This window comes from Rousettus aegyptiacus, unplaced genomic scaffold (assembly GCF_014176215.1).
Source record: "Rousettus aegyptiacus isolate mRouAeg1 unplaced genomic scaffold, mRouAeg1.p scaffold_m13_p_4, whole genome shotgun sequence".
In the NCBI taxonomy this organism is placed as follows: domain Eukaryota; kingdom Metazoa; phylum Chordata; class Mammalia; order Chiroptera; family Pteropodidae; genus Rousettus; species Rousettus aegyptiacus.
In genome coordinates this window covers 125,460,632-125,532,204 of record NW_023416307.1, presented here as the reverse complement: position 1 = coordinate 125,532,204, position 71,573 = coordinate 125,460,632, and the positions used below count along the sequence as shown (strand labels likewise).

General features: G+C 44.9%; 2 protein-coding genes and 1 non-coding gene across 3 annotated transcripts; all 3 read right to left on the bottom strand.

Moving 5' to 3' along the window:
• Window positions 1-3,138: 3,138 nt before the first annotated feature.
• On the bottom strand, window positions 3,139-24,631 carry RBP2 (retinol binding protein 2). The gene is made up of 5 exons (XM_036219430.1): window positions 24,453-24,631; window positions 22,058-22,180; window positions 11,519-11,697; window positions 5,019-5,120; window positions 3,139-3,463 (listed from the first exon to the last, which is right to left on the bottom strand). Exons 2-5 carry the CDS (start codon window positions 22,128-22,130, stop codon window positions 3,413-3,415), a joined length of 405 nt encoding a protein of 134 aa, XP_036075323.1. The 5' UTR covers window positions 22,131-22,180; window positions 24,453-24,631; the 3' UTR covers window positions 3,139-3,412.
• Window positions 24,632-42,936: 18,305 nt separating this feature from the next.
• On the bottom strand, window positions 42,937-62,928 carry RBP1 (retinol binding protein 1). The gene is given in 5 exon segments (XM_016141912.2): window positions 42,937-43,187; window positions 44,980-45,081; window positions 61,989-62,167; window positions 62,651-62,753; window positions 62,755-62,928. Coding segments are annotated over 5 exon segments (597 nt in total). The 5' UTR covers window positions 62,914-62,928; the 3' UTR covers window positions 42,937-43,133.
• A 7,975-nt stretch (window positions 62,929-70,903) lies between these two features.
• LOC118602523 lies at window positions 70,904-71,022 on the bottom strand. The gene has a single exon (XR_004950726.1). It is a non-coding gene; the product is annotated as a 5S ribosomal RNA (ribosomal RNA).
• Window positions 71,023-71,573: the final 551 nt, after the last annotated feature.

The following is a 71,573-nucleotide window of genomic DNA, read 5'->3' as shown; positions in this document are numbered from 1 at the left end:
TTAAGTGAAATGACATCTATGGAAATCTATTTTATCATAGGCTATTTGTTAAAAACAAAAGTTCCTGTGGCATATTTCTGGTCATAAAAACATTGCCAAACTTCTAAACAAAGACTCAAAACACTTCTAACATTAAACATTGAAATAAGTATGAGCTATACATACATTCTAGAGAGATTAATAAAAACAAATAAGATTATTTTCCAACCTTCTTATTCTAGTTCGGGGTCTCAGTTGACTGCAGGCTATCCTGGACAGGACACCCCCCCATGACAGGACACTCTCACACCCACACCCACCCACACTCAGACAGGGACAATGTAGACATGCCACTTCACCTCATGTGCACATCTTTGGGACGTGAGAGGAAACTGTTGTACCCAAAGAATACCCAGACATGGGAGAACGTGCAAACTCCACACAGACAGTGACTCCAGCTGGAAACTGACATTTTTTCTCATCAACACTATTTGAGGACCTGCTATATACATATATGTACATGTTACATACGTATGTGTGTGTACATATATACGTGAACACACAAATATACATGGTATCCACTGTTATTTGGTCACTGTGTTAAGATCTTGTTCAGTCTTCGTTACCCACTATGAAGCAGGTTCTCTATTCCTCATTTTCCAGATGGTGAAGTGGCAGCTCAGAGAGGGGAAGTAACTGCACACAGTCAAACAGGTGGAGAGTGTTGGGGTGAGATTTGAACTAAGGGCTGACTCCAAAGTCCATGCTCGAGCCACTCTGCAGTGCTGCCCATGTGTGAGCTGAGACTTTCATGGGACAGATATTCTTTAATTTTCAAGATCACGCCCCCTGATTTACAGCTAACCCCACCCTCTCTTATTTTAGCCGCTTGAGACTGGGGTTCTGAGGTTCTGAGAGTTTTACCCACCAGCTCCACCCCTCTGCAGTATAAGCCTCGGATTTTAAAAGTTAAAAGCCTCAGATGGGTTTTAACAGGTGAGCCCTTTCACTCTGTTTCCAAACAGCCTTGGCAGTGATGGGGTGAAGCATTCCTGTCATGGTTTGGTTTTGAAATTGGCTGAGGGAACAAGAACGTGAGGCAGGTGACTTGCCTTAACAGCCACGGTAAGTGCAGGACTGGCCCAAAATATTTGCCCTGGCTTTAAATGGGTACCTCAAATTTGACCTCTTCTATGTTCAGATGCATCTCCGTTGAAAAAGAATGATCGATAGAATGAACATAGCCACTGATAGTCTTTTATACTATATGTAAATGAATTCATTCAGTTACTCTTCATTTGTGGAAAATCCATGTGGAAAATTGGAGTTTTAAATCATATTGTTTGTTCTCTGTAATTGAAAAAGTGCTAAGTACATGTAAGGAACAAGTAGTATTCCCCAAACACCCTGCAGACATGAAACGCTTCTGGGTAAAGGGGGACCCAGGTTTAAGGCTGGGCTTTGCTGTAGGGCTTTTCAGAGCCATGAAGACACTAATTCTCACTGTGAATTTCTGAGAAAGGGATATAGTTCTCAGCATTTCCCAAGTACATTTGACTATGAACCTTTTCACAGAATCTCGAGGAGCTAATAGCCCCTAGGGTACATTTTACAAAACCTAGGATCAAAAATTACTAGAAAATATCACTCCTACATGTGCAGAATACTCATAGCTAGTCCCTAGAGGGCTTTTAGACATGATCTCCTTCAGCAAGGTTTTCTCAAGAGACAATGAAGAGGGTCATTTGGAATTGTGGTTGGCTATAGCAAGACCAGGGGAGCATTGATAGGGGGACATAGGACTCCTGGAGAAGCTCCAGGAAAACTGGAGACAAAGGTTCTACTTCACCAGTCTCTCCACTTGCTTCCTGGTCTACCCCAGGGGATGTGCCTACATCTCCTTAGGAGGCTTCCCTCTTCCCCAGAGCCCATGGGAAGACCCCCCTCACCCCTCCTCCACACCTGCACCTTCCCCAGGTCCCTAGCCAGCACATGGCCCCAGCCAGGCACTTTCCTGGCTTTATTTCCTCAGGAACATGGTTGTCAGGGACCACAGTTTACCAGGAGACCCACGTCATGGCTCCCTGTGCACAAAGGCTTGAGCCAAGGCTGGCCCCGGGCCACATGACCAGATTGCACCTTTCCTCTCCACCCTCAACCCCATTTAGGATTCTCAGGATCAATAAACAATCTAATTATTCAAATCACACCAGAGTGTGCTAATACCACGTACTACGCCTCCTGGGATAAATCTGCTTTTCAAGGGCAAAGTTTGCCTAATGGTAGGATTCTAGGCCCTGCTGCCAAAGGATAAAAGAGATGGCCTTGACCTGTAGTGCCTTTCCGGGACCCCATGAACGATCCATCATAAATCCATCCTTTTAACTACTCTGCTTTTCCAGGTGCATTATTGTATTTGTGTATCCAGCAAGAAAATACATGCTGCTCAGAGTTATGAACCTAATGTTTCAGAAGAACCAGGAGGCTTTACAGGTACTGACCTATTGCTACTTATCATTTACTTGTCTGGCCCCCTGGAACTCCACATAATGACCAGAGCTAGCAGGAACTGAGTGCTTACCGTGTACCAGGTCCTATTCCAAGCACTTTGTATGTATTAACTTGCTTAATCCTCATAGTGACAAGTGGAAGAGATGCTATTTTGTCTTCTCCACTTTATAAAAGAGAAAAACAAGAATAAAGAGGCCAAATGATGTGCCTATGGTCAACCAGCTGAGAAATGGAGAGGAAAGACCTGAACCCAGGCCATCTGATGGTTCTTGGTAACCCCTCTGCAAGGATACCAGTCTGCGCAGGGCTGAGAGCAGAGGGCTGGACCAAGAGCAACTGGTACTACAGACCTGCAGAGGCCTTTAGAAGTGTCTCTGCCCATGCTACTCAGGTGAAGTACAAACTGGAAGGCATTTGCCTCTTAAAACAGAATCTTGGAGAAATGAATGTGTTATCCAAAGGAATGAGTCTCAAATGGGCAATATTCAAGAATTAGTAGGAGATGCCATGTTGGCCAGAGAATGTTTCCAGGTAAAAATAACCTTCTCCCCCAAAACAAACGAATGAAAGCAAACAAACCAAGCTAAACCAAACTAAACAATAAACGACAACAAAAGCCACACAGAAAACTACCTTGTAGGCAATTACTAATTCTGTTTATAGAGAAAACTGATAGTTTTAGAAATAAAGGGAGAGAGATATAGAGGGTTTCAAAGTATAGGAGGGATATTTGTTTTTTCATTTAATACCAGGTTTCAAAGAAGGAAGAATATGTCTGTCACTGTTATACACTCTTTCTGTTTAAAACCCATCCAGATGCCTTAATGGGAGTAGGAGGGTCCCCATGGCTGCTTCTCAAAGCCAGTAAAGAACTTCTCACTGAGAGTGTGGAGCACACGCTTGGCAGGTCCCCTCTCAGCCATCACTTCTTTTTGAACACTTGTCGGCACACCTGGTCACCGCACGTCAGCTCCTGCAACATCAGAAAGTGAGTGAGAGATGACAAGCTTTCCTTCTGCCCAGCCCCTGGCCCTCTTGGGGCGAGGGAAGCTGGAATAAGAGAGGACGCTTCGTCATTCTGGGAAAGTGTATCTCACAGATCCAATCGGCTGGCATGCCCCGCAGGTAGCGGTAATTTGATTTTGACACTTGTATTGAGCTTGAACAACTATAAAAATGAAAAATGCAATGAAATTACCCTCCTGGGCGGGATTTCTCCTACTTTCATGATTAAAGCAACATTGCCTAATTTATAAAAGGCAGTGAAGTCTTGAAGAAGAGAAAGATCTAATAGGGAGAAGTGTTTAGAAGGCAAGGGCCTGGGAATATGCTGGCTAGTGAGCTGTCCCTCCACCTTGTGGGCTTTCTGGACTCTGGTGATCAGTGCCTTGGTTGGTGGCAGCACAGGCAACGACAGGGTGTGGGTGGCAGAAGGGCTCCCCCGGGTCTGCCTGTGCCAACAAGATGCTCTCCCAAGGTTTTGTTGGTATCTCATGACCCATTGAGGGTGGAGAGAAAAATATGAGTGTGAGGACAATCATGAAATCATTGCAGGTGATGATGAACTCATTGTCTTAGGGGCCACTGGGGATTGTACTATAAAACAAACAAACAAACAAACAACAAAAAATGTAATTCAAACCAGAGCAGGTAAGAAAAATCATCAATGGAAACACAGCGAGTGCCTCCCATATATCACCAGATGACATTACCTGCGACATAAAGATATCAGATGAGAAAAACATGGCTCTGAAGGGCACCACAGTGACCTGAATATTAACATTGGAGCCTGGTATCTGGCTGACTCCATTGGTGAATGAATGAATGAACGAGTGAACGAAAAGCCATTCATTGAATGAGCCATTCATTTAACAAATGAGTGACCAAACACATGAAGGAGTGAAAGATTTTTCATTATTTCAATGCTGGACCCATAAATTGCCTTGAAGATTGAAGAATGAAAAGTCAAACTGTCTAGACAGATATAATTTATTTAAGGAGATCAGCAATTGTTCTTACTGCTCTGTTCTAAATAACCTAAAATGTGTTGGGATCAGGTGGACATAGCTTATGATGAGAGGCCAATGCCCATGGTCTACAGGCAGTTCCCAGGCCCAGCTTGCCCCTGTTCATCCCGCCCATACCCCAATTCCTCTTTTCATAGGTCCACATAACTTTGAGGAGGCCTGGTCCCACCCTCCTCTGGGCCATCTTAATTCCATGCCTCACATTTCTCCCCAGCTGGTCTTTTATAGGTTCCCTGCATTTCTCCTTAGGTCTTGGCTCCCTAACTCAGCATTTTGAACTTTCATTTTAATTGGAGCCATCCACAGAAACAGCCATACAGATTTCTGCCTGAAGTTTCCTAAGCCAGCTGCGAATGGTTTTCTGACTATATGACCACATGCATTTGGCATGAGCTCAGGGGAGAAGTGCAGGGCCATCTTACTTGTCAAAGCCCATGGCAAGGTGAATGGGTAGTTTGTATGAGCACAGTGGAAGGAACCTGGGCAGACCCTGGGACTTACCAGGTATAGCTTGTCGCCCTCGACCCACTGCCTCCAGCCACGGTTCTCCTTCTCCCCCTTCTGCACACACACGAGGACATCACCTTCCCAGGTGACCAGCGACTGCAATGACAGGTTCACAGACGCATGAGATATGGTCTTGACTGAAACTGAACAATCCTAAACCCACTGCAGTCATTCCTGCAGCCATTCCTGGCCCCCCACTTGCTCAGCCTCAGCCAAGCCAAGATCCTTCCAGTCTCATTTTCCACATGCACCCTACATTCCAGCCAAACCAGCTTATTAAAGCTGGTTCTATTGTCTTTTAAAGCATTCCACTCCTCTATTTTATCATATGGCACAGGTAGCATTTCAAATCAGAGGAGGAAAAGATAATGAATTTGACTACATAACAATATAAAATTTCTAGAAGGGGAAAATACCTCGATGTCAATAGATGAACAACAACTGGGGAAAATAACTGTAATATATATCAGACAAAGACCTGATTCCCTTATATATAAAGGGCTCCTACAAATCATTAAGAAAAAGATCATTAACCTAATAGGAAATTCAACAAGGATGTGAGCCAACAGCTTATAAGGGAAAACACACACACACAACCCTAGCAGATGGCTTTTACATATAAGATACTCAACCCACTCATAATGAGAGAAAGGCAAATAAGGCTGTTTGTTTTTTAGATATAATTCATCATATGGTCAAAGATCAAAGAGTGGTAACACTGCAGAGAAGCAGGCGCTCTCCTCCTATATGGCTGGTGGATATGTTGATTTGTATTAATCTTAGGGAATTAATTGTAGGGAAATTTTATGTTACCTTTCAAAACATAACATGATGTATACTCTTTGACCTAGGAATTCTATTTCTGGGAATTTTTCCTACAGGAATCACCTTGTTAAGACTGCTCACTGTAGGGCAGTAATAAAGGCATAGAAGTACCCTAAACTCACAGGGGCCACACAGATGGCTCCAATGCCAGCCTTGTCATCTAGAGCCAGGAGGGTAGACCTGCTCCTGGCTTTCCTCTAGGCAACAATGCCTACTGGTTAGTATCACAGAGGCGGCAGCAGAGATGCAAAACTCAAGCTTGATGACCAGCAGGTTGGAGAAGACACAAACCTACTGAATCCCAAGAGGCAGGAACCCCTGTGCACGTATTTACGAATTACACATCCCCAAACTCTTTTCCTCCCTTTACCTCTCCCAGCACCTGCATGGAGCGATCTTGTGTACGCACCCCCTGAGATGATGACGCCGTTCCCACTTAGGCAGTGGTTTCCTGCTCATGCCGCCCTCCCTCAGGGACGACCCTCATGCTGGTTGATTTTCTTTCAAGTGTGTGCAAACCATATTATGCCTCTACGAACAATGTTAGCTAAGGAGCAGATACTTACTTTTCTCTATATTTTGTAAACCAAGTTGGTGATAAACTGAGCAGTGTTTTTTAATTCACCCTCCTTACACATTCAGAGTTTTGTTTTGTTTTGTACAAATCTGTTTTTTACAGATTGTTAAGTGTACCTATTTCTAAAATAATATTTGACCTTGATCATATTATATAGTTTATGTACAATTTTACTTCTCTTTATTTCACTCCTCAACACATCGCTACATTATTTGTTACAACAGAGGACTAGAAGCCTCATAAATTCTGTCAGAGAGCATCTGGTTAAATATGGTGTGGTTCATTCCTGCTATGCAGCCCTTAAAGGAAGCAGTTCTATACTTACAGAGAAGAGCAGTCACCATAGTGTATAAAGTTTTTTAAAAAGCTAGGATCGGGGCCATGTGCATAAAATAAGAGGGGAATGTGTTTGTACAGGTTCTCTGCCAGGATGTAAAAGAACTCTTAATAGTGATTGTCCTTGGGAGAAACTGAGAGGCTGGGGCTAGGATAGGAAGAAAAAAAATTGTTTTTTACTGTTTAAATTCTTTCTAACCATCTGCATGTATTAATATTCTCCAAGTTAATTTAACTACAAAATTCTACATGTTTTCTAAGGGAAATATGTCTCTTCTTTCTCAGGGCTATCTAAAGCTTCACATCTGCAAATGTCTTAGAGAAGCTTAATTCACAGGTTGCTCTTCTAGATCTTCTGGGAGGGAGATGTTGGCGGGAATATTCCAGAGTTCCCTCTCAGATAGATGAGAAAGTAATATTCATATGTTGTTGCCCATCATCAGTCTTGGACTCAGTCTCCTCCCAAATAGATGGGAAAGGACTCATGTCTCCTATTTGGGCGAGGACTGTGTCTTCTAATCCCTTCCACTCATATTGTCTTACATATAATTAGGTATACATGTTAATTGAAGTAGTGTCTGTCTCCCCGCAGTAGACAATAAGCTCCATAAATAAAGAGGTCATGTCAGTTGTGCATTTCTGCAACCTCAGACTCAGCAGTCACCAGCGCATAAGAGGTGCTTGGTAAGCCTTGCTGAATATATCCGTGATTGACTTTGTTAAAACCGAGTGTTGAGGTAAACCCACACAAGGGAATAAATGAACATGTGTATTCTTTTTTGATGATAGTTCTTGACAACAACTCAACCACCCCACCTCCTTGCCTTGATTTCTATGGTACAACTGGAGTGCACACATGTCCATATATATGGGCACTGCATGGGCCTACACTGAGATTTCCCCTATCACAATGTCCAAAGTTAAAGTCATTTAAGACAACCCTTTAAGGTAAATTAGATACAGGTATAGTATCAATGTTAAATTTATAGAAGTTGATAACTATATTGTGGTTATATGAGGATATCCTAATTCTTAGAGAATACATACTGAATTGTTTAGGGGCAGCATGGCAGATGGCTTAGAAAAAAAAATGTATATCAGAGAGAGAGAGAGGGAGAGGATGGAGGGAGGGAGGGAGGGAAGGAGGAAGTGAAGGAGGGAGGGAGAGAGACAGCATCTACAAAAGATAAAGCAAATGGAGCAAGATGGTAACAATAGGTAACTCTTGGTAAAGAGTGTATAGGTGTTCTTAGTTATGTTCTTGAAATTTTTCTGTAGATTCGAATCACTCCCAACTAAGTTTTTTGAAAAAAGGAAAATAGCTCTTTACATTAAGAGCATAAAGAGACACTATTAACACATTTAAACTCTTCCCAGCATATCCGCCCCCAGGTAAGAGTTATTTCTTCAGCATCCATCTACCTTTCAGGCAAACCCTGAGGTGGGAGCCTCCTGGAGGAGGCTTTCTCTTGGGCTCTCTAGGGACATCACGACAACATTAGTGGGTTTAACTGCCATTGTCGTTACCTGCTGTTCCCTGCCCTCTCTGCCCCAATTGCTTGTTTTAAAATTGAGAAATAATTCACATACAGTAAAATTCATCCTTCTAAAGTATACAATTTATTCATTTTTAAATATATTCACAAGGTTGTAAAACCATCACCACTATCTAAATACAAAACATTTTCATTGCTTCCCCCCAAACCCTGCGCCTATTAGCAATCACTCCCTGGCAACAAATTTCTGACTGTAGATTTACCTATTCTGGATATTTCTGTCTATAGATTTGCCTATTCTGGACATTTCATTTAAGTCAGATAATAGATGACCTTTTGTGTCTGACTTCTCTCACCTAGCATAATGTTTTCCGAGTTCATCCATGTTGTAATATGGATCAGTACTTCATTCCTTTTTATGACTGCATAATATTCCATTGCTTGGATATCAATTACTTCTTTTAAATATAGTATTATTTGAGGTAACTTGTATATTTTCGAAAGGGGTTTTAAATTCTCTTAAAAACTAATCAGCGGAGGCAGTGAGAAAGATATGGCCTTCAGGAAGGAAGAAGGAGTTCCTGAGCCCCTCAGAGAAGAGTTGACCCCATGATCAATGTGGTTTATTGCTGCTGCTCCAGGATGACAAAGAACTCGGCATTTTAGGGCCCTATTGAGCCTCTGCTGCAATCTCCCCCTCCAAACATACCTCTCCTCCCAAATCTCCCTGATGAATGGGAGATTTTTAGAAGGACTCATGAGGGTAACCAAAGAGAAGTGGAGCCCTGGAGAATAAGAGTGTGAGTACTGCACGCACACACATGAATGCACACAGACACACAGTTTGTGGCTACATTCAGGTGTGCCATCACATGTGGGCAACAGAAATTAATCAGAGATGTGTCCTGCTCTTTTGGCTTTAGAGTCAGTACCAGAGAAAGATTCACCCATTCACTGTCACCCCTTTCTAGCTGAAGGGTTCCAGTCAAGTTATAGGGAGTAGATAGTCCTGAGGGCACTTGCTTTGTGTTCAGCCCTTTGCTGGAGATCGAGCAAACTCTGTCCTGGATACTTCTCGGCCCCTAGTAGTGAGTGAGTGAGTGTGTGTGTGTGTGTGTTAGCCTCAACTTGTTCCTGTGGGCAAAGCAGAGACAAGAAGTGGAAAAGAGGATTCTCTCTCTTCAGGGAAAGGAAAAAAAGTGGAAAGTGGAGAGACAGAAGAGGAGTGGGTGTTAACAGACAAATACTTTAAGGGACAGAAAGGGCTGAAAAGATATGATATATTTCAGGAAGAACGAGTTCTCTGCTATCAAAGGCGATAAAAGAACAAGTCAGAGAGAGGAGGTCTGTTTTTCAATAGCCACACCCCAAATGGAAAGATCAGGGAAAATGAATCTTTTCTGAACTGATTAGGTTAGAACAGCAGAGTGATGCAAAAATTCTGATCAAATTTTCCTATCAATTCTGCTATCTGATGAATTAGCCTTCCAACCACACAGTTCAGAAAAGCCCTGTCCATCTATCAACCTCGCAGGGAGGGATTCACAAGGGGCCATTCCATGGCTCGGAAGCTTTGGCTCTCGTGCCAAGATTGCTCTGATGGAAGCATTTCCAAGGTGCTTTTCATTTTCTACTTTTCTTTAGCAAGGAGCACTAAATATAATTCAACTTTGACATGATTGGCTGAGATTATCAATGCTGCAGGACAACTTGAAAAATAAAATAAATGTGTCCTGCTCTTTTGGCTTTAGAGTCAGTACCAGAGAATGATGACAACTTTTCCTATCAAGCCCAGGAAAGAAGACAGAGCTCATGTCCCTTGCTATAGGGGAGAGCTGAAACCTCTGACTTTGACAGAGCTCCTGGAAGCACTAGAGAAGAGTAGAGCTCTGGGGAGAGTAGGGCTCATGGTGAATGGGGAAGGGCGGGGCAGAGGGCCCTGCATCTTTTTGGCACTCTGAGAGACTGGCGCTCTGCTAGTAGTGAGAGCATAGGCACATTGGGAGCCTGGGAAAGAGGTCCTGGTGGCTGAAATGGCATAGGAGGGGTTGGTGCTAAGAATATTCAAGCTGCCCACCCTCGTATAAACTCCATGGGCATGGACAGTGAGCCGTTGATGGGAACCATACTAAATAACAAATGGGAAATTCTTTCCTGGACAGTGTGATCCCTGGGGTTCTTGTATGATGCTAAGACTGGGGTGAGGAAATCCTTAAATTTGACTTAGATTAGATTCCCCCCCCCCCCATTCCTGGTAGTGGGGACAACCAGGTATAATTCGATTTGGAAAACCAAAGACAAGTGCCCTGAGTGTGAGTGTGAACACTGCAATAATTGGTCAGTAGGCTGTAATACCACATGGTGATCCTGAGGGAGAGGGGACTTGTTACCCCTGATTTCACCATCACCACCCCACTTCTCCCTGCCGGTACCACTCTGCCTTATTTACAAACTGCTCCTCTTGGTGAGGGCTTGCCTCTTCTGTAGACTCCAGTTCTTTGGCTTTGAAATAATTCCCCATTTATGCACTCAGAGTAGTCTGCTCACTTTCAGGGTTCTACCTAAGCCCACACAATTCAAGCAGCTATAAGTCTGGTCTTCTGATGCATGGAAATTTTTTTTTATTATTATATCCTGTGAGTTAAGGTGATATTGAATCAGAAGCCACAAACTTGCCAGAGATTTCTCTAAGATACTAGAACTGGAGAAACCCTGACTTCATTTTATATATTGAATTTTTTGTTTGCTTTGCATTGCATTTTTCTAAAAATTAATGAGTTGGGATCATCTAAAATTGAGATGTTTCATATAAAAGCATATGAATTGTCAATATCTCTTGAAAAGAAAAAAAAATCTGAGAACATGAGGCCTTAGTCCTTCACTGCAACGCATGGCTGGTGCTGAGCAGGGCTGCCTTGCTAATGAAGCTATGCTATCCAACTCACAGAGTCACCATTCCCTGCCATGATAGTCCACCTTGTCCTATCCTCCTCATTTTCCAAGTTCATGTCAGTATATAAGTTGACTTCCTAACCCAGATCCTGACAAGGCAAGCATCCTTTAATCTCTCTTTGGCTCACAGGCTTAGTGCAGAAGTCAGCTTGCTTCTTCCTACATAAAATAATGATACTTATTGCTAGCATTATTAAGCCTATTCTGGTCCCCCTTTCCAGTCTGTTTCTGTCATTTTCTTTTTAGTGAAGCCAAATGGCCAGTCCCTGCAGAGTATATAAGTAAAAAACACCTGCCCAGGTTAGTACCTTAACGTTCCGGTTGTCCAGGCCTTTGGTGTACTCCTCAAACTCCACTCCAACAGTGAAATCCAAGTTATAGTTGCGGAATGTGCTGTTGGTTTTTGATTTGAAGTGATTGTCGTTTTGATCAATGATCTTTGTCTGATTTAGACGTCCTGCAATCTTGCGGGTGGCAAAATCAATATCTGTTGGCAAAGGGAGTTGTGGAGGTTCTGATGTGCTCAGTTAGACTCATTCATTTTTTAAAAAACAAGGCCAAGCGATCAAGACCAGAGACAAAGATTAGAGCAGGCTACCTTTCTTTGCTTAAGTGTAAAACAAGAGTTGTCTTGCACATGGCCAGTTTGGACATCTCGGTCAATTGTTAGGAAACCTGGGGTTACATGCGTCTCCTCAGGAACCATGATAGGAGGGGGATGTAGCAGGTGGGGCTCACTCTTGAGCTGCAACTCTCCAATTCGTGCTTGTGCACATGTACAGACACACAGCGCACCCGTGAATCCACACCCCTCCACCACAGCAGCTCCATTCTGTCTGACATACTGAGTTTCCTTTTAAGAGTGTGCTGAACAAGAGACTTCATAGGTTAAAAAAAAAAAAAAAAAAAAAAAAGGACTGTTTAAAATAACCAGTCTAGATCATGGGTAATGAGGAAATTTTGTTAATGTCCACAGCAGGAAAGCATACGTACAAACTTCCATTTTTAAAGTAGGTTGGGAGCTTATCTAGCTCGGATGTTCTCCCTCAGTCATGGCCCTCAGTACAGCTTTAAGCATATTCTGGTTACTTAATAAAAACTCGCCTAGAGTTTCTTTTGTTGTTTTTAAGGAAAAGATAGATAATTGTTTATATTTTTATTATGAAAAATTTCAAACAAACCAAAGGAGAGTACAAGGAACTCCATACACCCATCACCCAGATTCAACAATTATCAAGATTTTGCTGCATTTATTCCATCTACAGCTTTTTTTTGTCTTCGTATTTTAAAGAAAATCTTGTTTATCTCTTACAGACCATTAGTAAGTAAAAGGGAGCATGCCCTTGACAGGGTGTTTCATTTCCTAATCTTTGCATTTTACAGTAAGAAGCTAAGTGCTGAGTCTACCTCTTGCAAATCCTTTGGTCATGCATAAAATGTCACCCAAGCCAAAAAGTCACTGTCCTGTGGAATAGATCTAGAAACAGAGGATAATTCTGGAACTGCTAAATTTCTATCTTTGCTATGAACATCATTAAGCTCTTAGTCTCTAGTCAAATCATATTTGACCCCCTTTATGTCTGTAAATTCTTTAGATATCTTTGAATACTAATCTAAATCTTTAATTTTTTTTTTGAAAGTCCACCTGGGAGATTTCAAAAGCAATGAGATTGAATCCTTTTATCCCAAGGGCAATAATAACCTCAAGAGTAAGAGCAGTTCAGGTTCGTTGAGGGCTGTTTTCCTGAGAGTTCCAGCCTCATCTCTATGACAGGTAGGTGATTAAACCTCACACTCTGCGCTGTCTGCTGGGGGATAAATACTATTGTGTCCACAGGAGAGACTAGCAGTTACCAACAGTTCAGGGAGCTTATGTCAGTTTGAGAATTAACATCTCTGCTGGCTGAGAACCCACCCCTTCTGCTGTCCTTCCGCAGTAAGTAGCCAAGCATGACCTCCCTCCCTCTCTCTCCCCATTGCCTTTCTGACTCATTTTCTTCTGAATCCCTCCTTGGTAACTATTCTTCTCCTTCTCGCAAAGAACCAAGGAGAAGCCCGAGCTCGCTGTTTGGACAATGACAGGATTACATCTGCATGAGTGAGGGCCCTGGCTGGTCCCTTGGACCCTAAATTGTATAGAGTCAGCTTTTATTATAAGAGAATAATTTTAAATAACATCAAGCAGCCCAGGAGGTAAAATAATTTACATACTTGCATCCTAAGTTGAAAAGAAATTATGTTAAAGTTGGCACAAACTGGTACATGAATGCCAGTGCCTTGCTCAGCTACTGTTCTGCACTATTCGTTGAAAAATTTCCATGTCTAAAAATTCACCAGTGAGTCCCAAAGCTGGCTGCTCATCATATAAAAACTAAAGACTGCTGGTCTTATCCCAGACCCAGAATCTCTGGATAGTTTGAAACCTTGGACTTCTTCATAGAGACCTGTTTGGAGAAAGACTTCTATGGTTTCAAAAAATCTGAAAGCTACTGCCTAAGCATCTACTCATGTCATAGGCAGTGGCATGGAGGCCTAGAGAGGTTAAGCGACTAGTCTAAACATACACAGCTGAAACAGCGACCACGAGGGTTTGATAATTGGATGGCTGTGTAGAAGAATCAAATTGGGAGGACAAAACAGTGGTTTTGAGCTTGTATGACCAAGGCGAGAGGTGAGAGTCAAGGAAGTCCAAGAATGAACTAGTTTGATGGGGGAACATACTAGCTGGGTTTTAGGTAATGTGAGTCAGGGGGGTCATGCTGCATGGACTCTTGCTCATATTTGGGGTGATGACGAAGACATGCCTTAGAACTAATCAGGAATGGTGCCCCATGGTGGAACCTCCCTGGAGAAACCTCCCTCACTTTATTCTCTCAACAAACCCATGAGATAAGTATTATATTATCTCTAATTTACCATGGAGGAAACTGGCTCAAAGAAGCTGTGTCACTTGCCCTGGGTTAGATAGTGAGAAAGCAATGGAGGTAGGACTTGAACCCAGGACAATCTGTCTCCAGGACCAGCACTGTGCTCCACAAGCTCTGGGCTGGCCCATCTCCTCAGGTCAGACCTTCTTAGTTTGTGTACTTTCCATGGCTCCCTGAGATAGCAGTAACTTCTAATTCTTCCTTATGTTTCCCCTGGAGCCACAAGGACTTCTGGATCCAGTTGGAAAAGACCTCCCTGTTTGGAATGGTTTATCTGCCCCAGACCTCAAGCCTATTGTCCCCACCAGACAGCAATTGTTTTCTGGTTCCAGGGCTCTTTAAGGAGTCTGAGTTGGAGCAGTCACACTCTAACCTCTACGTGTTTTCTAACAGCTCAATTGGCTTCAGCTCTAAAGCTCACGGAATCATATCTGGGCATGTCCATGACACACAGCCTGCAGGCCATGGGACACGAGTGACCCTTTATACTGTAAACATTTCTGGGCATCTCAGCCAGCAATCACAGAGACCACGGTGTCCCACTGTGTTTGCCGTAGGGCTCAGATACATATAATATTTACTAATCAAAAAGAAAAAAATCCCGTCATCAACTAAGGTTGGAAAATGAGAAATTAAAACCAAGAGAGGCTGGTTTCTGTACTGAAGCATGTCGCGGAGCCTTTAATCTAGGAAAGATGCTTTGTGAGTCCAGCTGGAGGATACGAGATGTAGCCTTTCCCAACCTCGTGTGGCCATAGAACTGCTTTGTGGTGGGGAACCCACCTGGCCGCACGATCCACAGAACATAATACGAAAAGGACTGACCAAACCCCTTCTGAGGCATTTGTCTCAGTCACCTGAGTCCTCAGTTATGGAAAGGTCTGTTCAATATTTCTCCTTTTGAGGCAACTGCTGGACTGTTTGTAAGGGAGAAGGCTAGACAGGACCAAGTGGTCAAGGATTTCTGACTTAAATGAATCCTTCCTTAAAATTGCTAAAAGCCACTAAAGAAGATCTTCCCTATTCTAGTCAATATAAATGCGTGCTTGCAGTAGGTGGAGGGCTAACATGTCACACTCCAACTCATGTTTCTTTCCTCCTCCCAGAAAAATGTCAGCTTATGTCCATGTGTCTAACTTCAGTCACATGGCTGGATGTATATGTCCAGTCCTAGAAGCAGCAGAGAACAGTGTCTGTAAGTGGAGCTATTGTTAACTGCCTCAGGTTATTTCGAGGATTAAGTTTGATAGTGTGTCTGAAGAGCTCTGTGTAGTGGCTGGTGGCTTGTGGTAATGGCACCGTAAATGGCAGCTGCTGGCATCATCGTAATCACCATCACTAAGTCCCCTGATCTCACAGGTCTGTTTACTCGGAGTCCTTCTCATTTTTCCAGATACTCCCTGTATGTTTGCTTCTGAATCCCTGCATCTGCGCTCCCAGCTCTTCAGATCTCATAAGGCCCAGCCCCAGGTTTGCCTGCTCCAGCCTGTTCTGCTCTTTCTTGCTTCCTTCCTCGCCTGGTTCCCAGGGCATGTTATTGTACACCCCAGGAGACACTACCTGGTATTTTCACTTGATCTTAGTCAAAAGGCCAAGCAGTGATTACTACCTGGTATTTTCCTGACTTTTTCTGGGGGTTGATTCTTTCCTCCAAAGTCTCACCTCTTTGAGGACAGGGACACTGCTGTTGCCTTGCTCTGTGTCATCATATAACGCAGCCCAGGACTGGGCACAAAGTAGCTGCTTGAGAAACACTTATGGATTGGTTAATGGGGGAACATGTTCTAGGACAGTGGTTCTCAAAGTGAGGTCCCTGGGCTGGCAGCATGACAGTACCTGGGACCTCTTAGAAATGTAAACTCTGGGGCTCACCATAGACCTACAGGGGGGGTTGGGCCCTGCTTGTTTTTACAAGCCTTCCAAGTGATTCTGTGTACGCTACAGTTTAGAATTACTGGTACAAAAGAATGGACGTGAGGGTGAGATCCAGGTCTAAATCCCGGCCCTGATTTCCCAATGATGTCACTTTCTCTTTTTGAGCCTCAGTTGTCTCACAGTAAAGTGGGAAGAAAAAGGCTTATCTTATAGTCATTTAATATAAGAATTCACTTAAAATGATGATAAAATGCTTTACACAGTGCCAAAGAGTGGAGCCTTTATGTGCATTGGCCTCCATGCCTTGGTCTTTTCTATTCAGATCAAAATCAGTGACTAGGTTGGTAATTAGTCAGGAGTGAAATATTTGGGTCACATTTATACGTCTCCACAGCCATCTGCAGCCCAAGGGCCCTGAATTCTGAAGAAACAGTCAGGATGGTAGCTGATCTACTCCCTCCCTCACTTTGCCCTGGCCTGTTTCACAAGCATTTCCCTGGCTTCCTCACTGCCTGGTTTGGCCAGTGGGTAGAACTGACTTTAGCTCCCACTCTGGTCCTCTGTGCTAAGTCCATGCATGCTGTGCTATGCCCTGCTGCTGGAACCCGTTAGGAGATGGGAAAGAAACCCACGGGTCACATATTACCCAGATAAAACAAAGAAGGGGTCTCCTGCAAATGAAACAACTAAGAAAGAATTGGGAATTAGAGAGAAATTTAGAATTGAAGTGTCCCTCAGCGAGCAAGTCTATTTTCTCTAGTGGTGAGTTCGGAGTTAGGCTGGAGCTCCTGAAAATTTGTCTACAAATACATTCCGTTTATCATTCACAACTAAGGCTTCCCTAACAAAAATTATTGTTTGTCCTTGGTTGCTTAGAAAGGTAGATCGCAGCTAAAAATGCCTATTGCCAAAGGAACTGGTTTGTCCTGGAAACACCATCCCTAGTCAATCTTTCTGACCAGTGCCGGGGGAATCGTGTTAGGGGCTCAATGTAAATGGAATCAAACATACTTCTCCAGATTGAAAAATGGCGTGGCCTCTTGGCCACCCTTTAGCGTTTACGCAGGCTAGTTAATCATGTCACCTGTGCTCCACATGAGGGAAGGGAGCCAAATGTTTTGTTGGTAGATTCGTGATATTTCTAATCAAAAAAAAAAAAAAGAAAAGAAAAGAAAAAAGTTTACCTGCAGCTGTAAAATACACACATGCACACACACATATAGATTGCAAAAACACTTCCTCTTTGTACTTTGCAGAGAAAATTATTTTCCTGATATAGTATTTTAACACCAGGGCTATCAAATATATTTTATCTGCTTTTCTGGATTAAAGGTAGCTTCGAGCCTGATTTATAGCTAGGTAAAATGAATTTCTATCTCAGAGGAAAAGGTTCAAAGGCAAGCTATTTTTGAATAATATATATGGCTTGTAGCTGCTGCAGAAGAAAAAAAAACAACACTGAAATGACTTTATTAAAAGCATACTTTTCATAACTGCATTTTGAACAATGCAAGCCATAAAGTTGAAATATGAGTATGCTACTCAACATTCAAATGCTTTGTAATGTGCTTGTGAAAAAAGCTAAAGTTGCAGGCTAAAAGGGCAGGTGCTCTTTGTAAATTAAAGAGCAGAGATGCACACATATTCATCATATGAAATCTGAGACCCATTCCAAGTACAGCTTCAATGCGCTTCAAACCTGGACTTCTTAATTCTCAAATCATCAGCACTCTTAGGCAATTGTGAAAAGCAGAGTGGAAGAGCAATCTTCTCTATTTTTCCATGCCATTTCTTCCTCCAGACAACATATTTAGCCAGGAATTGGCCTGTCCCCCTGCCTCCCTCCTCTTCTCCTTCTCTCATGGACATCTCCAAATAGGTTTAAAATTTTCTCTGGCCAGTAGAGGCAGGCTGGAGACTCTGGGGTGCCTCCCTGCTCCCCTTGCACTAATCCACCTCATCACTCATTGTCTAATATTTACCAGTGGCGTCAGGGTGGAGGTACTGCCAGTACATGCAAGGAAGGAACAAAACTTTTCTTCGCCTGGGCTTTTTCCATCCCCCCACCACCCCATCCCAATGCTTACTCTGTTTGAAAGTGCATTCGGTGTCATGTGGCTCAAATAAAGACTTTGGCAAGGTGTATGACCTCACTGACTTGTGAGCACCAGCAGGAACCAAAATTTTGTGACGCTGACTCCTCCTTGGGTGATCGGACATTTTTTTCTTTCCTTCCTCCCTCCCTCTCCTCTTTCCTGTCCTCCCTTCCACTCATTCACTCACTCGCTCATTCACTCACTCATTTATTTTTGTTTAGGGACCCTGAATATCTCTCTCGCAATGTTTCTGAGGGTCCTACCTGTCTCCTTTGGTTGTCCCCATCCCAACAAACCTTGCTCAAAATGAAGCCCCTTTTCCCCTACTTCTGTGCCTTGTACCCCCACCTAGAATAGTGCTGTGGAAAGAGCTTGGGTGTTAGAAGCAGACAGACTGGACTCCTTTCTGAGTTCCACCACACCCCAGCCACAACAACCCCAGGCAAGTCCTCCCACTTTTCTGGGCTTCAGATTCTTCACCTGACAAGCTAGAAATCATCCCTTCCATCTTTGTCCCTGACTCCACCCTGTACTCTAGATTTTATATCAATGTGCCCCAGCTGAGGTCTATTGCTGGCCATCACCAACTACCAGGTGCAGGGGGAGGAAGACTTTGAGATGGCTCCAGTCTCAGCTGCTGTCCAACTGCAGCTAAAAGAGAGACCCCAGTGAGAGCCACGTAGGTGAATCTGATGTCCCCCCATAACCATGCAAGATAATAATAAAATGATTGTTGTTGATCCAAGACACTGTTTCATGGGTGATTTGTCACACTGTAATAAGAAAACAGGAGCAACATTTGTGCACAGCTATAACCTGACTGTTTGCACCAGTTTGAGCCCCTTGAGAACAGAGACTGGGCTTCATCTTGCCTCAGATGGCACAACCCCCTGCTTCTGTAAGTGACTTCTAAAGCTTTGGGGGAGGAATCAAATGACTTCCCCATGTATGTACAGTATTGGCCTCACTCCTGGGCAGTCAATGGATGCTCAGTCAGCGTTCGTAGCACTGGGATCTCATTTTTAGACCTGCCCTTCTTGGTCTCGTCTTTAAATTGAAGAGAACTCCTGCTCCCTGATCCAGCCTGAGGAGGACCTCAGGATGTGACACATTCCTCAGGATAAAAGAGTTTATCAGCCGCTTTCCTTGCTGTCAAGAAACAGTCAAGGGCCTCAAGAAACACCAAGTATCTATGGAGGCAGAAGAGGATGTAGCATTGACCCTTGGCACTCACTCTTTGATAATTAACAACTTTGATAATTTGGGGCAAAACCAAAGGTGGCCATGACATGTCATTCTGCTGCGGCTAGCAGTGAGTCATGTGGGGAGGCTGGTATGTGGCATGAGTCACCTGGAGTCTTTCTTTCTCTACTGAACCAGTGACCAGGCTCACAGAGAAAGCTGATTCTCTAGTGCTGGGTGTTACAAGCTAAGAAAGTGACGGGTCTACGGCAGGGAGTAACATTATACTTACTAATATTTATACACCTGGGATTTGCTGAGATGTCCACATACGTTCTTCCTGAATGCCCAGGGCCTCATGTTCAAAAAGGCAAGGCAGGCAAGCTTCACTGACATGTTAGTGTTGGAAAAGGCACTCCTGCCTCGTGGAGCGGGTGTGGAGGAAACTATCCAGGCCTGCTGGTTTGCTTTTAGCAGGTTAAACTGGCAGGGTGGCCTCACCTTAGCTGCTTCCAGCTGAGCCCCTTGAGACTCATTTTGTCACTGCCAGTGCCTGCCCCACTTATGTGTCCCTCTGGGAAGGTGAGAAGAATCCAGTGTCTTGTCTCCATGGTGGGAAGGTGACTCCAGCTGAGACATTTCTGCATGGGGCATCATGGACATTAGCTGGAGCAACTTCCTGGGACTGCGCGACACTGTGAGCTATCGGCGGCTGGGTAAACCGAGGCACCAAGCGTTTCCACATTCTGGGTTTAACTAGTACTATCACCTATGGTATCAATCAGGAAAGGATTACACTACCCCCTCTACATCGCAGAGCTGAAATGGTACTCTTATTAGAGTAGAATCATTGTAGTATGATGCTAAATCAGAAGATTTAACTGAAGGTATCTAATACCATGGATACCTACGACAGAGCTATCCAAACATCACATTCACGACATTGAAGGTGTAAGTTGGTATGAAGGAGGCCAGAGGAAAGCTGTTTTTAGAGAGAGGATTTTCTAGAGAGAGTTCACAGTGTGCCCTGCATCCCCCAACCCCCCCCAGAAGGGACAGAGGGTGATAAGAGTGCTCGCCTCTCACCTTTAATCTAGAGAAAGAGGCTTCAGGGCTCACCCTGCAGAGTTGAAAACTGAACTGAGACTGGATTTTATACCTAATGTCACCACAGGGCTTATTATTTGCAAAAGACAAAGTTACTTTCTGATTATATTCCCTGAGTCCCACTTGTTCAGCATGCTGCTGAAACCCTGAAACCCAGACAGCCCTTGTTAAAGTGCTTTCAATCATACCAAACCACAACCACTTCCAATGTCATCTGGAGAAATAGGCAAGGCTGCCTTATTTGGCAGATGGGGAAACTGGTTCTGAAAGGTTAAAAAATTGGTCTAGGTCAGAGAGAAAGCCTCAGGTATATTGGTCCCTCTGGTTTGGTTTCCTCCTCTGTATGATCTTGTCCGAAATTATAGTTCTATAGCACCAGACCATTTTTTTACCCGCAGATTGAATTGGAATCCCAGCTGAGCCCCTTGAGACCTGTTTTCAATCACTGCCAGGGCCCGCCCTACTCATGTCCCCGTAGGCAAGTGAGAGGGGTCAGGTGACTCGTCTTCGTGGTAGGAAGGCGACTCCAGCTGAGGCATTTCTGCATGAAGCATCATGGTCTTGAGCTGGAGCAACTTCCTCGGGTCACACGACACAGCAGGGCTCATTCAGGGTGCTAAACAGGTGCACTAGGGCGAGGGCTCTGGGAGGAGGATTTTTGCTTCCTTCCTGCCATCTCATGTATACTGAGGTAAGATAGCCAGGAACAACAACAACAACAAAAATCCCTGCCAAACATGTCATAGCCTTCCTTATTCACTGATGCAATGGAAATGTTCATCAAACTAAAAGTTCGTTGCACAGAAAAATCCATGACATCCATTTTTAGTGAGACTTCCCATCAGACCTCCTACCCCACCTGCCCGCAGCCTTTATTTCTCAGGTTTTGCACGGGGAAGTTCCAGCCAGGAATTCCCTGTGCAGAGACCACTAAAGGTGGAAAAGATGGTCAGGAGGCTGTTGCAGGCTGAAATAAGGATGGGCAGCCAAAGCTCCTCGCTCAGTGCCTGGCCCATGATAGCTTCCCAGCGAAGTGAGCTTCCCTCTGTGGGTCCAGTTCTGCTGGTTTCCAGTGTTTTCTGACAGCCCCACAAGAGATCCCGCAAGAGTCAACTGAGTTGACACACTGATTGAGCCCCTGGCCTGGAGCTTAGTTCAGAAGCCAGATAAGCAGCACTTTTTTTAATCTATATGACAAAAGCCTTTCCGAGCCTTCTGCAGGCTTGATTTCCTCTGGGCTGAGAGAGATGTTAGCCACTTTTCTGCTTTCCCACTACAAGACTGACAAAAGAGCAATATAGGGGTCATTCGTGGATAATATCAGGCCCAACTGGTTATATAAGAGATGGCTGTCACAAGGCAGGGGAGCTACTGCAGTATCCTCTCACGCTTGGCTTTACTAGTGTATGCATGCATGCGTGTCTGCATGTGGGTGTGTATATGTGTCCTCAACTCAGTGTATCTTTTCTGTGTGTCAGGTACTATGTTAAGGACATTCTAGACATAATCTCATGTATTATTATTCCCAACTCGCAGGCAAGGAATCTGAGCCTCAGAGAATTTATATGGCTGTGGAACTGCGCGGCGGCACTGCCTGGAGGACCAGGCCTCAGTCCTCCTGAAGCTGCCCTCCCTCACTCACCCTCAGCCTCCTCCTTACCCAGGGCCTTCATGTAGCCTTCAAAGTTGTTGTTACTCTCCATCTCCCAGGTTCCATTTTGGTCCTTTGTCATGGTGGTGGCCTCTGGTTACTGTGAGTATGTGGCAGATGTCAAGGAGCAGGCTGCAGGGAAAGCATGTTGAAATGAGTCACTTTTATAGCCTAGTGGATCACATTTATGACTTTGAAGATAACAGGTTCAAAGGTGATAAGCACAGCCCAAAGGAACTTTCCTTCCCTTTGCAAAGTTCAGGACTACATGCAAAATCCTGGCCAGGCATGGGTGTCTCGGTGACCCCCACCATATGCAGGGTCCTGGAGCAGCTCATTTTCACTGGCTGGGCTCCCACAGAGCCTGTGGACCCACACAGAACACTCCACCCAGCACCTGAGAAAAATAAATAGCCAGTACCCACCCTGCATGCACTATAGGCCACCAGTTCCTAGGCCTCAAACTTGGAGTCTGTCGGCCATGCAGCTAGCACTTCTAGTCTGGCTGATGAAGCCAAAACGATGGGAACTCTCATCTGTGGCCCTCAACCCTACTCTGTAAGACTAGCCTGTATTTTTCATCTTGTTTCACCTTTTAAGAACTCCGAGTTACGATTAATCATCTCCATTTTACAGATGAGAACTGCTCAAGGAGGTTAAATCACATATCTAATAACAACTGGTAAGTGGCTTAAGCTGGGATTCAAACCTCGGCCTGCCTGGCTCCAAAGCTCTTTCTTCAGCAGTGTGCTAAAGTCAGCATGGAAGAGCAGCTTGAGCCTAACTCTCGCTTGCTTCTTCCCCGAGGGCCTCTAAGCAGCAGGGTTACTCAAGAAAAGTACCTTCTAGAAGCATGGATCTGCTGAAAGCAAGCAGGACATGGAGGGAGGCCAGATGGCAGGCATATAGGGACAGTGAGACTCTACTTCAAGACCCTTACAAACTTAGGAACCTCTAGAGCAGGGGTTCTCAAACTCTAGCATGCGTCAGATTCACCTGGAGGGCTTATTAAAACACAGATTGTTGGGTGCTACCCTTGAATTTCTGATTTAATGGGTCTGAGGTAGGGTCCAAAAATTTAATTTCCAATAGGTTCCCAGGTGGCACTAGTGCTCCTGGTTTAAGACCACATTTTAAGACCTGCTTTAGAGAGTAATAGAAATAGAAGAAGAAACCCATGGAGAGGAAATGTAGAATCTTTTTTTAAAAAATAATTTTCAATTACAGTTGGCATATAATATTATGTTAATTTTGGGTGTACCACATGGTGATTAAACATTTATATAACTTACAGTGTGATCACCCCCAGTAAATTTAGTACTCATCTAATATATAGTTATTACAATATTATTAACTATATTCCTTATAATATACTTTACATCTTTACAAATTTGTACTTTTTAATCTCTTCCCCTTTTTCACCTCCTACCGCAGAAAACATAGTCTTTTAAAAAGTTTCAGAGTTGGCCACACCAAGTTTTGAACCGAGTTTTCACTACTTCCTGACAGTGGGACCCCTGAACACTCACCTTCTTTGACTATCGGGTTCATCCTTTGAGTCTCAGGGTCATTGTAAAAATTATAGGTGATAATAAACATAAAGCTCTTAGCAGAGTCCCTGACACATAGCATATGTTTATTCCAGGGTTTGTAGATTAAGCTCCTAGCAAGTATTTGGCTTTTCATATGCCCTCAACAAAACGCAGCTTCAATGTGCTCTTTGGTCTCAAATCTGTGTATGTAGAAGAAAGGGGGGTGGGTACTAGGGGTAAAAAGTGAGGGACAGTGTTTGAAAGAAGGTGATTGCCAATCACCAACTCAGCCAGTGTTGCCCCACACCTTCTAGTCAAGAAGGATCACCTATTGTAGAATTGGCAGCAGACCCCCAATTTCAAAAGTTCTAGTGCGAGGTGGGGGGAGGTAGACGGGGTCAAGGGGGTCAAATATGTGGTGACAGAAAGAAATCTAACTATGGGAGGCGAACACATAGTGTAAATATACATGTGCCTTACTGTTAAAGTTTGCAGCTGAAACTTGATTTCATTAACCAATGTCACCATTAAAAAATTAATTAATTAAAAAAAAAAGTAATTCCTGCTTAAAAAAAAATTCTGTTCCAGGGCCCCTTAAGTTTCCACATATACTAACAAATCACATACTGGATGTTCCATTTTCTCAGTTCTCTGGGCATCTCCACTTTGGAACTTACATATCTCTCTGTGGAATCCCTTAGGTGACTCTTAACACTGGGAAAACTCATCAGCCATAAACCGGTCTTCCTAGGTTGCAAGAAACTTTGTGGAGACCACACTAAAAAGTGAAGGTGTGGGTCTCTCAAGAAGCTTGGGTCTGAGATAAATCAGTCAGCTAAGAGCAAGCACAACAGAGATCCCCAGGCATTTACCTGCAGTCCTCAGGAGCATCTGACTGTTGGCAGCTGGGCTCCTCACTGCCTTCCAGAAGCTAGGCAGCGTCTCAGGCTCAAGTCTGCCCAGCTCAGCCCTCTCTTCTTCTCATGAGATGTGAAGACCTTTCAAAAGCAGGTAAATGGCATCAGCTGGATGCTGACTCAGCTTCTCCTCAGAGCCCACTCCTTCCCCTCCCTTTGAGCAATTTCCTGTAACTTGTATGACTGGCTCAACTAAATGTGCTTATTGTGGAAACTAGATATTTCATCAGATTTGTTTCACCTGGATGGAGACCCAGGAGGAAAAGGACCTGAAATTCCTTCAGCTAGCAGGCAGCTCTGGGCCTTGCTTTAGTTTTTATGTTAATTGTGCGTCTTCTCCAGTTTTATTCCCAAAAGAAAGGCCAGGAGGTCACAGACTCTCATGTCTCCCAGGGCCACAAGGATCAAATTGCTCTGGCTCAGAAAGAGCCCATTTGCAATCACCTGTCCTCCCCATCTCCTCACTCCTCCTTACCAACAGCGAAGAGGAGATAGAGAGCTCGCAGGGGTCACTCCGGACCACCTCTTCCTGAGGGGGCTGCCTCTCCTCCAAGGATCCCTGGGATGCTCTTGGCAGTCCCACCCATAGAGGTTATTTCCACTAGACCTAGGGAATGCTTGTCACTTCCCAGATTAGGCAAAATCTGTTTATTTACTGCCTCTCTCCCTGAGATTAGGGGCCATTTCCTGTTTTGTTTACCACCATATCCCCAGTGCCTAGCACATGGCAGATGAGGAATAAACAAGTGTTTGTGGAGTGGAGACTGCCTGTCTTGAGTGAGTCGGGGAGGGCCCAATTTCTCCCCAATTTTCTGCGTACTTTGTGGAAGGAAGGGCAGGAGGACTTTAACTACCAGTGATGCTATGAGCAATCATAGTTCTTTTCAGAACTTCAAATTAACTGAGAACATTGGTGAGTTAATCAATAAGATATTGGTCTAATACTTTCCCACCATTTATCAAATGCCATTCGATGTGTTAAAATCAATGAAAATGTGCCCATTCAAAACCTTTATTAGTATTTTGTTTCCAATAACTGATCTGACCCATGATTAGAATAACAATTGTGACCTTTCCTTGGAGTGCCGAGCAGTTGTCCAAGCTTGTTTCATTGAACTCTCTTAGCAATGCTTTGAGGGAGGCGGTGCCAGTGGAAGGGGACCTGGGAGTTCTTTAGCTACTAGGCAGCTGGGCCTTATTTTTAGTTTTTATGTAAATTGTGTATCTTCACTTTTGCTTATGGAAGGCAGGCCAGGAGAGCAGAAAGTCACAAACCCTCAACCCTCCCAGGGCCAAATTGCTCTGGCCCAGAGAGGGGCCCATTTGCAATTCCCTGTCCTTCCCTACCTCTTCCACTCCCTTACCAACAGTCAGGAGGAGGTAGGGAGCTGGCAGGAGTCATTTCAAAACACCTCTTCCAGAGGGGACCACCCGTACGTCTCCTCCAAGAACCCTCCGACTGCCCTTGGCAATCCCACCTGATGGAAACTTCTTCCCACCTACCTTCCTTCCATCAGACCTAAAGAACATTTGGCATTTCCATTTACCATATCTTGGAAATCTTTCCAAATCAGCACATGTGATCTACTTCATTTTTATTTATTTATCTATTCATATTTTATTGCATTTTTAATAGGTAACATATTCATGTGGTTTGAAATGTAAGTAGTATGAAAAAATACACGATGAAAAGTCTGCTTCACCTATGTTTAGTTCTCACTGCTGATACTGCCAAACAAGAAACCATAAATATGAATTACTTGTGTATCTTTCCAGAGTTTTACAGCACTTAAAGTCAGATATGAAGATATTGTTTTTCTCTTGTCTTTTTTATCCAAAAAGGAAAATACAATAAACTTGGACTCACATTTTTCTTTTTCCTTATTTTGGCCAACTTTCATGTCAATACAGGAAGAGCTTTCTTATTTTTTTCTGACTGCTACATAGCATCTCACTGATTACAAATGCCATAATTAATTTAGCCAGTCCTAGGTTGAAGGTCATTGAGGTTGTTTACTATTACTTGTAATTATAAACAGTACTATTCTGATCTATCCTGTACATGTGTTTTTGTGCACTTTACAGAAAATGTCAAAGTGGTTTTCGAGTAGGTTGTTCCAGTGTTTGAGTGTTCTTCTTTCATTATATTCTTGGAAACCCTGTGTGTTAGCAACTAATTTTCAAAATCTTTGTCAATCAGATAAGCGTGTAAAAATGTATTTTGTTGTTTTAAAATGGATTTCTTTTATTATAAGTTCAATTGAACATATTTTCAAATATTTGTGAACCTTTTTTTCTTTTTCTATACGATACCTTTTCATGTCCTTTGTTCATTTTAAATTGGGTCGTTAGTCTTCTTTTTGTTGATTTAAAGAGCATTTTATAAATTAAGGAAATTAATCATACTATAAAACTTACAAATATTTCCCTCAGTTCTTTGTTTGCCTTTTACCTTTCTATATTACACTTCCCCCATATATTTCTATTTTTGTCAAAACAGTGTGTGCAGATATTACAATAGTCAAGGTACAACAAGGGGTTAAAGAGAAAACCACAGGCTCAAAATGGCATTAATTGTGCTAAAAGCCCCTGATATCAAGCTTAGATTTAATACCTGATTTAATTGCAGGTTCAACCTCTCTCAGAAGTATATTCTTAATTAACCTATCTGGGATTTTCTGGTCAATCTGCCACATGGAGCCTGTCATCACCCAAATGAGGAGGAGGAAATTTGTGTAATACAACCCTTGCTGTTCTCTTTCCCCTAAAAAAAAGATGTTCAGGTCTAAAACTAATCCTTTATTTCCTTTTTGCTAATAACTTCCCTGCCACACCCTTCCATTTTGTACAACCGCTGGTGTACCCTTCTAGTTGCTAAATGAGATGCTACCTTTTTTATGAATCATTTAATAAAGCCAAATAGATCTTCAAATTTACTCTGTTGAATTTTGTTGTTTAACAAAGACTCATAATAAAACCAGAAGTCTTTTGTCTCACCCCAACTTAGTAAGTTCCTACTTCCTGGAAGCTACTGGTTTTTTTATACTACTTTTAGCTGTTTCACTGCCGCTTACCTCCATACTTATAAATAAACTTTTATCACTTTTCTTTATTATATCAATTTTTGACATTGTCCATTAATTTTCTTCAAGTGATGCTGAAGATCCAGCACGCTTATACCAGTTCCTCCTTCCCTTTCCTGTCCTCTATTTACTATCTCTCTCTCTCTCTCTTTCTCTCTCTTTCTGTGTGTGTGTGTGTGTCCCAATTTTTTGTTAGGTCAATATTGAATTTTTTTTTGACTATTTAAATATCGTATATAATAGAGCTAAATAATTTACTTTGATTAGACTTCCATTCCTGTACAGATATTTGTTTTTCCTGGAATTAACAATTGCCTCAGTTTTTGTTTGCTTGAATTTTTTTTTTTTTTTTTTTTTTAGCGTATGTGCTGCTGAAGCGAGTACATGTAATGTAATGTGGAAATTGTTAGTTTTTGAAAGTCCAAAACAGTTGAATAGTGTCAATTTCATATATTTCAACCTAATTCATATTTTTTACTGATTCTTTCCAAACTCTCAAATATAATGTAAAATCACTCTTAGTAGAATCAGGTACACCAAGTAAGACATTTTTTCTTGAAGATATCGTTCTGGAGCTCTTCATCTTCCTACTACAGCCTTCCTGTTTAGGTTGCACCACAACCCAAGGGGACTGTGCTGTGCCTAGAGTTCTTAAATCTATAAGCCCATTGGGACAGTTTCCTAGAGAGTAAACTTATAGTTTTTGATGGGGGAAGGTAGGCATAGTCAATTTTCTGGATGGGATAAATATGAAAATCCAGGATCCAAGTCGTTCCTTTTGTAGATATATAATTGATTCTTCTGCTTTCAGTCTTCATTCCTGACTTCTGGGGCATTCTGCACTTCTGACTTCTGTGCCCCATATAAGGGTCTGTGGGTAAATTAGATTGCTTCTTCCTGGCATATTCTTTTTGTTTATTATTATTAAATTTATTGGAATGACATTGGTTAATAAAATTATGCAAGTTTAAAGTGTATAATTTTATAATACATCATCTGTATATTGCATTGTGTATTCACCACCCGAAGTCGAACTTCCTTCTGTCACCATGTATTTGACCCCCTTTGCCCTTTGTTACCGGCATACTCTTTTGTGACACTTGAGTTTCCTTTTTCTACTCTGCTAAGTCATTTGCAGTCATCCAACCACTTTTCCATTTCCCTATCACTCAACTGCTCTTCTTTTACATTTGTGGATTTATACTATGTTTATTCTTTTCTGAAAAACTGAAAATTTTTGAAATGGGTAAAGAAATATTAGTGGAAGTTCTGTCTAGCCCACCGATTTAGGTTATCTCTGCCTTTGGTTGTCTTTGACTAGGCTATTGTTGAACTTTGTAGAGATAGACGTCAACTTATAGAATTGATTGTAATGCAGATGTTTCTGGTTTACAGCTACCCAATTGATTCCTGATCATGGCAATGCAAACAGGTTTTGTCCAGTGGAGAATACAAATCTTTGTAAGGCAAATCCTCATTTGAACTGGCTGTCTCATTAATTAATGAGTTAATTTAAAATCTTTTCTAAGTGTTCATTTTATATTTGTATAAAAGTTATACATTCATCTTTTAGAAAAATTACCTTTTAACAATTTTGGAGTTCCTGCTGCAATGCACAATAGATTCAGCTAAAAGAACCAGGTAGACTGTGTGCCTAGAAAAGTATACATCACAAGCAGCTTAAACCAAGGCACATTTTTAAACTTGGCTCCTAGAGGTGAATTCTGTTAACAGAACTTTAACTTTGTAAACTTTATATTTTCTGGGTTTCCCCCTTCCCCTAATTAATTTTGGTTTTGTTTTTGGTTAATTTAGAACCCATAAATTATACCTTTTGGTGACAGCAATGACTGCGAGTTTGACTAGATGTTTTGACTATTTGGTGATTTCTGTAGTCGAATGATGTATATGTATTCTCTGCTGGGTGAGAGATGACAATCTGGTTTGGTAGGGTTTGTAATTTTTTTTTAATTTGTTTGCTTATGTGTTTGCCTATTTTGAATACAAATTAACTTAAAATTCTCACACACTAAGAAGGTGAACAGCTTTCTTTGTGTCACTTGACTCGTGGCTAAAATTATAGAATATATCTATAAGCTCTCTGTCTGTTTAGAAAGGCCTTTACCTCCCTATCTGTGTTTGTATAGTTCCCTATTTCTGGAGGGTATAAATAAATTAGATTATAAAGTCTTAAATTAAAGGAGCTTTGTTCTGATTGATTTATAGAATAAATGCCTATATAAAATCCTGAAAAATAAGATAATTAAACTCCCAATACTTTAAATGTGCTATTCTGAAAATTGTTTTTCCTCAAGCTAGCTCAGAAACCTCTTAAGAATCCAAATTCACATAATTAAATGTTAGGCAAACAAGACCGGTTTATTAATGTGGGTTTAATAAAAACAGCTTTGTCTTTTCTGATTTATCACTGTTAAGTATAATACAAGCAAACAGATTGGAAGTGAATACTTAAAATTGTCATTATTTGAGGTGATATAACCATTTACCTAAGAATAATCAGAATTAACACACAATCTGTTAGAACTGACAAGAGTTTAGAAAGTTTGCCAGATGTAAGAGCCAACTACAAAAATCAATAGCATTGCCTTATGTCAGCCATAACTTACTAGAAAATATAATAAAAAAGGAAGGAGTCGTTCTCAAGGGCAAGAAACCTATAAAGAGTATAGAAATTAACAGAAGCAAAAACATACAAGACCTCTATAAAGAAATCTTTTTTTCAAATAGTACTTATTCTTCCCCTCATTTTTACATTAAAGAGGTTTTTAAAAAATACAAAATTTCTCTTTCACTCCTGACATGCAGTGAACCTAACAGAATTCCCCTAATAAAGAAAGTGAAGAAAACCATGTATGGTTATTAATCAACAATAGAAACCACACCTGGGGAGGGATGCTGACATGGGTCCCCCAGAATAAAAGGGGTACCAGCATATTTTTCTGGAGACTTGGGTAAGGGCTGTGAAGCCATCAGTTTGGTCTCTTTCTTGGCCTTAACTTCTCCAGACTCTGGGATGGAGCAGAGGGGAGATTTTCTATGGAGAAATCTTGAAACCTTTATTAAAGGACACATAAGATAATTGAATGAAAAGGGAGACATAATATGCTCTTGGATTAGATAATTTAACATTCTGAAGCTTTCTAGTCCTCACAAATTCATCTATAAATTTAATGTACTCCCAAATACAATTCTAGGTATATTTGGCGTGGGGGGGGGGGAAGGAACATGATAAAATTGCTCTAAAATTTATATGAAGTAATAAAAGTGCGTGAATAGCTTAGTCTAAGAAGATTGAAGGGTAGGAATCTGTCTTAACGACATTAAGATACTACAGTGTCAAAGTAAAAAGTATACTGTGTCGTTAGTAGGAAGTTAATGCACAACAGAAGTAACACCATAAATCAATGGGAAAGGGACAGAGGATGAGCAAACTGGTTCACTCTGTGGAGAAAAATAAAACCAAATATCGTCCTAATACCCCATGCAAATGTGAATTCTAAGTGAATTAAAGACATAAATGTGAGCAGTAAAACTATGACATTTTTGGAAAAAAAAATGTAGGAGATTATTTTTGGACCTAAGGGCAAAGAAAGACTTCTCAAACCAAATTTCAGAAGCACAAAACATAAGGCAAAAAAATTATTACATTTATTATATATAAATTCAGGATTTCTGTTCAACAAGGGATATCACTGACAAGGTTAATTTATAACAGAGTGAGAGAAAATCGTTGCAATATCTAAAACCAACAAGTGAATAACATCTAGAATATACAAGAAATTCTCTCAAATCAATGAAAAAAAAGATAGCAATTCTAATTTTAAAAAATGGTCAAAGGACACATATTAGCACTAGTACTAACACAGAAGAGAACACCCAAAATTCTAACAGACATATGAAATAATGCGTAAACTCGTCAGGAATTAGAGAAATATGTATTCGACAGCAATGAGATACCACTTGACATCTGTTAAACCAGCCCAAAGTAGAAAGCTAGGTAAAGCCACATGTGATGGGATATAGAGGTAATAGAGATATAATAACTTGAGGAAGTATGGACAATGCGGGCATCCTTGAGCACAATCTGGCTCTATTCGCTACACATTCCCTACATCCCAGCATTTCTGTTCTTGAGTGCATACCCTGAGGCAATTCTCAGATAGATCCATGAGAGAAATGTCCAGGGATGTTGAAGGACACCTGTCTGTTACTGGGAAGGTGGGGAGATAAAATGTGGTGGCTGTATACCACGAAGTATTATGCAGCAAGTAGAAGCAATTAATTCAATATATACAGAACAACCTGAATGGACTCCAAAAAAAGGATGGAGGAAAAAAGTAAGAAGCACAATGAGATCTATAACATAATACCAGTTACATAAATTAACAATAAAGAACCACAAAACAATGCACTTCTTGCCCAAATATGTTAACACTAAACTTATTAAAATGGTTGTTTATGGAGGAGACAAAATGAGAGTACAAAGATAAAAAAGAATAAATATATTTATAAAAAACAACAACAAAACACCTCATTGAAACCTTAAAGGAAAAAATATGCAAAAGATGCAGTGGTGGCATTATTTGTCTTTTTTTTTTTTTTTTTTTTAGGATTTTATAAATTTTGCCTATGGAATTGTATGGGTCTGGTGCTTTTGCAAGGAAGGGTCGTCCTTTGCAACTTTCTCAGTTTTAGCTCAAGTAATTGATCTCTAGATTTTCTGTCTGTTCTGGGATTGGTTTTGATATTTTATATTTCACTTGAAAAATTTCCATTTCTTGAAGGAATATTGTACTTAGTTCTATTTCCTGTATAAGTGGCTATTTCCTCATTCCAATTTTATTTTATTTTGTGTATTTATGGTTTCTCACTTAAAAAATTAATTAATTAGTGGTTTATCTTATTTCTAAATATTCAACACTTGGATTTGTTCAATTTTTCTGTCTTTGATGTCATTAATTTCTATTTTTGCTTTATTAATTCCTTCTCCCTATTACCTTTTATCTTCTCTTACTATTCTTTCTCTAACTTTTAACTAATTCATTTATTTTTAGAATTTCTTTGTTAAGTAATATTAATTATTTAAGTATGTGATTATTTCCTCTGAGTTATGTTTTAATCATATCCCTTAGGATTTTAAATGTAGTGTTATTTTTAAGACTTTTAATTTTGACATAATTATAGATTCATAAGATGTTGCAGAAAAAGTATAGAGAGGTCCCATGTACCTATCACCTAATTTCCTCCAATGGTGACGTCTTCTATACATATAGAGCATTATCAAAACCAGGAGATTGATTGGCACGGTTAATACAATCGACTATAAATCTTACACAGATTTCACCATTTTATATGCCTTCATTTTTTGTACAGCTTTGTGTACAATTCTATGATATTTAATCACATGTATAGATTCATGTAACCACGACCACAATCAAGATATGGAACTATTCTGTGCCCACGAAGGAATTCCTTCATGCTGCCCCTTTACAGTCATATCCTCCTGCCCATTCCCTAACCCCTGGAAATCACTGGTGTGTCCTCCATCTCTGTAATTTTGTCATTTAGATAATTTCATCTAAATGGAATCATATAGTATATAACTTTTGAGATTTTTTTTCCCCACTTTGCTTCATACCAAGATCCAATCAAATTATTTTGAATATAAACAGTTCCTTTAATTGCTGAGTATTATCCCATTGCATAGATGCAACACAGTTTGTTTAACCTTTCATCTGTTAAAAGGCCACCCTGGGGAAGGCATCTTGCCTCGGCAGGGCTTTTAGCTGAGTCTTGAAGAATGGCAGTCTTGGGGAAAAATCTGTAGTGATTACAGTAATCTTGAGGGTTATCAATTAGGGACTATAAAATGATAAGAGTCTCAAAGTGTAAAATGGCAGAGACTCTGCTAAGACATTCCCAGGCCTTATCTTGATATCTCAAATTAGTTGATGCAATGCCCACCTCATCTGAATAGTGGCACTATCTCAGAGGTGGCCTCTTCTGTGGGACAAAGGTCCTCACCTACTGCTGCGTGGCAGGAAGATTTCTTAACATGGTCTGGAGGTCTCTTCAGAAGGGCCATAAAATGAAAGAATGGTCAAGGTTGGGCTGATAACCGCAGTGTGTGAAGTTCAGGCTATTAATTAACTTACTTATATGGTCCAGTAAGTCAGAGAATACAGGGAAAAGTGAGGAGTGAGAGGAGAATGGCATGAGATCAGGTCCTGTCTGGCTGGAGAAAATATGCTGGAGGCCACATGGTGATCAACAAGAAAGAGCTCCTCAAATGTGCAACCTGACTTGGCTCTTCTCTGTCAAGATCACAGCAGCACCAAACCAATCCAAATTGAACAGAATTAGGAAAGATTCAGTCAAAGAAGACCTCTTAGAGAAAAGACTTCTTGAACAAGTTCATAAGAATTTGCTAGAAAGAAAAGAATCAGGCATTTTTCAGAGAGAATGGGAAAAACAGTAGCATAGTGCAGGAACCATCACATTCACTTCAGGAGGAAAGCCTGGTTCAGACAGAAAGGGCATATCCCAGACTTTCAGGGCAGGGCCTTGTTAAGGAGGCCTTGAACACCAAAATGAGGAGGGCAGATACTACAGGACAGGAATTCAAGTGGCCCCTGGTGAGCACAGATAGTTCCCTACACTCTCTCACCCCCGCTCTTGTCATGGTGTCTGGGATCACTTCTTCAGATTAAGACATCACCCCCTTCAGGTTTTTGTTTTAGAAACAAAAAAGTCTAAAGATAGTTCTTCCCTCTTGTATTCTACATACACAATGGATCAGCCCAAAGTACATTACCTGGGGCTGCATCTCCATGCCTGCTAGAAATTTTCTCCTTATTTTTCTAAATAGCTACTTAGCTTGCCCACTCCACCCCCAGAAGAGGGTCTTTCTAAATTCCTGCACCTGACACTGCTCTCTATTCATCTGGAGCTCCATCTGAGGCACTTACCTGATCCCTGAACCTAATGTGACATTTCCTGTGTGAATGGCCCAGCCATGGCCCTGGCCCAATCAGGTGATCAATATACATTTATGGAGAACTGAAAAACAACAGGAGACATCTCAATCTACTAAGGCCATTTGAAACTGGTATCTAATATTGCCTCATCTGTTTATGTACTATCAATGGTAGTTTTTTTTTTTTTTTTGAAGCGGGGGTTTAAGGGGCTTAAAACATAGAAATTAACTCACTTCAGGCCAGAAGTATTGACGAGGTTGGTTCCTTCTGAAGGATCTGAGCAAGAATCAGTTCAGCATCTCCCTCCTAGCTTCTAGTGGTTGCTGGCAGTCCTTAGCATTCTTTGGCTTATAGACACATTACTCTAATTTTTGCCTCCATATTCAAATCGCCTTCTTCTGTGTGTGTCCCTTTCTGTCTCCCATTAGGATCAGAATCCTGTTGGATTTAGGGTCCACCATAATTCAATATGATTTCATCTTGAGCTCTACCTTAATCACATCTCCATTGGATCTTAACTAAATTAATAAGAGAACCACCATCTTATTCTATCCTCTAATTCTTGGCCTCTTTAGGATTCAAAGAAAGAACCTGAGGTTTGTTAGCTCTTTCCTCAACTCTTCTAGCTCCTTGACAGCCAGACTCTGAAATGTGGCTTCATGGGAAGGGCACAGTTTTTGGCATGACAAAGATCCAGTTGCCAATCCCAGTGCTGCTTCTTGGTTCTACCTGTAAAGCCCTATAGAGAAGAAATGAAGTCTTGCCATCAGCTGGTACATCATAGTCATGGGGTCCAGAGGCTAGGGCACAGCAGCCCTTCAGGGTTCCCATGGAGATCCTGTCAGTCCACACAGCGACCACTCCTATCATATATCTGAGAGTTCCTGTATTAGTGACTGCTATGTAACAAATGGCTCCATAGCTTAGTGTCTTAAAACAGCATAGACATTTATTATCTCATAGTTTCTATGGGTCAGGAGCTGGACTGAAGGATCTGCTTTCGAAGGTAGCCACAGCGAGAGGCCACTGCTGTTCTCCACATGGACCTCTCCATAGTGCTGCTCAAGTGCTCTCATGACATGGTGACAGACTTCTCTCAGACTGAGTGATCCAAGAGAGAAAACAAGGAGAAAGTTCTATTTTTCATGACCTACCCTCAGAAGTCACATACCATCACTTCTGCCACCAGTCCACGTTCAAGGAGGAGATGGGGAAAAATTAGTCTCCACCTTTTTAAGGAAGGCATGTCAGAGAATTTGCCAAAATATTTGAAAACCACCACAGCTCCCCTTTTGACTCCATTCTTCTTTTCCTCTGTCTTCATCTACTTGGTCTTATACTACTCCGCTCCCCCCACCCTTTCACCCCCACCCCCAGGGTCCAGGATCTCTGCCAGAGTGGTACGTGTGTGTAGCGGTGGAGGTGGGTGCTGAATTAGCTTATAAAAAAATCTCTTCTTGTTTCATATTCCAAGAATCTTCTCAATAAAAGGTGAGTGAGGAGAGAAAGAAAGAGGTTAGGGGAAAATCCCCTTTTTTGACACATGAAAATGCATAATTTTAAGCAATTTCGCTCACTTGTCAGAGATTCAGTGTTTTCATCAGGAGGTTGGGGATGACAATGTATGTCTCACAAGATTGTTATATTGGGACCATTTTAGTCACAAGTAACCAAACTCCAAGTCATGCTAGTTAAGGAAAAACAAAGGATCTAATTCCCTCATAAGTAAGAAGCCCAGGGTTAGGACCGGTGTCAGGCAGGGCTGGATCCTTATGTGTGAACGATAAAGCGTCATCTGCTCTCTTGCCTCTGTTTTCCTCCATGAGGCTTTCATTTCAGTAAGGCTCTCTCCATGTGATGGCCCTCAGCAGCTCCAGGTTGGCACTCAACCCCTTTAACTTCCCCGACTGTAGAGCATCTCTTTCCCAGAGTTGAAACTAAAAAGTCAAGATCATGTACTTGTGCCAGGTCCAACGACCCTGGGTTTGATTGGCCAGACCCGTGTTGTGTATCTAGCCCTGGAAGCGACTGGGGCAAAGAAAGTAAGTCCTGTCTGAACCACATGGACTGAGAAAGAAGAAAGGGGACCAGACTTGAAACAAGAAAACTGGCAGTGGTCTACTACGCTGACGATGAAGACTGAAGGAGATAAATGTTTTCATGGCACTTCATGGGAAATGTTTTTTTCTGGGTTTTTCTCTTTTCCTCCCTCTCCACATTTAATCATTTGAAAAGTCCATGGACTCTCCCTTAGCATCGTTACTTGCAGCTGCTCCTTCTCTCCATCCCAGTGCCTTGGTATGGCCTCTCGCGGCCACTTTTCTGGACTATGTTGGAGCACCATCTCGCTGGCCCCGCGCCAACTCTCTGAGAGCACCCGAACCTGAATCTGGCTCTGGAAGATCCATCACCCCCACATACTTTCCAATGTCCCCTTGGCTATAGAAGTCCAGGTGGAAGGTTTATGGTAGAGAAAGCTGGCTGTAGGTATGTGGTAGAGCTGGCTAGCTGGGATGGAGTGGGGATGCATGGTAGCAATGGTTCCCAAGACAGCCCTGGTGACCAGAGCTGAGGGAGACCACATGGCCAGAGTGCACTACAGTTTCTCAGCCTCCACATCCAAGCAGCTTCACCCATCATCTCCGCCAGAGGAGAAGCAATTGCTTGCCAAGCTTAGATCTAAAATGAAAAGCACCTGGTTAACCCCACCGACCAGCTCCACAAGGACATTCATAGTCAAGGCAGATGGAGTTTGATTTTACGCAGTCATTTATTTATTTAAAGTTAATGTATTTTAATTAATTTTTAAGAAAGTTTTTATCATGGAATATTTCAAACATCTACAAAAGAGACAAGATAGTTGAATGAATTCCACATATCTGTTACTCAGCTTCAACATCTATCATTACTGCCAGTCTTAGTTCATTTCCTCCCCTCCCCAATTCTTTTGAAACAAATCCCAGACATTATACTTCTTATCCATAAACATTTCAGTGTGTCTCTCTAAAAGACAAGAACTCTTCAAATATATGACCATAATGCCATTATCACACCTAAAATTTAAACAGTATTTCTGGTAATACCATCAAATAGTGTCAAATTTCCCTAATTATCTCATATCCCTTTTTGTTTTGGTTTGTTTTTACAGTTCATCTGTTTGAATTAGGATTCAAATAAAGGCCATGTAGCATGACTAGTAGACATGTCTCCTGAGTTTCTTTTAGCCTACAGGTTCCCTTTCTTATCTTTTTTTTTTATTCCCCACAATTTATTTGTTGAAGAAACCAGGTTATTTGTCCTGAAGTTTCTCATGGTCTGAGTTTTTCTAATTGCATCCCTAAAGTGTGCTTTAATATGTTCCTCTGTCCCTGCATTTTCTGCTAGTATGTAGTATAGGAAACACATAGTTCTGGTTGCCTCTCTACTCTGTGCCTGTTGCCAGTGTTGATAGCACCCACAATGTTGGAAACTGAAAACCAGAAGCTTTGCCACTGGCGCCAGCCCAAAGCCCATTTCTCTGCTGCCTCCATTTCCAAAGAATCAAGTCTGCATTGTCCAGCTCCCTCACGTGGTTCTCTTTCCAAATTTCTTCACTCAGACATATCTAGTTGAAAAAAGTTTGCTCTCATATCTGGAGCCTGGCAAAGTAGCCTCGAAAGCTAGTTATCCCTTCCACGAATACATTGGAGAGGTAAAATTCCTAATGAAAGAAACTCCCCAAACATGGGAGAGTTGTTGGCAAGATGACAGACAGCCACAAATGTGACGGATGTCCACTGGGGGTGTCTAAACTAATGGTAAAACTGAGAGTTAAGTTAGGAGTTCGAACAGGGACTCCAACAGGAGCCTGTGATATTGGAGAAGAAACCCATTTGGCATGGACCTCACATTCATGAAGGGCTTTTCAACTTTTGACACTATCACCAAATACAGTTATACATGAACGCCACAGAGACAGGACTGGAACAGAAAGAAGTTCATGCTCTGGCTTTAGACTTGTGTACCACGATTGGATCAGACTGCCTCTGGTATACTATAAATTCATAAATTTTATAAATCCTATACTTATCTTGAAACTAGCACAACATAATTATATTACATTGTATTTTTGTGTGCTAAACTATTTAATTTGTTACATGCAACCATTTAAAATAAACCGCAACTTTTGTCATTCTACTCTGGGATTTCTTTATTGCGGGCATCTCAAAAAGGGGAAATGGCCAGGATCACCCTTGAAAGGATCAGCTCAAAGAAAGGGGCTGGGTTCGTGGGCTCCCCAAACTAGTCTCTGAAGGATTGGTAGAATTTTGATTATTAGAAGGGAAATGGGGATATTATCGTTGGTAAGTGTCCATCCTAGAGTGAATTAAGTCTTTTTTTTTTCCAAAGAGACAGCCATCTTGTTACTTTTCCCAACTTTCTCCGAGCAAAGACCCTTTCTCTGTGGCCTGGGTGATTAGCAGGTCTCCAACTCAGGGGTGGGATGTAAAGCTGGAGCTGAATTAGTGAAGTCTCTGGGAACTCAGGGTGGGAAGACCCAGAGCTGCAGGTGAGGGTGGGTGGTGTGGGAAGGTGCTCCCATCAGTGTTGGTGTAGATAAGGGACATTTAGGAAGATTAAGCAGACTTTAATTGCAGTGCAGTGTTGAGTCGTTTAATTTGCACCTGAAAGGAACAGTAGTGGTATCCTAATTAATTGAGACAGAGGTTATAAATTAGGGCTTCCAGAGAGGTCTTTGGGGTTTCTCTTCGTGGAAAGGTTTTAGAGGCTTCCCATTGAAGGGGGCTTGGGGCTCGGGATCCAAAGTCCATCCTCCTCTGCCAGCCCTGTGATGGAGGCTCACCATGTCTTTGTATGAGAAATTCTGGGGTCCCAATCAGTATCCTGTGCGTGTTGGGGTGGTGGATAGCAGAGGACCTGCATTAGGGTTTGCACCCCCGGAGGTCAGAGAGGCCTTGCTCTAGCCCCTCCTTCTGGTTCAGAGGCTTCTGGAATCTTCCTGCCCTAGCTGAGCCATCATCCCTCCTGAACTTTGTTCGATGCTTCCCGGCTGCCACTGAGCGTCATCCCCTTCTGCTCTTCTGTCACCACGTCGTGTCGGTGGCACTGAAGTCATGTTGATTGCAGCCCTGAAGTGCCTCTCAGATCTCTCATTTTCTCTCTCTTTTTTTAACCCACATTTAAATTGCTTTGTTATATCCCTGGAATTGTTTAAATCTCTTTGGAAATAAAACATACCATCTATCTATTCTAAGTTGCTTACATGTATTAGGTTCATTTAATTCTCACAAAAAGTCTGTGAGGAATTGTTAGCCCTGATTTACAGGTAGGTAAACTGAGGCACAGAGTGGTTGCATGACTTGCCTTAAACTCACAGAGCTAGGAAGTAGCAGAGTTGGGACTTGAACCCAGGTCCCATGGTTCCAGAGCTCGGGCGCTCAGCCCCCCTCACTTTGCTGCCTTCACTCAGCCAGGGCCTGCCGTTATCTTAGGCTTGGCCTCAGCACTTCCTGCTTTAGTTGCTGCACATGGTGGTCCTAGTGTTTTAAAAAATGTGAAGTCGTGTGATGTAAATATATTAATAAATTCTCACGTAGGGTGTTTTTTGAAATACTGTAACTCTTCAGTTCAAAAAATGTCAAAAAACCCTTCCAAGTTGGCAGACGCAGGGGACTGTGAGATGCAGCGATGCTATTTCCACAGCCTAGTGGCACCAGGTGAGCTGGCGAGTCCTGTGGGCATCACAGTATTGTTGCCATGCTTTGGAAATTCAGTGAGTCCATTACGAGTGTCCAGTTGTTATCAAACAGAGTTGTTATAATCGAAAATCTTTTTTTTTTTTTTTTTTTTTATCCTGTAACAATGGCATCCAGGTGTCAGTTAAGTGGTGGAGCTTGTAGTAGTGTTCCAAAAATGGAGCCAGCATCAATAGCTTTGGACTGGAGTTGAGAGGTGCTAAAAGCCACAAAAAGGCTGAACAAGCTGACATACGCTGCTGCCAAATTCAGGAGCAAGCCCCCTGCAAAATACTGGAGATGATGCTGAGCAAAAGGAAAGCAACATTAAAGCCAGGAGCCTTCTTCTGTGGGTCCGGATTTACACACAGTAAGAAACATCCTTCTGACTTTACATATACGTCTTCTTGTGGAAGATTAGTTTCCTATAAAGTGAATTTTGAATTAAATGTGACTGCCCTGTGCTATGCTCCAACTGGTATTCCTTGTTCTTTTCTCTTCTTACTACTGAGAATGACTGCCAGGTTATTTCTGCTGAAAAGCCAGGCCTCTCCTGTTCAAAAACCTGTGACTCTCACTGCCTGCTAAAATAGGTCCCAGTATTCAAACTACTCAATCAGAGTAGGGCTGAGTCTCCCATGGGACTAGCATCCTCCAAGGGTGAAGCCATGAGCCCTACATCACAGGTACACTCATGCTAACAGGGCCACACTTTGAGTCCTCCATCAGAACCTTTCGAGGGAGGCATTTGTATATTGGAGGTGGTCTAATGGGGGTCTCAATATCTGGAGTGAGAAATCCTGGATGCCCCACAGGTGTGACCCTAGCTCAGGGCCTGGCACATAATAGGTCTTCATCAAACATTTGTGGGATGGATGAAGGAATGGTCTTGACAAGAGCCTTTGCCTTTAAGTTCTCTATGCTCAGGGACAGAGCCCCAGGTCACAAAGGTGAAGGGGTCTCCCAAATCTTAAGGCAATTCTGGGTTTTAGTTTCCTTGGTTTAGGCTAAAATATGACTTTGATTAAAAAAGATAAATAAATAAACATTTCTTACATTCGTCTAGGGCAGGGTTCCTCAACTCTCAACCTTGTCACTTTAACAATATCGGACAGGGCAATTCATTGTTGTGGGAGGCTGTCCTGTGCATTACAGGATGTTTAGCAGCATCCCTGGCCTCTGCCCACATATTTAACAACTTGGGTGGGAGGTGGCACTGCTGGCATCTAATGGCAGAGACCAGGGATGCCAGTAGCACCAGGCCACGTTGTTAAATACGTCTCCAGACATTGCCCCCAGGTTGTAAACACTGGTGTAGAGGAATGGCTCTTGATTCCAGTGGCATATTAGAATCACCTGGGGAGCTTAAAGAACTACCGATGACTGGGTCTCACCCTGAGATTAACTGGTCTTAGGAAGTGGCCTGGGTATAAGGTATTCTGAAAGCTCGCCAGGTGGTTCTAATGTTTAGCTAGGTCTGAGAGCCATTGGGCTAAGGCTTGGAGGTCTATAAGTGTTATATGCATTACAAACCTCACCACCCCTGCATGGTAGGCGAGGTGGATTATCATGGTTTGCTGACTAGAGAAGTGAGGTCCATGGAGGTGTGGTGTTGCCCTGTACATGGCGGAGTTGGGATTTGAACTCTGTTCATCTGACTCCTTAACCCAGTACTTGTACCAAGGCAGGGCATGGCCTAGGCGAACTTGATGTTGAGGGGGTCCTCGATGTAAGCCTTCCCTTTCCCAGTGGTTTTCCCTATCCATGGTCTCCCACCTCCTCACTTTAGACCCTCCAGTTTCTCGGCTCATCTTACCTCAGTTACAGATGACCTTTCCCTCCTCTTGCAAACACTGCCCTTGGCATCCATGCTTCCCTGCTTAGCCCTGGACCCCCTTCTGTTCCCACCCACATACGTTCTTGAGATCCATGCTTCACAGGCTTTGTCCCGCCATGGCGTTTCCCGGGGAACTTGTCCCCTTCCTCCTGAGATTCTGATTTACAAGGCCTGGGCTGTAGCTTGGCAATCATTTACATTTTAATGTGAACACGAAGCTGTTTTCCCTCTTCTAGGGGAATCTGTAAGCTGTGTCTCAACCATAACAGTGAAAAGGAAGGATTGCATCAGCCCACAGATGAGGGGGAGTGGTTTTGTGTTGGTGAAGTATGTGTTGATAACATCTCTGAAATCAAATCCAATTGGTGACAGCCTCCAGTTAACGTTTACTTCATTCTACCTTTGGGCCTATGATTCTATCCTGTTCCATTTCATTCGTAACTAACTTTAAGAACATCCTTTGTGTCCATGCAGAGTTAGAGATCTCTGTAGGTCAGATCCCCTTAACTAGGCTCTAAGTTCCCAGGGTAAAGGGCATCTTCTGCTTCTGTGGCACTCACTGCACTTTGGCCCTGACTGGACATGTAATGTGATAGGTACAGATATGACTGAATATCAGGCCACACACCCTGGGCCAACCCTGTACCCCTGGGGCATGACCGTCACATAGGTGCAACATTATGACTAAATCTGTAGGCATGTGGGTGAATTTCTCCTTTCTGTCCAGGGGTGGCATCAGGAGAAGCCAACTTCGGAAGCCCTGGAGAAAAAGTGAGCACAGTGGGGTTTTGAAGCCTTGAGCAGAGATCGCTTTTATTGAAATGGCTTTGTTTTAAGAAAAGGAAAAGACACAGAGCTGAGAGACAGACTGCTGACAGATACTTGAGGGTGGCCGGACATTTCTGCCTCATGCTATGCACAGACGGGGTTCCTGGACCATACGTCTAAGCCACTCATTCCACAAACCAAGGTCTGCCCAGGCTTTAGTGCACCTTCTTGAATACTTGCTTGCAGACCACACCCTGCGCTCTCATCTCCTGAAATAAAAACAGACGCTTGTCATTATCCAGAGCAAAGTCACACTTGGTGCGCTTAGCGCATCTAGGTGCAGAAACTTAGAAAGTACTCAGGCTGCTGTTTTTCCTAAGACTTGGTTTGAACCGACCAATTCTTTGGAAAGTTGGCTGAACTGGGTCAATGGAGATCAGGTTCTACTACGGCCTATAGACAGAACTAGTGGGGAAACAGTGTGGCTCAGAGCTGACCAATAGGACCCTCTGATGCCTCTCCTCCTCCTCAGGGGGCCAAAGGCTTTAACAGCCTCAGGCTTGAACCCAGGAGGGTCTGTGCCCAGGCTTGGGAGAAATCAGGCCCAGATACAGGGCTCGACCCTCAAGGGGCTCAATAAGCTGCCTCAGACTAGGGTTGCAAACTAGAACGGTGGTTCCAGATTTCAGTTACATGTTGGAGTTACCTGGGGAGTTTGAAAATGCCTAGACCCAGGCTAGACCAGTTATAGCGGTCCCTCAGTGGGTGGAGTACTGGAGTTGCAACGATCAAAAACTTCAGGTAATACTAAATGCAGGCAAGAAAGCCCATGCCCTGCTTATAGGGCAGCCCCTGCTGAGTGCTGCCAGGGGAAATGACAGCACAACGTTGCCATTATCTTTCAAATTCTTCTTCTTCTTTTTTTTTTTTTTAAGAGGCTGGAACTCAGAATATTTATGTGACATCTAATTTTTAAATTGTTGGCTAAAGAAGTTTGAAGCCCATTGATGGTAAAATAGGAGAGACCTGTGGCCCCCAATTTGCAATCTCTGGCACAGAGCCACAGCACTATTGTGCTGAAAGGACCAATACAGACCACATAATCTACCCTTATTGCTCTGCAGTTGAAGAAGTAAAGGCCCAAGGAGAAGACGCTCAAGGTCAGCCACTGCAGCCCAGGTTCTCTGCACTATCCTAAGCTGCCTCTGAGACAATGACTTGTGGCTCTTTTCAGCATGGCACGTGTCCATCCCAAAGCTCTTGCAGACCCTGATCTTTGCAGAACCCCTACGTAGAATGGCATTTTGCAGATGAGCCTGAAGGAAGGCACCCCAAGGCACCCAGTGAGTCAGGATTAAAACCGACATCACCTGGACCAGGCTCCCTCTCAGAAGGAAGATAGTTGAGGAGTTTTAAGGGGGAAGAAGGAGTAATGGGAGGTAGGAGGTGTCTCCTTTCAGAAGACATGTTTTAGCTTAGCCTTCCAGGGGCTAAGGCGCCTACCCTCAATTTGTGCTTGCTTTTCCCAGATAATGGATGGAGTAGAAGTTTCTTTGACCAGAGACTCCAGGCTGAAGGACAGGATGAGTGGGACCCATACTTGAGCTGAGAATGGCTTCTCTCCTGACCGAGGCTGCTGAGATCATGTCTTAGTGAATTCTCCTTGGTTCTTGTCTGCCATAATTTGGTACGACAAAGATAGACATCACTTGGGACTAAATTTAGTTCATCCACTTTCTAGCTATATAACCTGGATGTGAATCTCCATGTCTTCATCTTGAAAATAAGAACCATAACAGTGCCTGACCCATAGGGCTTCTGTGAGAACAGAAACAGATTATGAAATGCAAAAGGGCTTAGCTCCATGTCTGATGTTTGGAAGATGTACCTCCCCACCTCCTCCCTCTGATTGGACAAATAGGTCAGCCTAGACCTTAAAAAATAATGCTCAGTTTCTAAAGACACTCAAGCATCTTCTCCAAGCCCTAGGAAGAGAAGCTTCAGAGCAGAACCAAGGCCCACCTTGGCCTGCCCTACTTTCTCACAACCCCAAGAACCTACCAGGTGCAGCTCATCACCCTCAATCCACTGTGTCCAGCCGCGTCCCTCCTTCTCACCCTTCTGCACACACAGGAGCTTGTCCCCATCCCAGCTCACTGTGGTCTGCCAAGCAAAAAAACAGTTGTCAGTCTTAAGGAAGAAGCCCCTAGAGGCTGGGGGAAGGACAGCCCCAACCTTGACGATCCAGAGTGTGCTCAAGTCAATTTCATTACAGAAAATTGGCAGCCGAATACTCCTCCCTGTCCATCACATGCTCTTACTAAAATATGCAAATCAGCTTCACAATTTATAAAACATCTTCATAAGTTCCATTTAACAGGGTAATTAGGGGAAAAAATGTCGTCAGGGTGGGGCTCTCAGTGCAAGGGTTGAGAATGGGACTGAGAAGGGAGGGGGGGCTTCCTGGGGCTCAGCTCTGTATGTGGGCAGGGTGAGGGCTGCTGTCCTGCATCTTGCTGGTGAAAGGCGAACTTCAGAGTTCCCTGCCCATCGCCAGAATTAGCTCACTTGCTCATTCATTCATTCATTGTTCAACATTTGCAACATTTTGGGACACCGAAAAGACACCACCTTTGCCCTCAAGGAGCTGTTCATCTCACAGAGAATGATCTCAGACATAAATAGCCAACGGTAGGTATGAACAGCAGCTCTTCCAGGCACTTCCTGTGCCATCTCTAAATCCTCCTATTTGAAGCATGGATTAGCATCTGTTTTACAGATCAGGTTAAGGGACTTGCCAAGTTCATCCAGATGGTCACTGGCAGAGCCAGGTTCAAGCATAGATGGTTGGGCTCCGAAGTCCCTCTCCCCACTGGACTACACTGCTTCCCTAGGTGCCTAGTTTCACCAGAGTTACAGACCAGAGGCTGCAGGAGCCCAGATGAGAATCAGAGAAGGGAGGCTCTGGGAAGAGACAGTACCAGGGCTGGGCCTTGAGGGACATAAGAATGGAGCTGAAGCAGAGGAAAGGAAGTGCTGGGGAGAGGGGTATTCAGGGGACCACCATGAGATGAAAACGCAGAGATGATATGAAAGCACAGACATGCTCAGGAAGCTCTTTGGGAGGGTCTCGGGGGAACTGTGGGGGAAAGGGGAGGAAGCTCCTTGCCGTGCTGGTGCTCACCACCACCCCACCCACCATCTTTAGGCCCTCCCATCTTCCCTGAGCTCTGCCGGGTGCCGGGTGTGCACAGCAGGAACGGGCCCAGCCCATGCCAGAGGGAGATAGCATAGTCTTATTGGAGCGGCCAAAGCCCACGCAGAAATACGAGGTCGAGGCCGAAGAGTCTTGGAATTTAGAGGTGAGACAGTCCAGGAGCTCGTGGTCTAGACTGGGACATGTGCGCAGGTGTGACAGGCATCTCCCCTATTTGCAACCACCTGCTTCCCTCTGGACAGCTCTTCCACATGGGGCAATTCCACACAATGAGCCTTGCTTCCTCGCTGGACTGGTTAGAACTCCATTTGCCCCTTGTTCACTGTGTGACTCTGAGCAAGTCCCTTCTCTGGACCCCAGTGTTCCCAACTGTCACATGAGGGGATTGGAGGCCATTAGATCAGGGGCTTTGGCTTTACAGAGGTAAGATTCTAAGAGTTTTGTGTTGCCAGCCTTGCTCAGCTGAGTAGGGACAGTTAGCAACAGCCAGATAAGGATTTAGGAGAGGAGAAATCTGAAAAATGGGTGTGAGGGGAGCGGGGCCACTCCCTGTAGGAGGCCCACCTTCCCCTACCTCCCCCACCCATCTCTTTCCTGGGCTTGCTGGTCACTGCTGCCCTCTGCCGTTGGGATGGCACCTACAATGAGACACTTGCACAAGGGTGACAGGTGGGGAGCCAGCTGTGTTCCCCAGCTTTGCACAGGAATAAATCCAACCTGTGCTCCTGCAGCCTGTTCCCAAAAGGAGATGGGGCACAGGAGGACTTGGGCTGGGGGTGGCTCCTCTCTCTGGTTCAGAGATCACTTGGGGCACAAGTCCAGCCCCAAGCCAGAGAGAAGGGGCAAACAGATTCAGTGCCCCTTTGTTTCCCAGCACAGCAAGACACCCAGCAGATGTCTGGGAGCTGCAGAAAAAACATGGGCGTTGTGCTAAGAGTTGGAACAGTCCCCAAGAGGTACACCCTTCATTCCAATCCAGTCATAGCTAGGTGTGGCTGTTGGGAGCCAGGAAAGGGTCCTAAAGGATTACTGCAGGGAAGGGCAGACAGAGAAGTGCCAGCTACCGCCCGGTGTAGGAGGTGCTGGGATTAGGGGCAGCACAGGGCCTGCAGTGCCCAGGAGGGCTGTTCATTCTTGGAGGAGACATAAGCTAGTTTTCAAAGTGGGAAGGCATTCCAAATAGAGTGAATAAGGATAAGCAAGCCAGTGCTGCAGAAGCTGTCCTGGAGTTAAGGAGCGGAAGGAGCAAGGCTGGAGTAGAAGGGGCCGCAATGCCAGACCAAAGACTGGGACTGCGGCCTGGAGCATGTTTTCAATGCCTCCCAATGCTGCCTGCCGCCATGCACAGCCCAGGCTCTGCTCTGCTGGGTGTAGTGATCGGAAAGAGCACTCACCAGGTGGGCCAGGGAACCTGCTGGACTGTCCTCTGGGTTAACGAGGCCTGGAAGGTCAGCCATCATTTACACTGGGATTCTGGTCCTGCCCCCTCCCACTGAACAACCTTCACCTACATCAGGTTGACTCAGTATTGTTAGCAAAGAACATGTTCCCTGGAATCAACAAACGTGGGCCCTTTGTTCTCAGCTCTGTGGAGTGACTTTGGGCAAGGGGATTAGCATCCCTGAGCCTCAGTACCCTCATCTACAAAAGAAGGATGAATGGAACCTACTGTGCAGAGTTTCATGATAGTCGCCCCCCCCACCCCCCCACTCCCCCCCACATGTCACACTGGCTCCGGGCTTGGCTGTGTGACTTGCTTTGGCCAATGGGACATTAGCAAGCTTGGCACAGGCCACGCCTTCATAAGCACCTGAATGCTGGAGGTGTGTCCTCTCAGAGCCCTCCCCTCTTAGAATGGAGCTGCTGTGCTTTAAGGAAGTCCAGGCTATTCTACTGGAGAGAATGGCCACGTGGAGAAGTGTTGGAGGACAAGAAAGAGAGGTTACTGCAGGAGAAATGAGGCTCCGACTGAGCCTTCAGGTGAATGCAGTCACATGGAGCTGCAAAACTGCCCATTCAATCCACAGGATCACGAGAATAAATGACTGTCGTTCTAAGCTATTAATTTTGGATGGTTTGTTGTGTTGCATTAGATAATCGAAGGGCCTCCTTTACCAGGTTGTGCTAAGGATGAGAGAAAAACCATCAACTGCCTAGGGCTGGCATGGGCACTAGGTAATGTGTAATCACAACATACAGAGAGCTCAGACATGGATGGGATTTGCTTGTCAAAGTTGAACAACTACTAAAGTCTTTTTCTTTTTTTTTTTTTTAAAGTTGGAGATGTGTGAAGAAGTGATGAACATGCTATTCACTGTGGCTTAATGTCTCAGAAGTGGCTTCCCTTCCAGGAGACTTGGCTCTGAGTGGAGACCTTGCAGGGGCTGCGTGCTGAGCTGGGTGTCCAGGAGCTCGGCAATGTTCACTTCCCCTAAAATTTAATTAGTCTCTGTTTAAACAGAAGATCTATTTGGAGAGTCCCACCAATAGCTATTATGGCTCCAAAAACTTGATTTAGTTCTCCCACCTTGCTACCCCACGTTGGTGGTGAGTATGGATTTTCTTTTTTAAGCTTTGTATCCTGTGAGAATAAACCAGCCATTTGCCCAGAGGATCAGATTTGTCTTAAGAACAGAAAAGAGTCGGGAGGGAGGATGATTACCTAAAAACGACAGGGAAGAGGGAAAGAAATCACAGTGCAAGGGGATTGGGTAACAAACAATGGTCACTTGTTTTATTGTGACACGAAACAACTTCTGATAACAACCTTCCCCAGGACCCAAGAAGAGGTCATTCTGTGACCTTACTCTGTAGTAAGCAGACAGCCACCTTTGCTAGACCAGGAGCAGTGAAGTCTGGGATAAGGATTCAGGTTGTCCTGTGATACCAGATCTCAAAAGGTCTTTAAGAGCTCGTTGAATCCGGTTTTCTAGCTTGGACATTCACCGCTGCTTAATCCACTTAGTCAGGGTCTAATGGGAGAATTTCAGCCAAGTGGATTTTCCTGATGCTTTTGAAGGGGGAGGCGGGAGCTCTGAAGGCTGAGGTGGACATGAGGATGGGCAGTGCTGCCTCCAGCCTCCCACCGCTATGGGCTCTGGACGCCACCTTGGAAATGAAGCCCAGACAAATCCAAGGACAAAAAAGTAGTATGGCCATACGCAACTCCTCTCCTAACAATAATTCTCACCACACAGACCACCTAGAAGTCTGCAAATAGGCTGAAGCCCAGGGCAGCTTGCTGTAAAGCAAAGCTGGTCTAACTTTTCTATTAAAAACTAACATCCTCCAACAACACTTTGGCCTTGTCAGCAGCTTTCCCAGAAAGACATGCACCAACAGATGAATGAAGACAGCTATGCATCACTCTGACAATGGACTGTCACTTTAAAAGCCATTATCTAGCTCCCCTGACTATTGAGAAAGCCCAGCTGGCACTTCTGCATGGGGACCAGTGACATTGAAAACCAGCTCCTGCAGGCAGCCTGAGGAAGTATGTCCCAGGGAAGGCTCCAGGTCCCCTTGCCAGTGCAGATGACCTGTGCTGGAGGAGACAGACCATTCCCTCTCAATAGATACATCTCTTGGCAGTGACCTGTCACAAACCACAACCAGTGGGATTCAAGTTGGCTGCTAAGAATTTGTGACATTCGTTGCAGCTCCCACATGCCCAAACACCCACTCCAGAGTGCAGGGGGACAATCCCTCCACCCTCACCCACCCAGCTCTAGGAGGTCCTTTGCTTGTGGACCACCGCTCGGAGGGCTGGGTCTTGTCCATGATGATTCTGCCTGCAAAAGCCAGAGTCAGGACAGAACCAGGTCTGACTCTAAAACCTGTGCTCTTTAAATCCAGGGAGAAAACGAAAAATCAAACAGTGCATAGATACTTCCTATAGATAATGTGAATCGATAAATGATGCAAATTGGCCATTTATCCTGGAGTTTGATTTCACAGTGTGCTGCACCCTTTGAGGATTCCTCGGACAAGAAGGAGGTTCTCAGCCTCTGGTGCTTGTGTTAAATAAGTGAGAGGATGGGAAGGGCAGGAATGGTAACAGAGAACCTGCCAAATGCCTGGTTCTGTGCTAGGAGGTTCCATAATGTTTCACTTGACCTTCAAGTTTGAGAGCTGATAAAAATGAGGCTTAGTTAAGTAACCAGCCCGAGCCACCTGGGGGTTAGGAGTTGAGCCATCACATAAACCCAGTTTTTTCTGGCCAAGGAGTCCACTAGCTGCCCGCGAAGCCAGTGCGAGGGGATGGGCTGTTTCTCTTCTTTTGATCCATTCCTATAGGGCTGGCAATTATCTAAAATCAGCACATTCAGGGGAAAATCCGATGCACTCTAAAAGCAGATTAAAACTAAATTAATAAGGCCGTAAAATCTGAACGAGTAATTAGAGACATAAAAGCTGTTAAAAGCAACTACTACAAACCAGTAAAGGCATGATAAGGCCTTTGTGGGCACGGAAGAATGCAATTCTAATACCACGAAGAAGCTAACAACAAATGATAACAAATTCTTAGGACAAACTGATAAAATGTTCAGATTCATCTTGACATGTCGTCATTTTTAAAATTCCTTAAACATTTAACATTGCCCAGAATCAATTTTAAAAGAAGAAACTGTCAGGGAGCTGAAGGCACTGTGAGGCCAAGGTTCTGGATGGGGGAAGGAAATGGGGCCAGAGATGGTCACAGGGCTCCTGTGGAACTGTTCTGTTTTCTAGGGCCCAGCACTGAGGGTGGTTTGAGGCTGGGCTGGACCTAAGCTCTGCCTGCAGCCTAGCTAGAGGGAAGGCAAACACGTGGACTGGTAACGATCCCACTTGTGTTCTGTGCTGGGATTGTGATGAGGACCCCACCCAACCCAACCTTCAGGGTTAGGGAAGGCTTCCGGCTGGAAGTAATAGGGTCACTCACTGTCATCACTGTCAACATCACCATCCTAACGACATGTATCGAATGCTCACCATGTGCTGGGCAAGATATTAAACAGAACATGGGTCATAGCAGGTTGATTCCTTAAACCTTCTGGAGCAGTTACACTTTTCTCCACTTTATAGATGTGAATACTGAGGCTTTTTGGTCACCCTGTCATGAAGTGGGGAGATGAGATTTGACTCTAGAGCCCATCCATGCTCTCGGCTACAGTGCTCGGCAGTTCTTTGATCTAAGCTGACCTCTGAATGAGCAGTAGGACTTTGCAACACAGATCTGTGCAAGGAAACAACATTCAGCAAGTGTGGGCCCCCTATCTGCACAAGCAGACAGAAAATTCCAGCAGAACTGGAAGTGCTGGGTAGAGGGAAGTGACTGTAGTTATGCAAGTGGGAAGGCCCGTCATCAGCCTCTGAAGTGGGGACAGAGGGCCAGTGGGGAAGGCTTCCTGGAGGAGGTAATACTGGAAGTAATGATGGAACCAACACCAGAAACCACCATGAGAGTGAGGTTAAGAAGGAGAAATTGGAAAGGAGGCACGAGGGACTCCCAGGCAGAGTGAACAGCCTGGCAAGATGCAGGGAGCTCAGGGGCTAGATGAGGGAGACTCCTAAATGGACTCTGTCTGGCTGGACTCTTGGCATAACCCTCCCCAGGAAGACTGACCCTGCACCTCCAAGCCCAGAATTTACTGGGAAGATCACTTACAGTCTCTCTTCTTCCTCAACTTCATATCTTTGTAGCTCCAACCTGCCAAACCTGGTGCAATGGAAAATCCAGATGTCCGCTTATCTGGCAGGCAGAGCTGGCTCTGCTACTCAGGTCAGAGCAAAGATTATCAGGTCCATCCGAAGAGGGGGAGGTAAGAGAGAGCCTGTTCTGTCAGAGAGTTCCCAGAGGGGCTCTGAAGGGCAGAGTCCGCCACCAAGGCTTCATCACTTTTAAGGAGCCTCTGGCCTCTATTTTTTATCTTTCAAGGCGAATAGAAACAAACAGCTCCCAGAAGATAAGAGATGCTAGGTTGGTAACCGGGAAAGAGTGAACAGGTCAGGAGCTCCTTGGGGTTTGGGATCCTTTTAGTCACTGCAGGATATCAGCACCCACCTTAAAATCTATGGAAGGGAGAATGTACATTACCATATGTTGAAGGAATGAATGAATGCATGAATGGCAGAAAACATTCTAGGGGTACTTGTAATTTTTCTGGCAATGAATACCCGTTTTTTTTTTAGACAAAATATCCCAGGCATTGTGGCTGTTAATCTTTCCATAGATTAGCCTTATAAAATTGGGTTAGCCATTGGCGTGACACTGGCCCTGATTTTCTGAAGCCTGGAGTGCCTAGTCATCATGCCTAGGGCCACACAGCCAGTAAGAGTATTAGTCATGGTTTAAAGCCTCTTCTGCCTAACTCTGAACCCACGGTCTGCCCACTGTTCCTCCATAAACGTCTTGCTACCATCACCGTGGAATAGCACCTGGCAGGTTGTGGGCTTGGGTCTGGCCCAGCCATAGGTCAGCAGATTGATCCCTGCCTGCGCTGGGCATTCAGGATAGAGGCAGGCCTGAGCTCCAATCGATGCTCACCTCTTTTTAGTTGGACAATTCCAACCAATTACTCTACCTTCTGAGCTTCCATTTCTTCATCTGCAAAATGGGCTAATGAGCCTGCCACAGAACAGAGCCACAATGGTTGGAATGAAACAATGGATTGCAAGGAAATATTTCCGTGCTGGACACATAAAATACTCAGTAAGCAGTTTCCTCTGCTCTCGCAACCCTGCTAGCTTTTCTCTGGATGGCCAGTTGTCCCTTTACACATTACCATCCCTAGAATTGGTCTTCTGAAGGACATGGTTTATAAGGTGAGAGAATTAATAACTCATATTGCTGGAGCAGCTGAGTGTTGGCTTTCCTACATCTAATCACCACCAGGGAGTAGGTATCCCTTACTTTATAATTATCCCCATTTTATGGACAAGTAAAGGTTCAGAGAGGTGAAGTAAATGGCTAAAGGGCAGCCAGTTTGTAAGTAGCAGAGATGGAATTCCAAAGATGACAGTCGGGCTCCAGAGCTGAACTGGTTACAACTCAGCCGGCATGCCAGGCCCTGCCTCAGAGGGAGCTGGGCTGTGGATAAGCAAGAGCTTGAAGGAGAGCCAGGGGCAGCTACCCTCAGCCCTTGAAGCTGGGGTTCTTGGCCAGCAAAGCAGCCTCCAAGGTCAGGGACGTGTGTACAGGACCTTACTCCCCTGCACTTGACGTTTCCATCCCATGACACCACTACTCCATCGAGGATGCTGCATTTATGATTTCGAGAGCCTCACAGAGAAATTAAACCAGAGCTTGGCACAAGATTCCATCTCTCTCTGGTAACAACCTAGAAGCAGATTGTCAGGATCCACACTCTGGCTCTGCCAGCTACCTGATCTCAGACAAGAGATATCTGTTCTGTCTTTCATTTCCTTCACATATAATACAGGAAGAATTTTGGCATCTTCATCATAGGATTGTGAGGATTAACAGAATGAAAGCATAGAAAATGCTTAGTATTCATAGCATGTGGGAAATACCCAATTTACTTGGCAATGGCAAGTGAATCTTCAAGTGATAGATATGATCAATCAGTGACTAACATTTATATTATTTGAGGTCTGCTATTTTTACTCATTTGACAAATACGTTGACGCTCTCTGTGCTGGGCACTGGGAATACTAAGGTGTGGCCCCACTGTCTAGAATCTCAGATGCATTAACAAATGTCACAGGTACCCTAGGAGCAGCACCTGCGTAGAGGGACAGTGAAATGTGAGAAGATGAGGTGGGACAGAGAGTCAGGGCAAGATAAATGGAACAGTTAAGTCTGGGTTGGTCTTGACCATGGGATAATTATCTTCCTGGGGGAGGAGGCAGGGGACTTACCCTAGGGGGGTGAGCAGAGGTGCAAAAGTGGATGGCAAGTGAAGGCACCTACGAAGGGTGGGATGAGGCCAAGCATAAGATGTGAGGTAGGGAATGGGGATTCTCTAGGGATTTTGAGCTATGAGTAGCATAATTAAATTCCCTTTCTAGAATGGGAAGGATGGGCTGAAGTGTTGAGGATGGTGGAAGGGAGATACATGGGAAGAGACTGCAGCCATTAAATGAAATAGCCCATGGAAGGAACTAAGCCCGGCACACAGTAAGCACAAGAAATGTTAATTGTTATTATTATTACAGGCAAGAGAGAGGCAGACTGTAGGGATGGGGTAAGGGGAAAGAGATGGAACTTGTTGACTGAATGCCCATAAAAGCTTTTCATTTATCTTCACAGTGATCATTTTCGTGGTGGTCTATGGAATTAAAAAGCCACAGTCACTCTAACCACCCATGGTCATCTGGCACTTAGGAACACCAGCAGGAAGTGGCCTATTCTGGAGTCAGAGAGATCTGAAGGCGAATCACCAGCAGTGTGACCCGGGGCAGGCCCCTCAGGTCCCAGTGTGTGACATGGGAGAACAGCACCCTCTCTCTAGGATTGCTGGAGGATTAAATGATATAGAGTGCTAGGGCAGGGCCATCACATGGTGGCTGCGCTTACACGGGTCGCTGAGGATTATTACCACACAGCTACAGATACCTTTGTACAAATAACTTTTTCTTTTCAATGATTTTCCTGGAATATAATCCCGTAAGTGAGATCTCTGGGTCAAAATGTAAGATGGCTTTTCTGACTCATTGCACATTGTCAGAGAGGATTTTTTTCCCCCTCATTTTCTGAGAGCAGGGCCAGTCTGTCATAAGGTTGGCAAAGGTGGGTTTTGCAGCCTGGGTTCCCCTCCATCCCTACCTTCACCCCCATTTTGTTTATAAGGTTCTTCCCCAGAGTGCTCCTATGCTATCCTTGAACCCTCAGGCAGGAAAGGGGAAGGCAGACAGGAAAGAAACTTATTAACATCCTGCATTAACAACAAGCTATCACTCTAAGGTATTTGCATATTAAAGGAAACACCTAGGGAAGTCTTGAAAAGTTAACCAAAATAAATGTGCTCTAATAGAGGCGTTTCAGGCAGCCTGACTGAGACCTGGGGTTTCTCTTTGAAGGACAAGGATATGTTTACACATATATATGTGTATATATGTGTATGCGTGTGTGTGTTATTGGGAGGGGCTGGCATGTTCTAGCATAACTCAATTTATACAACAAAGACAGCTACAGAAATGCTTCCCAGACAGGAAGCTATTGTGAATCAGGCACAGTCCTTGCTCTCAGAGATTTTAATCAATTCCCAGTCAAATGTGAATAAATCCTGATCACATGTGAAATGTCTGCAATAAGACTTGGGCTGCAGGGGCTGGTTTTCAGACTCCCATAGGAAAAGAGGACCCTAAGGGTAGTAGTCATCAGCTTACAGTCTCTGGATGCCTTCAGGGAGGGTAGAGTGGTTTTCCTGCCCCACTCACCTCTTCTGGTTCAAGGCCATGTGGAGCCTGGGGTCTGGATTCACTGTGAAGGCCTAGATATCCTTAAAATGGATGGTAAACCCCTCAGTCCAGGGTATCAGAAGGGCTCTGGCCCCTTGCTGGCACAGTATTGTGGCACTATGAGGCGCTATTCCCTGTCCTATCTCTCTGGCCCTCATAATTTGCCTTGCGAGCAGCAACCATGATGCCCACTTTACAGATGTGAAAACAGGCATCGTGTCCAATCATTAAAAGTCACTCTGCTCCATATCTTCATGCCTCGTCAGTACTGTCTGAGCTCACGTGCGATACGGCTCACGGTAAGAAACTGGAGTGCCGGCCCTCAACAGAGCTCCTTGGGAGACCTTGTATAATAGAGACTTTCATCTTGTCAGAAACCTTCCTCTGCCACCAGCGGGCTGAGTGACCTTGGGTTACAAAGTGTTAAGCCTCAGATTCTCATCTGTAAAGTGGGTATGACACTTACAGAACAGCAGTTTGGGGGACCAAGAGAGGAGAAGTGCTAAAATCATTTGGTGCAGGCATGGCACTTGTTCAGTACACGTTATTTTCCTCGGTTCAGCCTAACAAAACACAAAACCTAACAAACCTGTGTGGTTATTGAAAAGCTACTTTGTAAATTTTATTTGGGTTGCTTTAATTCTTCTTTTAGTAATCCTCAAAAGCATGCTGCTGATACAGATTTCAAAGGCCAGAGAACTTTAGCTAAGACATGAAAGAGACTCGGTGTCTCCATCCTGGAAAGGACCCAGGGGAAGGCTGGGTGCCTGACCTGGACAGGGGCGGCTCTCAGAAGGCGGCAAATCCGACGGCGTTCTCAGCTCCGCAGCCCAGGGAGTTAATTCAGCGGTTCACATTGTGTTTTTTAAAATAAGAACCAACAAAATCTTTTTAATGAGTCAAGAACAGGATCAGAAAGCTGGCAAGAATTTAAACTAGTGTTAATGGCAGTTTGGTGGATTTCATGTATTACCACATATAAGTAGATGGATGGATGGATGGATGGGGGGAGGGATGGACGGACGGATGGACGGACGAGCAAATGGAATTAAGAAAGTCAGAGAGGGAAAGGAAGGAACCATAGACAGTTAAAAAAGAAAGAATTCAGAAAATCTATAAGTGCTGATATGGAAAGATGCCTAAGAAATATCATTTAGTGAAAAAACAATATGCAGAGGAGGGGGGGGGTCTTCCTTCCTTCCCTCTTTCCCTCAGTCCTTCCCAAGAAAGATTTCCAAACAGATCCACCAGACACGGTAACGGTGACAACCTCTGGGGAGTAGGAATCGGGCCAAGAAAGGGAAGGGGTCCTTTCCTTCTTAATCCACTCTCCCCTATGCTATTCCCATCTTTTTTTTTTTTTCCTTTTACAATAAAAACAAAGAACCCCACAGAGGGACGGAGGGCTAGAAGCGGAAGGCAGCTCTGTGAAAAGGGTCATCCCGAGTTCAGGCTGGATAGGAGGCCAGGCCTCAGCCAGGGGAGGAGGCGCCAGGCTCCGGAGTAAACAAAGCTGCCTCCTCCAGGGAAAACCTGACTCGGTGTCCATGGTGGGATGACAAATGGCCCTTCTGCCACCACCACGCAGAGCCAGGCTCGTGGCTGTGATTGCTGGCTGTGGCTCAGTCTTCTCCCACAAAAACTGCTCATGCTGGGGGGTTAGTTAGAAACAAAGAACCCAGTCATTCCTCATTCTGAGGGATTCTCGAGTCCAGGGGTGGGGAACACTATTTGAAGTCGAAGAGCACCTTTCTTTTTCAAGGTTCCCTACCCTGCCAGAGCCAACGACCGCTAGATTCAATACATGATGCTGGTTTCACACTGGGCCAGAGAGTTCATATGAATGCGCAAAGGCGTGCGGGCGGTGGTGGAGAAAAGCTGCGTCTAGTCTATGTATTTCCACCAAAATGACAACCCCTGCTGCTCATGGGTCATGTAAAACCTGAACAGAAGAGACTAGAAACGCAGGCTGAGTAAGCCGGGGCTAACGGACCTGAATCCCTCCATGCCTCAGCCTGGGAGACTCCGGGGTCATTTTAGGTGATTCTGGAGGTGGACTGAGACGTCCACAGGAGTCAGACAAAGGACTAAACTGGCCAGCGGAGCCTGGGTCCTCTACACCTGGTTTTATAGAGACGTTTCTTTGCTCCAAGGCACTGGTTTGCAAGCTTTAGTTGCATCAGAACCACATGGGGGCACACTGAAATCCATACTGCTGGCCCCACCTCCAGAGTTTCTGATTCAGCAGGCGAGGGGCGTGGCCGGAGAACCTGTGCGTGTCTGTCAGGGTCTGGTGATGCTGCTGCTGCTGCTGCTGCTGGCCTCCACTTTGGGAAGCCTGCTTTAAGGAACCCACGGTGAAAACAATGACGATGGGGAAGGTGATCCTTGACTTCGGCCAACAGGGTGGGGTGAGGACTGAGGCAAACCGGAGAACGTCCCATCTAAAGGGAGCAACTGTGACAGTGTCTCGGGAAGCCACACGACACAGGAATAATCAGACAACTAGTATTTTTGGCATCTTGATTTTTTTGTTCCTTTGGTAAAAACAGCAGAAATATGGATTTTTCTATGACATGTTACAATCTGTGGCAATCGCTGACAACTGGCTCTGAAATTTTTCAAACGTTGTGCAGGCCAAACAAAACACATCCGCAGGCCGGATTTCACCCTCTGGTTGGGAACCTTATCTGTGTTTCTATGGGACAGTCAGGGTCAGCGACGTCTAAGGCAGGAAGCCTTGGAGAGGGAGGTCAGCCCGATGACATCTCCTGAGCAAGGGCTCCCCGCAGTCTGTCAGGGCCACATCTGGGGTCCCTACCGGGTCCTCCTCACTCTCCTCTTCCCTTGGCCACATTTTGTACTCCAGCCACACTGAAACCTTACAGACGGCACCTCCCTCACCTCCCCAAACCTCCTCCCTCCTCCCGACCAGGCCTTTTTGACCTCTGGGCCTTTGTGCACATGACTCCCTCTGCCTCGAATGCTTTTATCCCTTCTCTGTATCTGCCCTAAATTCCGCTTGTTCTTCGAGGCTCTATTCAAGCTTCCATCTCCTCTGGGGGAACCTTCTACAACCCTTGTTCCCCCAGCCCCCCGCCCTGTGCTCCTCAACCCACTGTGCTTCCATCCCGGCACTGGGCTGCGATGGCCTGAAGATGCGTGCCTTGTCCACTGGCCTTGGTGTGTCAGGAGGCCTCACTGCCTCTGTGTCCCCACACCAGGTTCGGGTCCTGGTGTGGGACAAGTCCGAAATATCATTTACCGAAGCTGTTTTCTTGGCCCTGGCCTTCCTCTCGTCCCCTTCCTGTTTGCCTGGCTACTACTTCCCATCTATCCTTCAAGCCGCAGCTAAAACTCCACTTCCTGTGGGAACTTTCTCAGACCTCCCAGACCCAGGAGGGGGTTTTCCCCTGCCTGTCTTTCCATCAGCACACTATCATGGTATAACTGGCTGCTACACTGAGCTCCGTGAGGGCAGTAACACAGGGGCTGCAAAGATAGAGCAAGCACCTTGAAATGCTTGTAGGACCAAGAGAAGAATGGACAAATGAATGAATGATCCCAGGTGAGAAATGAAACTCTTGGAATGTGCTGGGAAGAACACATTAGAATAGGGGTCCTCAACTCCTGGCCGCAGACTGTTGGGAACCAGGCTGCACAGCAGGAGGTGAGCGGCGGGAGAGCAAGTGAAGCTTCGTCTGTATTTGAGCCGCTCCCAGGGGCTAGCATCACTGCCTCAGCTCCACCGTAGGTCATCAGGCATTAGATTCTCATAGGAGTGCTGGTCCCTGGTGCCAAAAAGGTTGGGGGCCGCTGAGAACTGGCTTTCGCCAATGCTCCTTCTGGCTAGTAGGTGCAGAGTGTGTGGAGCAGAAGGGGTTGTGGTGAAAGTTATCTTTGGCAGCCACCTCGCTCAGGACCCCAGCCGCATGGCATCTGCCCCCTCCACTCACAAGCCTGAGTCTGGACAGTTGCTGCAATCCTATTATCCTAACCCTCCCGCAGCCGTGCTCTTCGCTATGGTCCACCATCCAGCTGGGCAGCTGGGAGAGAGTGGCAGGGCAGGGGGCCAAGGGAAGGCTGGAGCAAAGGGGCTGTCCTTCCCCCAATGGGAGACAGGAAGGTAAGTGCGTGGCCATCTACTGAGTCCCACGACATCAAGGGTGACCACGAGTCCTGCCCAATTTCATCTAGTTTGCCCAGCTTCTGGGCTCCCACATCTGCTCACCTACCATTGTCCTAACACTGGGATGAGAACTGCAGGTGGCCACCTGCCCCTTCCTTCATGTCCAAAACCCTCCCTTCCATTCCCTTTTCCTTCATAATCAAGTACGGAAGGAGCCTCCTCCACAACTCCTGGAATCCCCCGCTCTGGGTGCTTCCCTCCCCTCTGTCGCCACTGATCTCGCTGTGTTCGGACTGTTTATGTGTCTGTCTCCACCGCAGAAACTGAATTCCTGAACACCAAGGCTTGCGATGTGCTCAGCGGTGTCCCTGCCCCTGGTGCAGTGACCAGCATGCGGAGAAAGTGCTAATACGGTACAAGTTAACAGCAGGCACCCTGGAGCTGCCCGGACCAAAGTCTAATCCTCCCTCTGCCATTTACTTCACCTCCCCAAGGTCACACGATAAGACATCTTGCCTCATTTTTCTTATCTGTTAAATGGGGTTGAAAACGGTGCTGGAAGGTTGAGTGAATTAAAATAAGATGTGAACACTGCCTGGTGCATGGTAAGCACTTTATGAGCATTAGCTGGTATTACTAGGTGATTAATAAACATTTTACGCATTAATGGATGAGGGAGGGAATGAAAGAGCAAAGGTAATTAGCCAAGTATTGTGGGTGACCCGAAATAAATAGAGACCTGTGATGTGTTGTGCGAGTACCCCAGAAGTGAGCTGGGGACGTTTGTTCTTATGTGCAATTCCACACGGGGGGCCAGAGAACAGACCTTTGGCAGGGCCGCCGCCACCTCACCAAGACGGGCCTTTTCCCCCCCGAGCCTCTGGGCAGATTAAGAGGCCTTGGGCTGTTTAAGGGCACAATCTGACATTTCCTCACACTAGCGTTTTCTTCCACTAGTGGCCTCTCCAAGGACACTCCCTGCCGCTTCCCCCTCTTCCATCATTCCAAACGGCAGGCTCAGACGCTAACTCCTGACTGCCTTCAGATAAATCAACAAGGGAGAGGGGGGTGATGGGGATGAGCCGTCAGGGCCTGGGGCTCCTTATTCCCAGACATCAGCACTCCTCAGCCACAGTCCTAACAAACTCAGCCATCTGGTTTCTGCAAAGGCTACCAGCAGAGAGAAGCCTGGGAGAGAGCAGGAGCATAAGCTTTAAAGTGCAAAGATCTGTTGTTCAAATCCCATCTCTTGCAATTCTCTTCCCCTGTTATTGCATAATACAGGGTGACTAATCCCTCCCTCACTGGGCTGTGGTGTAAAGGACCTGGGCCCGGCGGAAGAGCATGCAGCAGATCCAGGGTAAATGGTGGAAGGGGGAGGGCTTCGTCAATAAATATAAACTAGTGCTGGACCCAACACTGTGAAAGGAAGACCAGGGGCACCCTGATCTCTCAGGGACCTGAGAGTGCTGACGGAGGCCTGGGACTGACCTACCGAAGTCTGCCACTGCCATGGCAGCACGAATTGGAGTCTCCTGGTCACCAGCTTCCCACCCTTGGGAGCTGGAGTTCACTTCCCTCCCCCGCCGGGAGCTGCTTTCTCTGGCTTGGTCTACAGAGGAGCTGCCCTTCTGCGTAGGTGTTGGCTGCAAGGTTCAAAGGAAGCCTGGCGGGCAGCGGAGGATAGGGCGGGGAAGGGGATGGCCAGGAGCCAAATCCCAGTTTTGGGACCAGGAGGGGCAGGTCAGAAGGCCTCTGGCAGGGATCACTGTGTCCCCTGCTTCCTAGAGTGGTTTCATGCTAGGTCATTTAGGAAGTTTACACTTCAAAAAGGCTCCCTGTGTTTCTTCTTTCTTTCTTCTCTTCCTCCACCAGCCCAAAGTGCAGCCAGAGAACAGTCAACAGACATGCCTGGAATTCCAGCCCGGCCCCTCCCTAGTTGTGCCTCTCCAGGCATGTTACTTCATCTCTTTTGAGATTGTTTTCTCATCTGTTAAATGGGCGTACTCAAATCTCCCTCAAAGGTTGCTGGGAGGATTAGGTGGAGTCAAGTGTAGAAAGCACCTGGTTCAGTGTCCAGACACAGCAGAGACTCAACAAGCAGCAGCTTTCACACCTATTACCCTCTGGTTTGGACGGAGGGGCATGCTTAATGAGGAGGTGCTACCTATTCTGGGGGCTGAGAGTGCCAAGATCTTCAGTGCTAAGATCCTCGGTCCCTAAGAACACATGGGCCCTTGCTCCCCTCTAAAAACAATTAGCCTAGCCTTTGGTTAGGCCCCCTGGGCGGGAGATGCCACGGTGTACACATATCCTCACCATGCACTTGCGGTCATCTATGCCCGTCAGATCCTCCTCAAACTCCTTCCCAATCTGGAAGTCCATGATGTAGTTCCTAAAAGTGCTCAGCGTGCGGATGATCATATGGTCGCCGTCCTGCACGATCTCTTTGTCTGGCTTCAGCAGGTTGGCTATTTTGCGCAAGGCCACATTGACATCTGCAGGGGTGCCGGGACACAGAGGGGCAGAGAGTTGGCCAGAAAACTCAAGAGAACTGTTCTCAAGGTAGAGGGGCCTCAGGGGTCCGCTACCCGGTTAAACAGTTGGGGTTCCTTGCTCGTTTAGCGCTGTCTCTGTGAGCAACCAGTCTGTGCGATTTTTCGTTTCTTTTCTTTTTTAAATTTGGCAACAAAGTTTTCTGCCCTTAAAAACAAAAACTAGCTTTCCTAATAAAATTATCCATGTCTAGAGCCAACTATCAGACATTTACCACCAAAGAACCTAACAACCTCCATCCTGCAGTTCGCTGCCCGGTGGCCACCCTCGGAGCTGTGGCCGCGCAGGCCCTTTCTGCTGCCTGGATGCACCGACGGCGCTGGCCCAGCGCGGCCAGGCGGGCAGCGGGCTCCGAAGGGCTCCGCGGAGAGGCCCCAGGGGCTCCGCGGGGCGCCCCGGGCCGAGGGCGGCGGGAAGCGGCTTACCCAGCGCGCGCAGGTACTCCTCGAAATTCTCGTTGGTCAGCATCTTCCAGTACCCGGTGAAGTCGACCGGCATTTCGGGGGGCAACTGGGGCCGGACGGCCACGAAGCGGGCGGGAACGGCTCTCGGCTCTGCTGGGGCAGCGGCCACCGATGCGACCCGGCTGGTGGGCGGCCCGGAAATGTGCGCCCTCCGGGGGCAGGGGGCTCCGTGGGGCGGCGACAGCTGGATTCCGAGCACGCACAAAGCCCGCAGGAGGATCCATTGTAGCCGTCGCTCCTCCCCCCTTGGCGGGGGCGGGGGCAGGGACGGGGGCGGGGGATGTTGGAGGGCTAGGTTTGTCCCTGGCCCGCGGCCACCTTCACTCAGACCTTCAGTTCACTTCCCTATGAAGGAAGAAATGTGAGTGTGTGGGGGAATGGGTGGGGGGCGCTTTATTGTCCCCAACTCTAATGTTCCTGAGGAATTCCTTCAAAAGCCGTGAACTTCTCACATTCAGCGGCCACTTGAGGGTTGGGAAACAGTCTCTTGGGTTTGCTGAAGCGATTGGGGGAAGGGGAGCATTTATTGGCCTTTGTCTAAAGTCGCTCACTGGTGGCCAGGCCATTGGGCGCCCAGGGTCAAAAAAGCTGGGCAATTCAACTCTGGGCGAGAAACGTGGGGGCATTTTCCACATCCCTCCCCCCAATAAAAGCGAGGTTGATGCTGTTTGAAGTAAGAATGGCCAAAAAAGGTTCCCTGGGCAGTTCTGATGCACGGTCACATCTACGGTCCCGTTTTATGCAGATGTAAGCAATTATTAATATACTGCTGATTCCCCCCTCTCCCGTCACCAAATGGCAGCACAGAACTCCAGTGTTTTGCACTTTAATTTTTTCACTTAATATATTCTGGAGACCTTTCCATGTACATACATAGAAAGGATCCTCATTCTTTTGCAGGATCTTCCATTGTTTATCCAGCTTGTCTGTCATCCCTGGACATTTGTGTTGTTTCTCTCCTTTGCTATTAGAAATAGTTCTGCGATGAAGATCTTTGATCACATCTCATTTTCCACCTGGGGTGCATGTCATAGTGCTTTAAAACCTCTGTCTTTGCCAGTAAGGAGATGACATAATCATGTGGGTTGACTTTTTGACCCTCTATTAAAAACTGAGTCTCTTTGAAATTGCTTTTGTGCACAAATCACAGCCTAGGTGACAAAAGCTGCATTCTCTTTTCCCTCCGGCACTACGGCTCCCTCCCCTAACACACCTCCATCATGCTAGTCCTCACACAGCATCAGGCTGAGTTAGGAAAGGATGCCTCTTCTGAGGGCTGGGGCAGCTTCATCCCAGGAAGTGGCTCAGATTTCAGCTTCTCTTACCTGCTTTGCTCTTCACCAGGGTTTTGCAGCACTGGCACTGTTGCAGTTTTGGGCTATGTAATTCTTTGTGGGAGCAGGGGAGCTGTCCTATGTATTGTTGGATGTTTAGCAGCACACCTGGCTTCTACCCACTAGATACTAGTGGCACCTCACACAAAGATGTCTCCAAACATTGTGAAATGCCCTGGAGAGGGTGGAAGTATCACCCCTGATTGAGAGCCACTGCTGTGAAAGTTGTACTCCTCATCGGGCCTGTTTCCCATATCTTCTCACCTGGCTCTGAGATGCTCAGGCCATCACCATTGGTTGTTCACACAGGCCCTGGCTCTATGTTCCTCCCTAGCCAGCCCAAGGCTTATCTCAGTGAGATAGCAAGGTGATGGGACAGCCTTTTCTGGCCCTGCCCAGCCTGAAGGTGTAAGAAGAAACTCTTCTGTCTCAGGCAGGTGGGTTTTGGCCTGAGTTGGGTTCTCTAAGGCATCTGATGAGGTCCAGCCAGGGCCCAGGGCTTCCCTATTGTCCTGATTCAGTGAAACAGAGGTTCAGCTAAAGGCTTAAATGGTAGACTGGCCATTCCTTGGTCACCCTCAACTAGTTTAACTCTTCTCCCTGCTCCCCTGAGTCATCTAGCTCAGTCAACTGGATTTCTCACCCTTCCCAACCTCCCTTTGTGCTGAGTCTCCTTCGATGGTTTATGCCAAATGCCCAGCACAATGCTTGGCACACAGCAGGCCCCAGTCAGTTTTGGGCCTTTGCCATGCCCAGAGTGGCCCCTTCATGCTCTAGGCAGAGGCCTGCCCTCCTCACGTCTCCCGACATCCCCTTTCCACCCCAAAGAGCCAAGATCTGACCATTCCTCCCTCCTCTGGACACTTTGGACATCTCCTGCTCACCTGACCTCACTCTACTGAACTGGCCCGCTGGGCACGTGGCACTTAAGTCAGCCTGGTGTTGCTCTGGTCCTGTTTGCCTTTATCTAGTACCCCAGCAGGTCAGTCTACTCCCAGGAGCTCTCTCAGGTGTAGCCAGTGTTGGCTGTGCTGTTACTTGCAACTGGGTGCTGCTTGTGAGGGCCGGGTTTAGAGCCAGAATGGCAACTGTTTCTATAGACTGCATGGGAAGGGTTTCTTTTCTTTCTTTTCTTCTCTCCCACCTTCCCTCCCTCCCTTCCTCCCTCCCGTCTTCCCTTCCATCCTTCCTTTCCTCTCACTCCTCTTTGCTTTTTAAATTATTTTATCATGAAAAATTTTATATCTATATAAATGTATAGAGTAGTGTATATCAAAGCCTCGTGGATTCATCATCAGCTTCAACGATTAGTAATCCACAGCCAATCTTGTTTCATTTATATTCCCACCCACTCCCATTTCCAAAATTATTTTGAAGCAAGTAACAGACATTGTATAATTTCATCTGGAAACATTTCAAGAAGTATTTCTAAAAGATAAAGTCTCATTAAAAAAAAATAATAACACCATGGTCACAACTGAAAAACAATAATATTAATTCCTTAATGTCATCAAATATCCAGAAAGTGTTCACTTATTTCATCATTTTGTTTTCAGTTTGTTTGTTTGAATCAGGATCCAAACAGTTTCTTATGTTGCTATTGGTGGATATCTCTTCTATTTTAGGGTTTATCGTTTTATTAAAAAATATATATGTCTAATTATACTTTTCCTTTCTTATATGGATGGTAGCATACTGTATCTTTTTTTTTTTTTTTTCTATTTAAGAAAACATGCTAGAGATTACTCACAGCAATACAGGAAGGCATCCTCCTTCCCTTTATGGCAGCATAGTGCTCTATTGTGTGGATGGGCCATGGCTTACTGAACTACTCCCCTCCTGATGGACACATGGGTTGTTTCCAGTCTTTTGATGTAACAAATGGTGCTGCAATGAGCAAGTTAAGTCTTTTTATATATTTTTTTTTGAGTGCATTTTATGGATAGATTCCTAGAGATGAAATTGCCATGTCAAAGGGCAAATACTTGGCATTCTTTTGCCCAATTTCCCTTCCTAGGATTGTACCATTTCGCCTTCCCAGAAGCAGTGCATGAAAGTGTCTTCTCACTAACAGATTATGTTGTCAAACTCTTGGATTTCTGCTAGGTGAAAAGGGTACCTTAGGGTAGTTTGCATTTGCATTTGAGGAGGGTTTTGGTACCAAGAAGCTGAGCAGTCATTTTTCTTATTTAGCCAGAATTATAAAAACTCCGATAGCTCCCCTCTATATCTGTGAATAACCATCAGAATGGGGTGGAAGTGCTGAGCACAGATATGACTTCAGGGCTTGTTTTATTAAATTGTGTTTATAAACTCTGTCTGCAGTCCTTAATCCTGCATGTTACCTCATGTGAATGAATGCTCAATGTACCATGCTCTTAGGCTCAGGGCTCCCAGGAGAGCAGGGTCCCCCAGGGGCTGGAAAGATGGGAAGTACCCCCTGGGTAGCCGTAACTGTCCACCTTCTAAGGAGGCTTCCTACCGCGCCATGCCAGGGCCCAGTTTTGGGTACGAGGGTCATTTCAAATGCTTTCCTGCTATTCCAGCCACAGGGTGACATGACACTAACCTGAGTTGCTGCCAGATGGCTTGAGCACCTTGGAAAGAGTGGCACAAAAGGTGAGGCCTGGCAGGGATCTTGCCCAGTGAGGGTGTGGGCCAGGACACTCGACGAGACGTGGTTAGTCGTGGCAGTTTTATAAAGAGCAGAACACCCTTTACTTTATCTACAACAGCCTATTTTCCCAGTCTTACATCCTTCTGCAAAAATACCTGGGTCCCATTTTCCCCAAATCGTGGCTCCTTAGACATCTATTTGCAAGGACAATGCCTCCTGGAAAACAGAGTCTGGGGCCTGTGGAATCTTGTGATTTCTATGGGGCAGGGATAGATGTCAGGGTGGGGGAATTACCCATCAGCTGGTAGGAGCCCACGCGCATGAGTTCCAAGGCTGTGCCAGGGAGGCGATTGTGCTAGATGTCTCCCGACCTGACAGCCCAATACGGATGAGAGGCCTACCAACCCAGGTGACAGGACCAGGAGAATTTTGGTGGCGTTACAAACACCTAACAGAATGGTCCCCCAGGGCATTGGTCCAGCTGAGAGACAGCATCCTGTGTAGCGGCACAGCTGCTAGGAAATCAGAAGTCAGTCTTTATGTTTCAGTCTGATTTCAGTCTTTAAATGGCCACTTTATCCTACAGAAGATACACCAGAGGGGAAGACTGGAGATGTCATGATGCCCTGCCATGTCATGACAGTGATGTGGGAAAGGTTTTTGGTCAGAAGCAGTTACTAAAGGAATCTTCAAGTGAGATGCCATTATCAACTACATTATACCAGAGTCACTAAAAGGTGGGAGGGTCAATATAATTTATCTGCCTACTGGTGGCCAGTCAGCACACCTTCCTTGGGGCGTGCTCACAAAAGTGCTACAGTGGGAGGCGGGGGCAGGTTATCTGAGAGGCAGGGCAGCACAAGCAGCCTTTGCCAAGTTTTAGATAGAAGACGGGTGTAAGCAGATTCTGACTCACATGGGGTTGGCTTTGTTTTCAGTAGGCCCATTGGGCCAGGGGCTGGGTAGAGATAGCCAATGTATGTATGTATGTATGTATGTATGTATGTATTCATTCATTCATTCATTCATTCATTCATCACTTCTCTTGAGCAGTCTTTCTCAAGTACTTGGTGTTTGGGCCTTGGGGATTTGAGACTTAACAGAAGATTGATCAATTTTGTGTTTACACTTTGAAAAGAGTCTTTAAAAATATTTTTGGTTAGTAATAGTCAATTTTGAAAAGTATGAACTACATGTATTCACAACTTTCTCCAATTTCTTGCCTTTTAAGGAAGATTGTGGTTTTGTGTACTATCTCCTGGGCTGTCTTATGGAGCCAGGCAGAGATGCTGGGTGGAGGGAGGATTGGAGGTGGCCCTGAAAGGCTGACCTTGTGGACAAAGAGCAGGCGGCTGCCCTTGGGAGTGGGGTAGAGATTGGAAGAGGGTGAGGGATGGCACGCTGGGGTTAGGAGACGAGAGTCCTTGCACAGATTTAAGAACTCTTCAGAAGTAATTGTTATGAGCACATACGGGCTTTGTGCTGATTATAAAACCCTGAGTAAGATATGACTCCAATGGGTCTTCATTTTCAGAGAGGTTTTGTGACTTGCTTGAGGTCCCATGGGTGGAGTGGTGGGGCTGGGCAGTGAATTTGTGCCTGGCTCTGTCTGACCCTGAAGCCCAAGGTTTTAACCACCAGTTGTCTCCTGAATGAGGCAAAGATCTACGGGGATCTTGGCAAACTGGATCTGATAAATAAGCCCACAGGAGAAAATCCCAGAGAGGAAATAAGTCTCCTAAGCCCTCATCAATATGGAAGCAGAACTCGAATCCCCATATGAAATGAAAGCACAGGGCATATATTCTAAGTAGAAAAATCTATAAACAGTTAAAGATTAATGTACCTTAGTGAGGCTCCAGCCAGATTTAAAAAAGAACAAATCTTACCAGAGCAATGTTTTCGCATTCTTGGGGAGGAACTATACAATGAAGAAATGAAAGAGAAGCAGCCGGTCAAACACACATTGATTTCCAGGAAGCACGTGGCTGAGTCCTTTGAGGACTTCCCAGAGACCTGCGCGTGAATACAGATCAGGGCTCCTGCTGTCCCATGAGGAGAGAGAGGCGGCCTCGGAGGGGAGGGTTGCAGGGGTAGAACAGGACAAGATCCCCTGTTCAGTTCAGGGCTGGCCTCAGGCCTCAGTTTATGTCCTGTATCCTTAGAAGCAATGAAAAGTAAATCACTTTTTAGGCAGCTCATAGAGTATTTGTTTCCAAAAAGGGAGGAAATAGGCCAGGATCTCATTGATTCGGGGACAGAGAACACATTCCAAATAGCATTATGATAATCTTTGTAAACGCCCTTCTCATTGTTGACTTTTTTTCCTCCTTCTCATTGTTGACTTTTTTTCCTGCGCCGCTGGCTTGCTGCCTCTGGATTGATGGAGTCCAGTGGAATGGTCAGAGCCGGGTTTTAGAGTCAGATTGATTTTGAATCCCAGGCCTGCCATTTCCTAGCTGTGTGATCTTGGGTGAGTCACTTAATGTCTCTGAGCCATCACTCCAGAGGGTAGTTTTGAGGAATCTGGCACACACATTCTCAATAAATTCTAGTTTCCTGCCTATCTCCACTTAAAAGGGTTTTATTTGCACTTAGGCTCCCAAGGCCCTTGTCAAGGCACTTGCCTTTATTTTTCTTAGAAGAACAGTAAGTGGGTGTGGAGTGGCCCTAGACAAGATGTGGCAGTGTTAGAATAGATGGTGATGAGCCTCAAGGGGCAGCAAAAAAGAGCAGCCTGATGAAGATGACGATAATGATCCCAGTCACTGTTTAAGTGTTCAGATGAACATTATCTAATTTAACTCTTGAACCGCACTGTGGAGTAGGTATTCTTATCAGTCTTATATGGGTGAAAACAATGAAATTTTGAGAGATTAAGTAATTGGCTCAAGGTCACATAGTTTTAACTTAAAAAAAAAAAAACAACCCATGACTCTCCTCCAGTTTTGTGTGATTCTCGAATCCTGCGCCTTTTTCTGTTATTGCTATTCTAGAGTCATTTCTTTGGGTTGCCTCCTTGGAGGTGTGGCATAGGTTTCCATCTTTGTTAAATTCGCAGCTCTCAGTTAGTCCTTTCTGTTAGTCTGGGGTCCAGCTAAGGAACTAAAGGAACCATTTTGTTTGGGCCTCTGGATGATTGGGCAACCACACTGGATCCAAGGGCAGGTGAGCACAGTGCAGCAGAGACAAGGCAGGAGCAGAGGAGCTTCAGAGGGGAAAGAGGTTGTGAATCAGGAATACAGTTGGTCATCTTTGGGCTTAAGGAAAGAGGTTGTGAATCAGGAATACAGTTGGTCATCTTTGGGCTTAGGGTTGGCTTGAGGGCTCAGTGTGCCACTGAGAATCCATGCAGTGGGCTGGAGACCCTGAGTCCAGTGCAGAGTTGGTCTGGAAATCTGCCTACCCCAACTGCCTTGAGTCCATTCCAGTCTTTCCAGGTTAGGAAATTTGAATGGATTTCTCTGTCGACTCTCTGATTTTTTTCTGATTCAGAGAGACAGAGAACTCCGTTGTTAGCCTTAGTCATCTCCTGCAAAGTGATGCCAACATGAGCCGTGAAATGCAAGGAGGGGCTGTCCCTGTCGACCAGAGTGGGGAAGGGTGTCTTTCTGTAAAACTCGGAGCTCGAGAGGGTCTGAGGAATGAGTATGTTCTGACATTTGTGAGAGCTAAGGGAATTTTCTAAAATCAAGTCCACAGGTGGTCCCCTGTTAACACAGATGTGACTGTCTGGGCTTGGCCTGGCTATTCCAGGCAGATATATTGCTCTTCGTGGCCACCATCTGCCCTGCAGACTCTCCAGCTAGATGGTAATTTTGTCTCACTCATTCACTCACTGAGTGTTCGAGTTAGTTTTCCTTCCTTCCTTCTTTCTTCCTTCCCACCCTATTCCTCTTCCTCCTCTTCCTTCTTTCTCTCTCCCCTTTCCTCTTCCCTTCTCCTCCCCGGCCCTCTCCCTCTGTCTGTCTCCCTCTCTCTCAGTTGCAAGCAACATCAGAGAAAAATTCTGGAGAACTTAAAATAAGAAAATTTACTGGAAGGATTACCAGGGGCTCACAAAATTTTAGGGAGAAAAGGAAATAAGAAAAACAAGTGGAACCTCATACTGGGAACTGGTTAGGTCATGGCTGCCATGCAACAGACAATAGCCATTTTTAAGTTATTTATTTATTTGTTTATATTAGGTGAGGCAACCCTTGGTTGACCTCACAGATTGCAAGGACCATGTCAGTTTACAATCCCTTTTATTTTTAATTTTTACGTCTACAGCACCTGGTCTTCCTAGGTGGTCTCCCACCCAAGTACTAACCAGGTCCGACCCTGCTTAGCTTCTGAGATCAAATGGGATCGGGCTTGTTCAGGGTAGCATGGCTGTAGACTGATGTTAGCCATTTTTAATTGTCATTGCATTCTAAATTTAAATTTAGGGGTGTGAGTAACTGGGTATGCCTTACAAGATTGAATCCAGAGATAAAGAGAAGTCCTCTTTATCTCAGGTGTATTAGGAAGGGGAAGAACGCCAGGACATCCAGACACTTACTCTGTGGGGCACTGAGTCGATTCTGACACAGCCCCTGTCTTTATTGGGTGCACAGTCATGTTGGGGAGACAGCCATGGAAAAGGGCAACCAAGGCAACTGGGGCTTGATGGAGGGACACGCTGGGCTGTAGCACAGAGGAGAGGCTCACCCCAGCTCTGATGGGAGAAAAATGGGGGCAGAGGTTAGGAAAGACAGGTCTCTAGATGACACTACCTCTTGGGACGAGCCGGAAATCCACACCGCACAAATGTCCATTTGTACAAATTTTCTGTTCTTCTTCCAAAAAGCCAGTTGAGTTTTGGCAAGTTAGGGCTCCCAGAGGTTGTGAGAGGTGAGACGAGGCTCTGGAGCTGCTGTGGAGGACTGGGACCTAGCTCGACGCTCTGTGT

Bases quoted from the DNA above. Each gene is read 5' to 3' on its own strand.
- RBP2 (XM_036219430.1), bottom strand. From the start codon at position 22,130: ATGACAAAGGACCAAAATGGAACCTGGGAGATGGAGAGTAACAACAAC. The intron at 11,698-22,057 runs GTAAGGAGGAGG...CTTTGCCAACAG, and splicing joins AGGCTACATGAAGGCCCTGG to ATATTGATTTTGCCACCCGC. The intron at 3,464-5,018 runs GTAAGTCCCAGG...CTGATGTTGCAG, and splicing joins AGGGCGACAAGCTATACCTG to GAGCTGACGTGCGGTGACCA.